This window comes from Aethalodelphis obliquidens, unplaced genomic scaffold (genome assembly GCF_003676395.1).
Source record: "Aethalodelphis obliquidens isolate GAN/ISIS:26980383/991018 unplaced genomic scaffold, ASM367639v1 scaffold38, whole genome shotgun sequence".
In the NCBI taxonomy this organism is placed as follows: Eukaryota; Metazoa; Chordata; class Mammalia; order Artiodactyla; family Delphinidae; genus Aethalodelphis; species Aethalodelphis obliquidens.
The window spans coordinates 9,256,678-9,328,766 of NW_020837982.1; the positions used below are offsets into that span (position 1 = coordinate 9,256,678).

At 46.3% G+C, this 72,089-nt stretch overlaps 1 long non-coding RNA gene across 1 annotated transcript; it reads right to left on the bottom strand.

Annotated features, from left to right (window-relative positions):
• Nucleotides 1-11,181: 11,181 nt before the first annotated feature.
• On the bottom strand, nucleotides 11,182-50,269 carry LOC113632969 (uncharacterized). Its single transcript, XR_003438016.1, has 3 exons — nucleotides 50,184-50,269; nucleotides 45,904-45,963; nucleotides 11,182-12,675 (listed from the first exon to the last, which is right to left on the bottom strand). It is a non-coding gene; the product is annotated as an uncharacterized LOC113632969 (long non-coding RNA).
• Nucleotides 50,270-72,089: the final 21,820 nt, after the last annotated feature.

Here is a 72,089-nt window from a genome sequence, read left to right on the forward strand (position 1 = left end):
CTCTTTGTTCTGTACACACGCGGACGACCCAGCTGCCTCCTCCTGCCCGCAAGGGGGAAGTCGCTCTGCAAAGCCAGGCGGGGGTCTTCAGGTGAAGAAAGAGGGCAGGGGCTTCCGAAAGGGGAGGGGCCTGGAGACTTGGCGACAGAAGGCTATGCTGAGGGAGAAGGCAGCAATGAGAAGTCCCTGAGACCCTGGTACTCTCTGACTTACGCTGCAAAAGTGTCTCCTCGCCTTCTCACAGCTACCCCAGGGACAGGGAGTGAGCAGCCCTTGTCCCCTCCCCCAGCCCCTGGAGCGAGGTGGGGGCAGGGGAGCTATGCGGGAGGGGAGAGCAAGCAGATGGCCCGCCTTGTGCACTCTTCAGAGGTGGGTACCGCCGGCCCAGGGATTGCCCCTAATCATCACTCCTCCCCGCGCCCCGCTAACACCCTGAGAACCTGGCGAGGATGCTAGATCCATGGCGCGAGTTTTTGCTGCTTTCACCAAGGGTCATCCCTGCCCTCTGCAAGTAAAAACACCTTCCCCCACCCACCTGCCCAGGCCCAAACCTCCCTGGGGTGAGCTGCCTGGGGTCTTCCCTGCACAGGCAGAAAATCTGCTTTGCCCGTTTCTTTGTTTGTTTGGTTTTTCTCAATATGGAATCCTGTGGAGGAAAGGACTCCCAGGCTGGCTCAGGCTGAGTAGAGGTGGGATCAGGCCTGATCCCCCGGCCTCTGCATCAGGTTTCCCACCTGAGAGCACTCAGGTGAAAGAAGAAATGTGTCCTAGATCCAGAAGCAAAAGAGGGTAGAAACAACTTCAAACGATAAGGAATACGCAGACCTCTGGATGCAGTAAAGAACTGGGCCTCAGTTTTCCTTGCCCATAAAATGGGGATAGTATTTCTTACCCTCCCCTCTCGAGTGACTGTTCTCAAGATCTAGAGAGCTCACCTATGAAAGTGTGGGACACAGTGCGGGCCTTACAGAAGATGAGCAGGGCCAAGGGGGTCTGGGAAGGACCCAGAAGCGGGTTTGTTTCCAGCTGGAAATCAGCCTTTCCCCAGGAGGCTGACGCCTGCTGCACTTGAGTCTGGGGGGGTGAGGGGCACTTGCTCACCATGTTTTGGGTTTGCTCAGAGGCGAACCAGGAGACCAAAGCAGACAGGAAGCTAGCAAAGGAGTCCTATCCCAACCCTGACAAAGCCCCGACCTGGACACAGGCCTAGACCCAACCTTGCCCCCTCATACACTGAGCTCCGACCCTGTTTCCAATGTTGATCTTGGATTGACATCTGACCTTCGGCACAACTGAGCCCTGATCCTGGCTGTGGACACAATTCTGTGTCTTCCCATCCTTCTCCTGAAACCTGCTCTGGCCCCAAGGGGCCCGGGTGAGACTGCAGACAATTCTGTGAAGCCCATTTCTTGTCGTGGGGTCAGAGGAGGCATAGATACAAACATTTTCAAAACCAGGAAGTCCTGTCCCACCTCCCACGGGCCGGAAGTGGCGAGGGTTGGCAGTGATGCCCCCACCTTAGTCACTTCCATCTCGTCTCACAGGAATACAGATTTCATTGCCGTTTACTTATGTTCCCAATTAAAGTGAAAAAATATCAGCTCATCGGAGAGAGGACGGCAGACCCAGGCCTGCAGCCCCGCAATCAGAATCCACGGGTTCTGGCGGGTTTGGTCCTGTTCTACCCCTTCCAGCGAGTACCTCCCAGTGTTCCCGGACATTCCCCAGCCACAGAGGACCCTTCAGGTCACTTCGCGGAGATGCCGTTCTGGGTCTGATTCTCCAGATTTGGTCATTGCCCCTGGGTTACAATTTGTGATTCCGCCGCCACTGCCTCCCACTTCCGCCCGCCCCTGACCCCAAGCCCGTCTGAACATCCCCGCTGACTTCATGCCTTTCTCCCTGCTAAGGAGAGTCGCATACCAGATGTTCCTTTGCGTCCTGCTGGCCGAGCTCAGGATCCCAGCCACCATCGCCAGGGCCAGGCTGGCTGACCACTGGGCCTTTGTGGTGTGGACTCTCCAGCCCAAACATCTGCTTGTGGGCTGGCAGGGCTGTGGCTCAAGTGCCCCCGGGTGCGGGGTCTGGAGAGGAAGCATGTTTCTCCTCGGTCCAACTGCCATTGGGTCAAGGGACGATGAAGCTCAGGGTACAAGGTGCTACCAGAGGGGCCCAAAGCAGGAACTCAGGGAAGAGAGGCCGGAACCCAAGTAGGTCCCCATGCCAGGCCTGGCAGCTGGACAGAAATAGGATTAGAGGGGGAGCAAGCCGAGGACAGGAAGCGGGGTATCCAGGACCTTGGCCATGGTCGTAGGGATGTGGGATTCTGCAGTAGGTCTGGCACTAATAACAGGCACCCAGTGATGCCTGCATCCCTGCCAGGTTTGGGAGTAACACGGCACTAGACTCGAGTCAGACAGCCATGTTCCTCTGCCCCAACTCCACTAGGCCCCCGCTTTGTTCAGAGTGAAGGTCAAGGTCTTTGCAGTGGTCTGCAAGGCTCTGTGGCACCTGACCCTCACTTACAGGCTGACCTCACCTACGACCACTAACCCCTCCCTAACTCTGGCTTCCTTTCTGTCTCCCAAGACATGCCAAGCGTCTACTCAGCAGGGCCTGTGTACAGGGCTTTCCTTCAGCCTGGCTCACTCTCTCTCCGGGTAGCCACATGGCTAATCCCTTCGCCTTCTTTAAGACTTTGTCCAAATGTTACCTTCTCAAGGAAGTCTCCCCTGACCACTATACTTCAACAGCAAAAGCCAAGACACCCCCCTTCCCAACCTCCAGGCACTCCCGATGCCCCTTACTCAGCACAGCTCTCTTTCTTCCCAAAGCATCTGTCCTTCTAGCGTACTCATGATGGATCGATTCATCATGTTTATCCGTTGTCTATCTCCTCCAATAGAATGTACACTCATGGGAGCAGGAAGCCTTCTCACTGACATATCCAAGTACCTGGCCCGTGGCAGGCACCTCATAAATATTTGTCGAATAAATGAACCAACCTGGGCTCTAGAGTTAAACAAACTTAGGTTCAAATCTGTCTGCGACTTGTGACTCTGTGACTCTGCTTTAGTCACTTCTTGCCTCTAAACCTCAGTTTCCACAGCTGTAAAATGGGGATTGTGTTATCTACCCCCACAGGGCTGTTGTGAGGACCCAGTGGGACAGTGCACGGAATGAATGGCGGTTTCTGTTGCTATGACGATTGTGTGTTAATACCTGTGTGGTCAGGATGCCACGTGGATGCAGCTACATCCGCAGCCAGCTCTCCGCAGAGGAGGCCGTGGGGCTCAGCTGGCCATCCTCCACCTGTGCCCAGAGAGGGAGTTGTGGACCGGGCATCTGCAAGGTCCCTGAAACGCTGCCTGGAAGGAAGGGGAATTCTCAGGCATCACAGGCTGTAATTCCAGGGCACAGGGCTGGATTCTAAGGCCGGCGTTCAGAAGCGCAGTTTCACATGAATGGACTCTCAACAGAGAGGAAATGATTTTAATCAGCTGAAAGAACACAAAGGGCGTCCATCTTCCGTTGTTTAAGGGAAGAATTAATCTCAGGAGTGTGGCGGTGAGGCAGTGAAGAGAGGAAAGCCGGGGCAGATTTAAATGTTGAAGAGAGAATTCTCCATAAAATAACTGAACAGGGCTGTGGGCCCAGACAGCGCTGGTCGTCATAATTCCACGTGTGCCCTTCTCAGCGATGGGAACACGCAGTAATGATAAAAATCACTACAACGCCCTTTACAGATTACAAAACACTTCCATATCCATTGTCTCATTTAGTTCTCGTAAAAACCATCTGAGGTCAGCATTATTCTCTCTGTGTATCACCGGGCGACCGGGAGTCACAGACATGCTGCCGAACTGGCCTTTAACCCAGCACGGAGTCTTCATTAGCCGGTTCACAATAAGCTTTACGTTTCTGTACTTCTTTTTAACCTTTTTATTGATGCATGACATACACACAGAAAAGTGCCTGATAGGGTTCAGGACACGCTATCCCCAAATGTGGCACGTTGGCAACATGGGATATTTTAAGCTGAAGGAGTTTGAGAAAAATGGCAGAAGTCAGAGAAGGTCACTCTGACCTTCTCCCCCACCTCTCCTCCTTCTTCTCTGAAACAGGTCATAAAGCCTTCATGTGAGAGGTGCCCTCCCAATACCTGGAGGAAAGGAGCATCCTTATTCTTTTTTTTTTTTTGCGGTACACGGGCCTCTCACTGTTGTGGCCTCTCCCGTTGCGGAGCACAGGCTCCGGACGCGCAGGCTCAGCGGCCATGGCTCCCGCGGCATGCGGGATCTTCCCGGACCGGGGCACGAACCCGCGTCCCCTGCATCGGCAGGCGGACTCTCAACCACTGCGCCACCAGGGAAGCCCCAGCATCCTTATTCTTACAGAGGGATGCCGAGAAACATCCCGACAGACGGACCTTGCTAAGTTGCCCCCAGTTTCCTACTCTAACCTCATACTCCTAACCCTACCATAGGCTCCCTGACTGCCCATTCTCCATCAAAACCAGCATAATAGTCAGTTCTCTTTGAGTCTTCATTTCCTCGTGAAGCCTCTCATGTCAGGTCAAACTTACGTTAAATAAATGTGTATGCTTTTCTTCTGTTAATCTGTTCTTGTCAGTTTAATTTTCAGACCAGCCAGGGACCCTAAGAGGCTCAAGGAAAACTTTTTCCTCCCCTACACGCCCAAATATATAATGAATTTTCACTAAGGAAACACAGCTGCATCAGGAATAGAACACTGCCAGCAACCCTGCCTGTTTCTATCCAATCACACCCTCCCTTTCCCCAAAGGTAACCTGGCATCTGTCATCATAGACTAGTTCCGCCTATGCCTTCACATTCTATAAATGCAATCGTTCAGGACTATTCTTCCCCTCAACATTACGTTTGTTACATGTGGTTAGAGTTCATTCATTTCCGCTGCTGTGTACTCCATTGTCTGAGCATCACAAAAATTGATCCTTTCCATTGTTGATGGACATTTGAGTGGTTTACGTTGGTTATGCATCTAGGAGTGGAATTTCTGTGTCGTGGTGTAGTGGACTCTGTTTAAATTCAGTTTTCCAAATAGTTTAGGAAGTAGCTTTCCAGAGTAGCTACATAAATGGACACTCCAACCATAGTATAAGAGTTTGGGTTGCTCTGTGTCTTCACCAACACGTTGTACTGTCTCTTAAATTTCAGGCTTGCTGATGGGTGTGTAATGGCATCTCACTGTGATTTTAATTTGCAATTCCCTGATTAATAAGGCTGAGCTCCTTTTCAAATGCTTATTGGCCATTGGGACAGCCTCTTTCATCCAGTGGCTATTTAAGTATTCTGTCCATTTTGTTCATTTGCATTTTTCTTATTGATTTGGATGAGTTATTTATATATTCTGAAAATGAATCCTTTGTTGGAAATATAAATTACAGATGGGAGGGTTGAGAAGATTTTCTTTTATCCCAGAGGATTGTCCCATGAAATTCTACCTTTCCCATAAACCAAACTCTCTGGTATACTTGAGACTCTTTCTGGATTCTCTATTGTCTCATCCACCTGCCTACTCCTTCTCCAGTATCAAATTGCTCTAATTGCCGAGTTTCAGATGTTTTAGTATCTAATCAAGCTGGTCCCACTTCAACAGTTTTTTTTTCTCAGAATTTTCCCAGTTATTTTTGCAGGTTTTTTTCCCAGATAAACTTCGGTTTTATTTCACTGGATTAAAAAAAATCCTGCAAAATTTTAGTTGGAATTTCACTGATCAATTTACTTTGAGATCATGCGCCCCTGTGATGTTGAATATTATTACTACCCAACAGCAAAGACTTGCTTCTGATTTGACGTGACCTTCCGTATGTCTCTCAACAGAGGTTAGAGTCTTTTTCACAGGGATACTGATCGACTCAGGGTAAATATATAGTCAAGTGTTTTGCACTTTTCTAGATTTTTTGTAATATTTATATATAATATAATTTTTTAGGCAAAGTAGCTAGAGTCCCCTGACCCTGGAGCTGATTTTGAGCAAATCAGCAAAAGGCATCTGTCTTTTCTGAGCTCTTCATTTCAGAGTCCCCAGCGCTGTCAGGACCTTTCAGCCTCATTTTTATCCACCCCTCTTTGACCTCATACTCCCAGAAACCCAGGATTTTTCCCAGGCCATCTTTGGCAGGTGCTGTCTTCATTTCATATGCCCTGGGTTTAATGAGAATGCTTCTAGTCTCTCACCATTAGATTGATTTGAGCTCAACTTTTTAAACGATGCTAAGAAAATGTCAGTCTGAATCAGAATGCTTTTGGCTGCAGGTCATAGAAAACTCACTCAAGCTAAAACAATAAAGAGAATTTATCAGCTTGGGTAAAAAATAGCCCAGTGGTAAAGTATGCTTCAGGTGCAGTTTGATCCGGGCTCCAGTTTCACTGTGACTCTCTGAGCTCTACCCTCCTCTACACTCTGGCTTTGTTGTCTGGTTGCCTTTCCTCTTGGGGAAAAAAAAAAAGACTGCCCAGTTTAAGATCTGACATTTGCACACCACAAAGCCCAGAAGGAGAGAGAGCTTCTGTTCCTTCAACTTTTAAAGAAATAAGAAGTCCCGAGGTTTACCCTGCACCATCCAGGACTCTTTTTTCATATTTGGAATAATCATTGTGGTCAAGAAATGACTTGTCCATCCTTAACTATTCCTTGTGATGGTGAAATTATTCTCACCAACTTGGGGTTAAGGAGCCTCCCTTAGCACAGGGTGGAGGTCAGTACAACTCAAACCCTTGGCTGCCCCAATGGGGGAAGGGTGGATGGACACTGGGGAAGTGTACCATCTACTCCCATATGTGAAGTTAGTTAGTTTGTTGTTTGTTTTAAATCAGGAGTGAATATTGAATTCAGTTAAAATTCCTTTTTGGTATCTAATTGAGTTCATCCTCTGGTGTTTTTCCCTTTGATACATAATATATCATATTAATAGATTTCATAATTTTGAAAGGCCTTTGAATTGTAGGAAGAATCCCACTTGAAGGCGGTATTTTATTCTTTTAATAGGCTGTAGAAATTTCTGTCATTATTTTATTTTTTTCATGGTTGTGCTGAGTGAGATTGGTCTAAAGTTCTCTATTTCTGTGCTAACTTTGTCAGATTTTGGAATCCATGTTATGATAGTTTTATAAAAAGAATTTGGGAGCTGTCCTTATTTCTCTAGGTTCTGGAAGAGTTTAAATAGTATCAGATTCATCTGTTACTTGAATATTTGAAAGAACTTACCTTTGAAACCATCTGGATCTGGGGCTTTTGTGGAGAGGTTGCTTTTTAATAATGTTCTCAATTTCTTCCATTGTTTTTTGTCTGTTTAGGTTTCCCTCTCTCATGAAGTCAATCTTGATAATTTATAGTTCCTGGAAAATATCTTATTTCACTCATCTTTTCAAATTTAGTTCCACTGAATTTTTTGCAAAAACTGTTGTTTTCCAATTTCTTTTAGATCAGTGGTATTTTCTCTTGTTTGTTTCTAATGTAGTGGTTTTGAGCTAGCTCCCAAGGATTTATCAGTTTTATTGTGTGTTCCCCCATACATACTACTTCTTTTTTTTCTTAATTTTTTTTTTAATTTAAAATTTTATTTATTTTGGCCGCATTGGGTCTTCGTTGCTGCGCACGGGCTTTCTCTAGTTGCGGCGAGCGGGGGCTACTCTCTTCATTGCAGTGCGTGGGCTTCTCATTGCGGTGGCTTCTCTTGTTGCAGAGCACGGGCTCTAGGCATGCGGGCTTCAGTAGTTATGGCACTCGGGCTCAGTAGTTGTGGCTCGCGGGCTCTAGAGCTCAGGCTCAGTAGTTGTGGCACATGGGCTTAGTTGCTCCAGGGCACGTGGGATCTTCCCAGACCAGGGCTCGAACCTGTGTCCCCTGCATTGGCAGGCGGATCCTTAACCACTGCACCACCAGGGAAGCCCTACATACTATTTCTTAAATTTATTTATCAGCCTCTGTCATTTTTGTTTTCTAATTCATTAATACTTTTTTCCCCTAACCTTGGATTAACTTAGTTGATCTTTCCTAACTTTTTGAATTGCATACTTAATCTGTTTGTTTTAATTCTTTAATTCATTAATACTTCCTTGTGTAACATGTTCCTAAATTGCAGGGTTTGGCTGAGTAAACAAGATATTCCACCAAAATATACCAAAAATGAGATAAGAGATGCAGCGTGATGCAGAACATTTGAACACAATTGTCAAGAACCAGTTACATGAGGGACCACCACAAGGGTGCAATAGGATTGAGTGACAAGTTTTGGAGCCCATTTTGGGAGAGCATTTATTTGGAGAGAGCTATACTTTAAGTCAGACCCCATTCCAAGGGGTGGCATGGACAATGCAATCTCCTGAGCCTGAGCTGGTGGATGGGTTAGGGAGGAGTTTGTGGGTTCTCTGCAGTTGGGGACACAGAGAACTGATGTCTGATCCACCCCTGAGAAGCATAGATGGCTGCACCTGGAAAGTCACAGCATTGCCATCAGATGAGGCTGAGGGAGGCCAGCAGGACTGGACAAAGAGACCTTGCCCAAGAAACTAGAGTTGTAGCCAAAGGATGCACAGAGGAACCTCTTAAGAAATGAGGAAAGTGCTCATAAGGCAAAGAATTCACTTTAACCACATTCCAGGTACAAAGCATGTGAACCCATCTTAGGACAGTACTGACCAAGTAAGGGTTTTCTGTACCCCATCTCTCCTCCTCCTCTCCCTGAGCTTCACAGCAAAATGGGCTGGGGGTTGGGGTGGGAAGGGAGGTGTCAGAAACACTTTGAATTACTTAAGACTATAGTTGTGCTCTCAAGTGATTATACACAATTTTAACTACCTGAGAGTTATCAGAAAAGTATTGGGTATGCTCAAGTATCCATTAGGTGTTAGGGAAAGAACAACCCAACCAAACAGATTAAAGGGATGCTCAGAAATAAAGATGTTTTTCTGATTAAATTAGAATTAAATGAGTTCTGCTTGTTCAACATACTGGTTACACTTGTTTGGTTGTGTAAGTGTTTTAAGAGTAAAATTTTCCTCCCAGCCGTATTTCTAAGCATCGTTACTTAGTGTTTTCATTCTCATATATTCTTATTTTCTAGATATTCTTCAATGTCAGTTTTAATTTAGTCTTTGACCAGGAGTTATTTTTCAGAGAGCTTTTTTTTTTCTTTTTTTAATTTCCAGGTAGTTGATTAGCTGGACTTTGTTTTTCCCCCATCCTCTGGATACCTTTAATATCTTCTCTCTATCCCCCGTGGTTTGAAATGTCACAATAGTTTGTGTTAATGTGGGTCTGTTGTTATGTATTATGCTGGTCCTTTAGACTTATTTCTGGGGAATTTTCTTATATTATTTCTTTCATAAGCTTCTCCCCTCCCTTTTCTCTGTTCATTCTGGAACGTATATTAGATCCCAGACCAAGTGGATTGATCTCCTAATCCTGCTATTCACTTGTATTTCCCTCATTTTTCCTTTATGTTCTCCTTTCTTAGACATTTCTTCTAATTTAGCGTACAGCCCTTCTACTAATTTGAAATAAAAAAGAAGTCAGCAATTGGAAACATTACGCTAAGTGAAAGAAGCCAGACAAAAAAAGGCCACATATTGTGTGATTCCATTTATATGAACTGTCTAAAACAGGCAAATCCGTAGAGACAGAAAGCAGACTGGTGATTGCCTGGGGCTGGGGAGGGGCTGGGGAACACCTGCTTCACGGGTACAGGGTCTACTTTTGGGATGAGGACAATGTTTGGAGCTAGACAGAGGGAATAGTTGCACAACACTGTGAATGTTCTAAATGCCACTGGTATATTTTAAATCGTTTGTTTCATATTATGTAAATGTCACCTCAGTTAAAAAAAAAATAAAGCAAATTTTTCAAAAAAGCAAGTGAAGAAAAAAAGAAAGCAGCAACTTTTAATTCCCAGGATCTCTATCTGGTTCTTCTCGTTTTGTTTTCCATAACATCCACTTTGTCATTTATTTAATGAATGTAAGTCTCTCAGATACCTCTGAGGATACTCATTAAATTCTTTTATTCTCTTTTGTAATATCTCAGTTTTCTCTAAAATTATTTTTAGATATTTATTTATTTTTATCTCTTCTTTGTGTTAGAGTCTGTGGTTGTTTTTCTTTTTTTTCTTTTTTTCTTTTTTCTTTTTTTTTTTTTTTTTTGTGGTACGCGGGCCTCTCACTGTTGCGGCCTCTCCCATTACGGAACACAGGCTCCGGACGCGCAAGCTCAGCGGCCATGGCTCACGGGCCCAGCCGCTGCGCGGCATGTGGGATCTTCCCGGACCGGGGAACGAACCTGCGTCCCCTGCATCGGCAGGCGGACTCTCAACCACTGCGCCACCAGGGAAGCCCTGCGGTTGTTCACAAATACTTTGGTACTCCTTCCTTCAAAAGGTGAAGCCTAATTCCCCTCCGCATGAATGTGGATTCAGTGACTTGTTTCTAATAATAGAAGAAAATGGAACCGATGGTGTACAATCTAAGATTAGGTTGTGAAAGCCTTCCTCCCAGTGCTTGCTCTCTCTCTCTTTGATCCATCAATCTGGAAGAAGCCAGCTGCTATGTCATGAGGACACTCAAGCAGCCCTTGAGTAGAGAGGTCCACGTGGTGAGGAACTAAAGCCTCCTGCCATCAGCCAGCAATGAACGGAGACCTCCTGCCCACATACTCAGTTTCTCAACTTACAGGTGCTGCTTTCGTATACTCAGGTAAGGAGGTGGCCAAAACAACGGCAAGTCCCTAAGTGATAGAAAGAGCAGGTGGCCTTTTCTCTGGGATCTTTCATTGTATTTAAAAGAAGACACTGATTTGTTTCCCAGGGAAGGAGGTGGATGCCTGACCGCTGGGGTTTCTGTGGAGGGAAAAGGAGCAGGGGGTGTGACACTGTGTAGGTGTTCAGTTAGTCCCTACTTTCAGCCTGTTCTCTCACTCAGTTTACTAGGGTTTCAGGATCCCAAGTCTCTCTGGGTTCTAGAGGGCGAAGGAGAGTCTTCTTAACCTCTATCCTTGTCTACTTTAACTCTCCCCTGCACTTTCTCCACCCTGCATTGCCAGTTACCTCTCTTCTGTCTCAAAGAAATTTTTTGAAGTCATCTATCCATGGCCGAGCTTTCACTCGCTCTCTTTGACATGGTTAATTATACTTTGTTTTCCCTCTTGCTATCATTTTAGTAGGTCTCTGGGGGAAGATAGTATCTAGTCATTTTAACCACAAGTCACTCTTGATTTTTGCATCATTTTATTTTTAATCCATCTCTTAAATACAACTTAACGTTCAACTTGTTAATTTAATTAGTAAGCTTGTCTCCTTTATTTTATTTAAATAATAGATATTTCTGGGTCTCATTTTATCCTCATTTTTGTTGCTTTAAATGCTTTCTCTATACTCATTATTTCCCACACGAATTGTCTTACGTGTCTTGAGTATACGTTTTCTTTCTTGTGAGTTGCAAAGTACACAAAATACGTTCTAACCCTCTAGTAGTTGTCTTCATAATTTTTTGAATGACATGTAATCCCTGCTTCTTGGATGTCTTGAGGTCTTGCTCTAAAACGTTGGTCACCAAATTTTTTTATATAAAGGGTAAAGAGTAAATATTTTAGGCCTTGCAGGCCATATGGTCTCTGTCACAGTTATTCACTTCTGTGGTAGCATGAAAGCAACCATAGACAATAAGTAATTGAATGAGCATGTCTGTGCTCTAACAGAACTTTATTTACAAAACCAGGTGACAAGTAGAATCTGGCCCATGGGCCTTCATGTGCCTACTTCTGCTCTAAAAGATGAGAAAATTATCACACACTTCGTCTTTCCCTTTATCTTTCAGTAGTCGAGACTATAGCCTTATTTTCAGTTATTTTGATGGTTCACTTCATAACATCAAAAAATAGAATGAACTGTGAAAGACAATGTCAAGAGAATGAGAAGACAAGCCACAGACTGGGAGAAAATATTTGCAAAAGACACATCTGATAAAAGACTGCTATCCAAAATATATAAAGAACTCTTAAAATTCAACAAGATAACAAGCAGCCCAATTAACATATGGGCCAAAGACCTTAGTACACATCTCCCCAGAGATGATACACAGGTGGCAAATAAACATATAAAAAGATGCTCCACAGACTATGTCATCAGGAAAGTGTAAATTAAACAATGAGATATCACTACCCATCTTTTCGAATGGCCAAAATCTGGAACGCTAACACCACCAAATTCTGGCCTCCAGAATTGTGAGAGAATACATTTCTGTTGCTTAAAGCCATCAAGTTTGTGGATATTTGTTAGAGCAGAATCTAGTACATAGGCCACTGGCGATCGTGCTAAGTGAAGGTATTAAGGTAAGTATTGTTCCCATTTTACAGATGAGAAAATCAAGTCTCTGTAAATCCCCCAGGATCACACAGCAGGCCAATGACAGGGCCAGGGCTCAACCCAGTCTTGCCAGGTTCTGAAGCCCAAACTCTTACCCATTATCTGACACCGTCTCCATCAGTAGACACCCAGGGTTCCGCCTCAGGGAGCTGGTCATCCTCCACTGCCCAGCACTGTCCAGCCAACTCAGAACATTCTCTCCAGAGCTCAGTCCAGATGCTGGATCTCCTGCAGTGGGCACCTGATAACCCTCCTGCAAAGCACTGAGGCCATCCCTCGGAAACCATAAATATTCAAACCTTCAGACCCAATGATGCATCTCATTGACATTGTTCTCGAAGAAGCCACACCTGAAAATGTCCATCACAGCATTCATTATAATTGCATAAAAATAAGCTAAATGTCTGACAGTATGAGTTTGGTTAAATAAATTATAACACATCAATAGATGGAAGAATCCACATCCTTTCAAAATGATGCTTATACAGACTAGGAGGAAATATGAAAAACAATTCTGCTGTGATATGAAGTGGAGAAAGGGATGAAACGCGTTCAAATTTAGAAATTTGACGGAGAAAAAGACAGAAAGGAATATACCAAGATATGAATAATAATTAGGTTAAAAATGAGAACTTTGGTGACTTTTTTCTTATCCCCTAGTAAACAAATTTTCTATAGTGATATTAAATTCCTGCTATGATCAATGTTTATATACATAAGAAGGGACATTTTCAGCTGTATAATATATTTATAAGAACCAAACCAGCATGATAAAGACGCTCATGACTACAGTCCATAAATGACTCGGGATCTGGGAGTCCTTAGTCTGGAGACGGACAGACAAAGGGGGTCTCGATCACCATCCTTCAGCACAGGAGAGCTGTCTTTTGTGAGAAAAACGAGCCTTGCTCCGTGTGAAGACAGAGAGCTGGATGAAGAGTACTGGGAAACCACCTCTTTATTGTGCACAAGACTCTGCAAGAGTGAAATTTCCCAACAATACACAAGGCTGCCTGTAATGTGGGAAGTGCCCCGTCACTGCAGATACTCAAGCCTAAGTCGGAGCTGTGGTTGTCTGATATGAAGAAGGAGGTTGGAAGAAGGTGGGGAAAAAAAAATCAGGATGTGGCAGAAATACAATAAGCAGGTGACTGATGGGGGTCAGAAACTTCAGTGGCCCCAGAGGCCTTTCCTGGAGTTCCTACAGCCTGGGCCAGCCCTCACCCCTAGTGGGTTTCACCAAAGGAAAGTGCAGATGGGAAAAATCCCACAAGCTGTTGTAAACGCCTTAGAACACAAGAGCCAGGGGACCCTTGAGGCCACTTAGGCTCCTATCCTCTTGTTACTGAAGAGGAAATGGAGATTCAGAGAGGGCAGGTGTGTGCTGGGGACACACAGCAGGTCTGTTTAGAGCTGTTTAGATCCCAGGCACTGGGCAGCACCATCCTAGGCCATCCCACCCACCACCACACCACCTCCCGGACCCCACTCCTACCCCGCACCCCCTGCATTTCTGTTTCCCTCCAGACAGGTGGACAAACCCAGCAAGGGCTGTGACCCCACCTGGAGAGACAAAAACAGAAACATCAGAGTGAGTCAGAATGAAAAGGTGACAGCTCTTCTGGTCTAACTCTCTCCCCTTGCTCTTTGAATCACACACACACACACACACACACACACACACACACACACACACACACGGCTGCTTTTCTGTGAAGAAATTAACGACTCCTAGGCTGCTCACCGTTTTTTTCCTTTGGTACCAAAAAGCACTCCTGATCAGTCTGGTTTCATATAAAACCAATACTTGATGGAAAGCGATATGTGTCTGGAAGTAATGAAATGTCTATCGGAGCCTGGGCACCATACCGGCCTGAGGTGAGAGTGGAATGCACCCCACTTCATATTTCATTCCAAGGAAATGCCCTCCTGTAATGAAAATAGTCGTGTCCGTGCCACCGGGCCTGAGACGAGGGAGCCAGAGCATTTCCCGAAGAAACCCAGGGAAGAGCCGATCAATAAAATCCATCAGACTCACTGCATCCTTGAAGCACGTTCTGTGTTCATTTATCCTGGACCTGGGAGTGATTATGTCAGGGTGTTTTTCCCAAAGATTCTGGCAAAATAAAACAACGCTCCATCCCAAGTCTCTTTCGTGAAAGGCTTTGGTTTCCTCCAACCTGTGCTTGCTGTTTATTTCAGCCTCCTGGGCAGTGCAGGGGCCTTTCAGGATGAGTTTATCATTGGCAACAGGTGTCCTAATGGTGCAGAGACCCATCATTAGTGAAGCCCCCATACCCCACTTCTGGCCATGGGGAGCATGGGGATCCCGGACCAACAGCTGATTTCCTGTCTCAAAGTCCCTAAAGCAAATACATTAGCAGCTTCGGGGATGATGGGACATTCCTAGCAAACGAAAAGGTGAAAACGTCTGCTGCAAAGTCCTCTCTGCTCTTTAGAAAAATCTTCTAAGATAATTGTAGATTCACATGCTGCTGTAAGAAAGAACACAGAGAGAGCCCAGTCCGCTTTGCTCAGTCTGCAAAACAGTACTGTACCATCACCACCCGGACGCAGACGCCGATACCATCCACTGATCTAGTTCAGTTTCCCCCAGTTTCCCTTGTACTCAATTTGTGTGTACGTATTAGGTTCTGTACAGTCTCATCTCCTGCTAGTGATAATTTTAGTAGTGGTTGCTGTATCACCTTGTATGCAACTCCACACTCCAGATACTGACCCTTCTCTCGCCTTTTTAAAACCAGACTCACCACATTCCACTCACCACCGCCCCTAATCCCCGGCAACCACTAATTTGTTCTCCATTTCTATAGCTTTGCTGTCTCGAAAATGTTATGTAAATGAAATCGTACAGTATGGAACCTCTGGGGATTGACTTGTTTCATTCAGCACAGTTCTCTGAATATTCAGCCAGGTTGAATCAATAGTATATTCCTTTTCATGCCTGAGTAGCAATTAGTCCACGGTATGGAGGCACCTGTTGGTTTAACCATTTACCCGTCAAAGGACATCTGGGATGATTTCCAGTTTTCAACTCTTGCAAATAAAAGAGCCATGAACTTTTGTGTACACGTTTTTGTGTGAACATCCATTTTCGTTTCTCTGGGCTAAACACCTAGGAGTGCAATTTGCTGGGTTGTACGGTAGCTCCGAGTTTAGCTGGTCAGGAAACTGCTGAAATGTTTCCGTAGTGGCTGGACCATTTCACGTTCCCACCGGCAATGCCTGAATGATCCAGTTTCTCAGCACCCTCACCGGGGTGTTGCCACTATTTTTTTATTTTAGCTATTCCGATAGGAGCGTAGTGATATCTGTGTGGTTTTAACTGGCATTTCCCTAACAGTTACTGGTGTTGAATGTCTTAGGTTTATTTGCCATCTGTGTATCTCCTTCAGTGAAATGTCTATTCATGTGTTTAGCCTATTTTCTAGTTGGAGTGTTGTTTGGGGGGTGTGTGTGTGTGTGTGTGTGTGTTTTCTGTCATTCTCTGCTCTTTACACTCTTGACTCCACAAGGCAAATCTCACAGCAAGCACAAACCACTGAGCTGGCCTTGCCTCACGGGCAGCTGCGCCGAAGTCTCCTACCCACCAAGGAGGGAAAAGCCACAAATCTGAGCGAGCACCCCCCTACCCCATTCTCCTCCTTCCTTCTCTCTCTCTCGCCTGCGCTTTACCGTGGGGGGAAAATTAGCCTCAGGAGAAGGAACTTTGATCGCAGCTCCGCCATGGCCTGTTGTGCAGTCCAGGGGCCCTTTCATCCCCTCTCTGACCCTTTACTTTCCCATCTGTAAGATCAGAGTGTCGGGCCTGGTGACGCTCTGACTTCCTGGTCTGCCTCCTTTCTCATCTCTGTCTCTGGGTTTGGTCCACCACTGACAATTCTGCAAAGAGGGGCGTCTCTGTTCTGAGCATGTGCTGTTTGGAGCTTCCCAGCACGATCCTCCCGTCTCTCGGTTGACAGCCCCGGGGTTTTCAGGCAGGCGTCTACTCTCCCTCACACATCCTGGGTGCTTCCGAGGAAGCTGCTTCCATCCGCCAGCTCTCATTCCCTCCCCGCACTGGGGCCACGTGCCAGCCCTAAACTAATCTGTGTGCTCCATCCCCTTGCAGATTTTTCACCTAAGTGGATCCAACAGCTGAAGCCTGAGGATTTTGTTTGCTGGTTGGGGGAAGAAAAGTACCCTCCTCCCCAGGGAATATGAGGCAGGGAGCAAACAGTCTTCCAAACTGGCAGGCATCTTGGAGTCCCGAGAGGAGACGCCTATGAAAAAGGAACCGTCACGGAGGAGGAGGGGACAGGAAAGAGAACCTGGGTCTTGGTCATATTATCGTCAAGACCCCCCTGAAGACACACCCTATCATGAACCAAGGCATTATCTTTAACCAGCTGGATTTTCTGTTACTTGCATTCAAAACACCCAAGGGGAGGGCTTCCCTGGTGGCACAGTGGTTGAGAGTCTGCCTGCCGATGCAGGGGACACGGGTTCGTGCCCCGGTCCGGGAAGATCCCACATGCCGCGGAGCGGCTGGGCCTGTGAGCCATGGCCGCTGGGCCTGCGTGTCTGGAGCCTGTGCTCCGCAGTGGGAGAGGCCACAACAGTAAGAGGCCCACGTACCGCAAAAAAAAATCCAGGTGACCACAGATGGCCTCCAGAAACCCCGACAATTTGGAGTAATTCAGGAACAGCTTCCCATTTTCTGGCACAGGGAACCTCCCTTTCAAAGCACTGTTGCGTGCACTCACAAGTGTGGGCTGTCCTTTCTCCCTCGTAGTTTTATTTATTTTTTATGTTTGAAGCTTGACTGAGATATAACTGATTTACCAAAAAATGCACATATTTTATGTATACATTTTGATGAGTTTGGACATATAAATACACCTGTGATACCATCACCATGATCAAGGCATTACACATACCCATCCCCTCCAAAAACGTCCTTGTGTTCTTTGTGTGGTTTTCTGTTGCTGTTTTCTTTTTGTGTTTTGGTTTTGGTTTGGGGATTTGGGGGGGGGTTGGTTGTAAGAACACTTCACGTGAAATCTATATTCTTAACATACTTTAATGTGCACAATACCGTATTGTTACCTTGCTGATGCAGAACCAACAACCTCAATACCCTGCCTGCCCCTCTGAGGACCATCTGCCCCGACGGGCAGACAAGGGAGACAGGGTCTCTGTTCTCCACCAGCAAGCTGCCGTGCTGGAGAGGATCTCAGAAGGGTGAAGCAGACCAGGGTCTTATGTAGTCAGATGCTTAAGGAGAAACTTGACCTCATGACAACTCTGCTTTGTGACCTGCACACCCCACACACACTCAGTATCCCTCCAAAAGTTCATTCTCTGGTTGCAGTGGTCTTTCCTCTCCATCCAGGTACACAAACACTTCTCACCTGCAGTTGTGCATGATGAATATGGGAGCAAGTCCACCTTGACTTTTTGTCCTTCAAGGGGCCCAGTACCTGTTTGTTGAGTTAATTGGCCTCAACTTACAAATCCATGCAATGGGTGCATGCCAAACAACACCCATGCCTGGGGTCCCGTGCCAGTTCAGTAACTCTGGGGGAATCCCAGATGTCTTTGTGTGTTTCCAGTCTCCTCATCTGCTCACTTGGAGGCAGCAACCACATGGCCATCTACCCCTGAGAGCTGGCAGTGGTGCAGGAGGGACGAGGGATCTGGCTCTTGGGACACCCGGGCTGTGGCAGCAGTTGGGTCCCAGTCTAGGGCTATGGCCAGGTCAGTCTGGGAGAGAGCGCTGTTTTGTTTGCTTTGCTTGCAAAGTCCCCTCGTCCAGGTCAGAACTGACCCAGTGGCTGTGCCCTCATTAGCGCCATGTTCCAACTTCTGAACTAGCTGGCAGGTCACTTCTGAGGTTGCTTTTGAAGTTAACATTCTAACAGCAATGACGTTGGGGGAGGACAGTACCGGACCTGAGAGGGAACAGGTGAGGCAGGATGAAGGGTGGAAAGGGAAGGGCAGGCAGGTGTCACCCTACTCTGCCGGCACATCTGGGAGTGGATGTTAGGTGGGCTGCACCCTGTTCCCCTGTTCAGCCCTCAGGTCAGTTACACCCACGCTCATCTCCTGTCCCTGGGTGTGGTCTGGGGATTGTGGTGTGGAATTGGGGGCTAGCAGGACTCCTCATGCAAATTAGAAAGATTCTCCTGAACTGGAAGGAGAGGAGAGCCCTGTGGCCCTGGCGCAGTGGGTTCTCGGGCTCCTCTGCCTGGCACTGACCCGGATGGCAGCGGCAAGATTCCAGGGAGGAACAGCTGTGTCTCTTCCCCAAGTGGGACCTGGAAGCAGCAAGGAGCTTCCAAGCCCCAAAGGACCGTGCGTTCCCATCGTGGGTCTGCCAGCCCCGCCTGCAAGGCAGCGACCTTGAAAGGAGCATCAGGAAGGAAGGCCCGTCTCAGCCCTTCACTGAGCATCCAGGGGGAGGCGGAAACGGGACACAAAGCCAGGCCCACCCCAAGTCACTCACAGACCAGGTGGAAAGATGGAACATGCCACACAAAAGCAAGAGGACATGACGATTCCAGAAGCCAAGCGCTCACTCTGGGGACAGTGGCCCTTCAAGTATTCCTGTGTGCTCACATGGCCTCTGCTTTGTGTGGAGGTGGAGGAAAGGGACAGCTAGTGCTCTAGTGTCTCTTCTTATAAGGACACCAATCGTATTGATCAGAGCCCCTCCCTTTTGACCTCAGTTAACCTGACTTACCTCCTCAGAGGTCCCATCTCCAAATACAGCTACGCTGGGGGTTAGGGTTTCAACACATAAATGTTGGGGGCAGGGGACACAAACATTCAGTGCTTAACATCTAGTTGGGGCTTGATGGTGAGATTAGCCAAGTCCTGAAGGCTGCCTGCCCCACCCCGGCTCCTTCCCTTGTGATCATTCTGGAAAACAAGATATGTCTTCTTACAGCAGAGAGACGGGTAATATTGAAATTGCTCCCCTAATCTTTATGCGATTGCCTTCTCCCTGATAGAAATATTGCCTCTTGCTGAGTATTTATTGTCTGCTTCTCTCCAAAGTATTGATTTTATGTAACAGTTTGATATACATCAAATCCCTTACGGATTGAATAAACTTCTCTGGTCAGCCTTCTGTTGTGAACACAATGAGATTTATGGTCGTCTTGGTGTAAAACCGTTTTTCCTTGAAATTTTCTACTTCCAGATATCAAAAGATAAGAAGGGAAGCATTTATCATAATTGGAAATCGTACCCCCTGTCGGCCTGCCAGGTATTAGTCAGAAATGACTAGTGGTTAAAGGACTACAATATGACAAATGCTTGACTGATGAACAGCTGAGGCTGGGAGAAAAGTGGGATTAAAAAAAAAATTCCTCCTCTTCCCCTCAAAAAGAACTTTTCTTCGCAATTAATCATGAGAGCCCCTGGGGCCGAGTGCAGACTCATTTGAGTTGGATGCATAACCTTGGGAGGACTCAGGTGAAAGGTTAACAAGTCGAGTCAATTCAGGACACATTTAGCAAGAGCCAAGTTCGTGCCAGGGGAGGGCCGAGGACCTGCAGACAGAGGCCATGATGCTAGAGTGTCCAGATGCAGGGGGGCAGGAAGGACTGCCTGTGTGAGGACTAACTTTTCCTCTGCGGACTCCTGCACCTTCTACATCCATCTCCGAGGCTCTTACCCCAGGTATATAATCACCCCCTCACATCTCTCTCTCTCCCTTAGACTGAATCAAATCAAGATCAGACCTTTAGCCTCTAGAAAATGCAAGATCAAAGGGTTATTTGTCAAGTGAATAAGCAAGTGAATGAATGAATGAATGAATTTGGCCTAGATTGTTTGGAAGCGGTAAAGACGAACAAGAAGACCATCCAGGGCTTCCCTGGTGGCGCAGTGGTTGAGAGTCCGCCTGCCGATGCAGGGGACACGGGTTCGTGCCCCGGTCCGGGAAGATCCCACATGCCGCGGAGCGGCTGCGCCCGTGAGCCATGGCCGCTGAGCCCGCGCGTCCGGAGCCTGTGCTCCGCAACGGGAGAGGCCGCAACAGTGAGAGGCCCGCGTACCGCGAAAAAAAAAAAAAAAAAAAAGACCATCCAGGAAATGACTGAACTATATGGGTATTTAGCATTCTCCTTGATCTCAAAAGAAACTTTCTGGAACGAAACACAGCCGTAACGAGGAGTTTGAGAGGATCGAGAGAGAGGAGCCTCTTCAGTGTTCTAGATGCTTTTTTGAAGAACTTATGGGACAGAGGAGAAGAAATAGGAAAGAGATTTACTGAGTCTCAAAGCCTCCCGTTAAAATTCAATGCAGTGAGAAAAGTGAGTTTCCACATTTAATTGTCTTTCTCACGGTAACTGTGTGTCAGTCTTTTCTAAGAGCCTGTTAATTCTGTAATGTAGTGCAGCAAGAACAGAGGGACTGGCAGAGCCAGCATGGGGCTTTTTCTCTCCTCATTGACTACCTGTCATCCTGCACGAACGTTAGAGTGCCTTCCACCTTAACACTGGAAATACCCCCAAATTAAAAAGGTTTTATAGTCAGTTTGATAATTAAGAAAAAAAACTATTTGTGCATCAGTTGGCAAAAATGGGGTCCACATCACTGGATGTTATGATTTTCGTAGCAGCTAAAAATAACTGAGCTAGTCAGAATGGCCCTGCGGATGCCAAGTCCTGGACAGACAGATGACCCAAGTGGCTCTTCCGTGTGGGTGGAGCTGCGGTCAAATAAAATACTGATTTGTTCACGTGACCCCCAAACCCGCTGAGCAATGCACCTGTGTACGTTTGACACACGGCGGGGTTTGCCTTGTCCCAGCCCTCCCCTCCATCAAAGGCATCCTGCAGTCTCCGACTCCGTCCGTGTTTAATTAGGACCCCCAGCAGGTCCGACTTCCTTAGAGAAGGGGTGCTCCACAGATTGGGGGCCCCTAGCGGGCAGGGCTTTCGCCACATAATGGGGACCTAGCAGCTAGTGAGTCACCGTGAACTTGCATTGCCGTTTCTGCTCTCAGGGCCTGCCCTTCTGCTCTTGCCACTGTCTCCCCACGATAACTGTGAAGCAGCAGGGATCGGATGTGGGGGGAAATAGCACATGTTAGCAGAGAGCCAGAGGTAGCCCTGCCTCCACCACTGACTCACTGGGGTCTTGGGTCTGTCTCTAGCCGAAACTCTGAGTCTTCACTTCATTCCTTTATTTATTCATTCATTCATAAAGCACATATTTACCATGACTGCTGTCTGTAAGTCCCTCTGCTGGGTCCTAAGAACACACTGATGGATCAGGCTAGCGTCTGCTCTCCAAGGGTGTTGCCCAGATGGGAAGGGTGGTCTGTCAGGCAGCAAGGAAAGCATGTGCATTGAGCCCAGTCAATAAAGAGCATTTCACATCCAGGGAACTGCTGGGGGTTGCTTGGACCTAAGTGCTCATGAAACGGAGCGGGACCCCATGGTCCTTGCCCCCCATGTCCTCAGCCCATCTTTTGTCTGCGGAAAAACTTTAGCCAAAGAATAAGTTTAATCAGAGAAGTGAGAAAATACAGAAACAGAGGAAAGGTCAAAGGAGACCAAATAATAATAGTTTAGTCATTAAGCATAGTCAAGGACCTTTAGTTCCTCCTCAAGGGCTGTAGATAATATTCTGAGCCGTATCCTGTGAGCTGTCTTGTAGATACTGAAACCCCCAGCAGGTGGAAGACGTTAACTACACGGTGACCAGACTGTTGCCATGACATAAGCTGCCGCAATTCTGAGAATTGGTCTCAAGAAAATGGGAACAAACCGACCCTGGAACTGAACAATCAAGATGATGCTGGTCAGACCACCGATGACCAATTTCAAGGTGACTGTCAGAGCTGACTGTATTGTTTCTGCATGTAGCCCCCTCCCTCCGTCTATAAAAGCTCTTGCCCCCTGATATTTGGGGGGTGGGGGGGAGTTGGCCTTTGGACAGGCGTCTGCCCTCCCACCGCGGTTGCCAGCATCCAAAATAAAGCAAACTTTCCTTTCCACCAACCTGGCCTCTTTATTGGCTTTTGAGCGGTGAGCAGCGGACCTGGGTTCGGTAACAGTCGGAGCATGGAGGAAAGATGAACTGGGAAGATACAGAAGGCTGCAGACCCAGACCCTTTTTGTATCTCATTCTAAGGAACTGGGGTTTTTTTCTGAAAATAATGAGGTATGAGGTGACCTCTGTCTGTCTCTTGTATAGTTTTGTGATTCTTTTTTGTCATTTTTTGTCATTGCTATTATTTTATTTTTTTTGCGGTACGCGGGCCTCTCACTGTTGTGGCCTCTCCCGTTGCGGAGCACAGGCTCCAGACGTGCAGGCTCAGCGGCCATGGCTCACGGGCCCAGCCGCTACACGGCATGTGGGATCTTCCCGGACCAGGGCACGAACCCGTGTCCCCTGCATCGGCAGGCGGACTCTCAACCACTGCGCCACCAGGGAAGCCCCATTGCTATTATTTTTTGGGGACCTTATACTGAATGCACGTACAGTGTAAGCACTTCAAACACCGAATTAGTTCCCATTAAAAACTTTCCTTTAAAAATGTTGACTTTCTGATGATAGCAATATATTTATTAAGAAAAATTTAAGAAGACTGAAAATGTACAAAAAGTCAAAAAAAAAAAAGATTCACAATCCAAGAGCATTTTCAAGTATACTCAATCAAAATTAGAAACCTCTCCCTCCGTCCCATATACCATCCGCCCCTCTACCCTTGACAACACCGCAGTGACCATCTATCCAGCTCTGATTTCAGTGGGATTGCTAAGCCAGAACCCAGGTATGCACTTTTTTTTTTTTTTTTTGCGGTACGCGGGCCTCTCACTGTTGTGGCCTCTCCCGTTGCGGAGCACAGGCTCCGGACGCGCAGGCTCAGCGGCCATGGCTCACGGCCCCAGCCGCTCCGCGGCATGTGGGATCTTCCCGGACCGGGGCACGAACCCGTGTCCCCTGCATCGGCAGGTGGACTCTCAACCACTGCACCACCAGGGAAACCCCTTTTTTAATTTTTAAAGATACTGCCAAGTTACCTGAGAAATACTACATCAGTTTACCAAGAGGTTTACAAGCCTGTTTCCCTACATCCTTGCCAAGCCTAGGCATTACCTACATTTTAAAAAATGTTCCCAGTGCTATAAATCAGAAATGTTTTACTTGAATGTTTTTAATTATTAGTGAGGTAAATGGCATTTTGCGTTTGTTGGCCATTGCCGTTTTTCTTCTTCAGTCTGTGGATTGATGGCCTGTTCATTTCTTTTGCTCCATTGTATGTTTGTTTTTTACTTATTGATTTGTAGGATTCCCTCCTATATTAGGCATATTAACTTTAGAAAATTAATTAATTTATTAAACAAGTTTTAGTAACTTGATACAATAAATAGACGTTATGATTTTTGCAGAAGAACTTATCGTTTGCGTGTATTTACTTATGTGAAAAAACATTTACACTGCACCAAGTTCAAAGTCATAGGAAAAAAAACCTATACAGCATGATCCCAGATATGGAAGCAATGTGCTTAAGAAAAAAATGCACGAGGGAAAAAATAGTCTGAAACAGTATATACTAAAATGTAAATAGTGGTCCTAAGGGGCAGAATTACAGGCGACTTCTGTTTTTTATGGCGTAGGAACTTTTTAATCCATTAGATGCATTTAAAACATATATGAACACACATACATGTGTGTTTGCATCTATTGCATGTGTCGCAAATATTCTCGCTCATTCTGGTGTTTGTCTTTAGATTCTATTTGCATCGTTTGCTATGTCAAAGGTTTAAATGTTTATGTAGTTAACTGTATAAATCTCTTCCTTCACAGCTTTGAGGTTTTGTGTATTGCTTAGAAAGGCGTTTCTACCCCAAGATTATAAAATCATTCTCCTAAATTTTCTTTTAGTTCTATTATGATTTGGGTCTTTTTTTGTAATTTAGATTTGTTTTAATCAATTAAGGGTTCACTTTTATGTAAGGTGTGAGATAAGAATCTAAAATGTGTTTTGTTCCAAATAGGTAACAAATTGCCCAACACCAATTTACTGAATAGATCACCCTTTTTGCTCTTGATTCAGAATACCTCCTTTATTGCCTAATACATTCCCTTACAAACTTGAGTCTGTTCCTAAATTCTCTGTCCTGTTCCATTGACTTGTTGGTCATTTATGTGCAAATGTGTTTTAATTATTTTTGTATCTTCATAGCACAATTCTAAGAAGCCAATGTTATGGTACTTCCCTTCAGGAAAAAAAATGGTGAGAAATAATGGAGGGGGAAACAAGAGAAAGATAAACAGAAAATACCCAAGAGTGGTTACCTGCGGGTGGAGGAGACAAAGAGATGGGTTGAGAAGGAACACACAGTGGCTTCAACAGCACTGGTCAGGTTCTAATACTTAAGCAGGGAGCTGTTTCACTGGTGTATGTCTTATTACATTTATTATTATGCTTCATAGTCAATATTATATACGTTTTTTTTTGTATATGTCGATTATTTCATTTTACCAAAGAATAATAATGAGGGAGGGTTTCTGGTTCAAGATGTTGGACTAAGACAGTGCTAAAACCCCTCCTTTCTGCTCCAAACTCCTAGTGCCAAGGAAAAACACACAAGCGTGCTCAAAAATAAGAAAGAGAGATCCCTGTAGATCTTAAAGCAAGACTCCTAAAAGAAACATTGGCGCGTGCCTAGCAGCAATAAATGGGACTAAAACTACACAGCCTTCCCCAGGCTGCAGCCCAGATGGATGCCTCCCCGAAGAGGCCAAGAATCAGAAACTCACTTCCCGTCCACCCACGATTACACTGAGACTTCCTGCACCCGGTTACCGAGAGGACAGGACCTAGGGACCGGGTGGAGGCTGTTGAGAAATCCAGCAGGTGAATTCAAAAACAGGAGGCACAAAGTAGCCGAGGAAAATCACCACCACGAACGCCACAAAGGAAATCACTTACCTCTGAAGGAAAAGGGATCAAACAGAACCCTCCGGGAAGGACTACGTACATAACAAGCACCATAATAGACTTACAGGGGTCAAGAAAGGAGCCACAACCGTGACACGAGAAATAAGATGATGAAATAAAAAGGAAGTGACTATGAAAAGGAACCAATTAGAGATCTTAGAAATGAAAGAGAGTTCATGAAATTTTAACTCAATGGAGAAATTGACCAGAATGGTGGACAGAGTGGAAGAGCGGAAATTGAGAACACAGAGATCAAACAGAACAGAGCCAAACAGAGATAAGAGATTTAAAAATATGAAAGAAGAAGTTGAAAGACAGGAAACGCGACTCCAAAACTCCAAAATAGGTCTGATGGGAGCTACCAGAGAAGCCGGTGCTTGAAGAGCTAACAGCTGAGAATTTCACCGAACTTAAATAAGCCATGAGTCCCTGGATCTAAAAATGCTACCAAGTGTTACGAAGGATAAATTAAAACTCCATACCTACACTCATGATGGTAAAACTCAGAACACATAGGATAAAGAGAAAATTCTTAAGGGTACTGAGGAGAGAGATTGCTAAAAAGGAGTGAGGGCCATCCTTCAGAGATCTCAAAGCTGGCTAGTTGAGTGCCTGAGGCCAACCTCAGCTCCATTCCCTCTACCTGGGTGGCCTTGAGCACATCATTCTGCCTCAGTTTCCTCCTCTGTAAAAGAGGGATGCTACTAGCACCTCCCTCATAAGGTTGCTAGGAGGACTAAATGACTGAATCCACGTGAAGCCCTTAGAACAATTCTTGACACATGGTAAGAGATTGAGAAGTGTTAGCATTCGTTAACTGTATTTATTATTCTCATCATTGTCAGATTTCTCCTAAGCAACACAGGAAGTCAGAAGACAATAGGACTGAGGGCCACCCATGTCTGCTGATGAGGGAGGTCTTCTCGATGGACTGGAAAGAGGAGAGAACGAGATCCGTATTGTGGATCGCCCACCACAGGACAGGGAATTTTCACACGTTGCCTCATTTAATCTTTGCAACACCTTGAGATGAGTCATGATACAGTCATCATTCAGAGGAGAAAACTGAGGCTCTGAGAAGCTCAGGGGTTTGCCCAAGGTCCCTGAGCTGGGAAATAGTGGAGCCAGTGGACTCAGACATCTGACCCCAAAGCCCGTGCTCTTGGTAAGTCCCGTGAGAAGACTGGGGGGTGCCGGGCCCCTGGCCTTGAGTCTGATCCTAGAGCTTCTGCCTCTAGAAGCACCTCCTCTGGCCTCAGAAAATGTAGCACTACCTTCAAACAGGAAGAAAATAAACTATCCTGATTTCTTACAACAGCTTCAGTAACCAACATGACATTGTGAAGGACATGCCAATATTTGTAATCTCCCCTGACAAGTTGTTAAGTATTTATAGAAACATCCTCTCCTGGTCCTGCTTAAGGAAAGTACTGTATCTAAGTTCCTCTGGAGACATGTGCTGGGGGAAATCAGAAAGATAATCTGTCATCATAAATAGCAATAAATAGTCACCCTGAAAGGGTTGCTTGTTTAGCAGAGTTGCTTGAATATTAACAGATTTTCTTTTCATCATACCTTTGTGATGATAAGCCCTGGGGGGTCATGAATTAGGAAGGTGCTGGGTTGCAGACTTTCAGGGATGGGGGAGGAAGCTCCAGGCTGGGGCAGTGCCCCCTGAGCTCAGGACACAGACACAGGATCAGCATGGGGAAACCACAGACAATGGGAAGAAGAGGTAATTTCCGGAGGACAAAGCTCTCTGAGGACTCCCGGAACCAAAGACACATTGAGATCTTCAGTGTTTCTCTCTCTTTTTTTTTTTTTTTTTTGCAGTACGCGGGCCTCTCACTGCTGTGGCCTCTCCCGCCGTGGAGCACAGGCTCCGGACGCGCAGGCCCAGCGGCCATGGCTCACGGGCGCAGCCGCTCCGCGGCATGTGGGATCTTCCCGGACCGGGGCACGAACCCGTGTCCCCTGCATCGGCAGGCGGACTCCCAACCACTGCGCCACCAGGGAAGCCCCAGTGTTTCTCTTTTAAATGAAATGCAATCTCACTGAAATCGGGAAGCACAAGATCTGGGCTTCAGTTTTTTCTTCTGCTGGATGACATTTGCCAAAACTGTTCCCCTCTCTGGGACTCAGTCTTCCCCATATGTCAAATGGAATAAAAGGGTGAAGCAGATTCTCTCTGAGGGTTATATTTGCTCCAATATTCTCTAAGAAGTGCCCTGGAAAGGTATGACGGCAAATGGGCATTGGTTCTGGCCCAGAGGTTCAGAGCCAGGCCAGTTGTTCTCAACAGGTTATTTGATCCAGATGCCCCTGCCCAGAACCCAGTGGCTGAAACACACCCTCTCCCTCCTTGGCAAGTTCTTGTGCGTGGACAGCTCTCTAAAGACCTTTCAGATCCCCCACTGCTTATTTTGTGTGAATCAGTCCAGGACTGAAGAATAGAGTTCTTCAAGGGCCCTCCGAGAGGAGGACAGAATGGAAATCCATGTGCTGAAAAGAGCAGTTGAGCCTGGAGGCAAGAAGATGCTGATGAATGGGTTACACATTCTCTGTGGAGTCCAACTGGTGACCCAAGATTCATCTTCAAATGGGTGCCCCCTAAGGGAAACCAATCTCAGCTTTGTGGATGGAACAAATGGATACCGTTGGAGATGTCCAGAAATTGAATGAGCTGTTTCAGGTGGTAATGAGCTCCCCATCACTTGGGCTGTGCAAGCAGAAATTCACTGACCGCCTCTTGGGGAGGATGGAGAAGAAATTCCTAGCCGGGATGGGGAAGTTGGACTAACTTACTCTAAAGATCCTTCCGATTATAGAACACTGACTTTGTTTCCGGCGTTCCAGTAATTTTCAGGTCATTCTCGCTCTTAGGATATGTAAAAGTAATTTTTGGTCCTACGAGATCCCGACAAGTTGGACGTAGTCTCACCCACAACAGAGGCCAGCAGCAGTACCAGGAGGCCTTTCCCTCTGGACCTCTTCTCTCAACCCTCCAGGTGGCAACATCTGGGCTAATCAACATCAGTTGAATCAAACATCCAAGCAGAGAACCCATATGAACAGAAGATGCCCAGGGAAAGGTGATTAGGAAAAAGGAGGCCCTGCAGAAGACCCGTGCAGGACTGGCTCAAGGATGATTTGAAAAGCTACGAAGCATAAGCATGAAATGGACAAAAGAGGGGCATAGTTCCAGCTGCATGAGGGGCCTCACCAACTTCGGCCGCGGAAAGCTTTTATTCAGTTCTGCTTCACCTAAGCTGGGACTCCTGTCACAGAATCACAGAAAATCTGGGTTGAGGAAGCCGAGGGGTCATCGTATTCCACTTCCCATTTACTCCCTGGGGAAACTGAGGTCTGAAGGGGTTGACTTTACTGGGGGAGGAGATGGTATAACAAACTCTTGCAAAATTCCCGAAGAAATCGTTGGGCCCAGAGGTTGAAAGTACACTAAAGAAAATCTAAATTGCTCAAGCTGTTGATGTAAGGAATCCGATGCGTATGTGAGCTTCCTAATAGCACCACCTGGCATCACTGAAAGGTTTTTCATTTTACTAGCAGAAGCTTCTAGACAGCACCCCTGGTTATTTTGCACAGTTGTGCATTTGGTCTCAATTCTTCCATTTTAAAGAATTTCTTAGTTCCCAAGTGATAAGTTCCTTAGGACCTGGAGTTCGTAACAAGAGTCATCTGTTGACCAAACATATTTGGTTCTTATAGTGACTGGCTTGTGACCTGACTCTAGCATCACAGACTTAGTACACAATCCATGGCTGGTTGAATCCGTGGATGCGGACCCCGTGGATATAGCGGGCCGACTATGGGACTTGAGCGTCTGCGGATTTGGTATCTGCAATGGGTCCTGGAACCAATTCCCGTGGATACCGAAGGATGACTGTGATGTTAGACAGTGATAAGTGCTAGTGGAAATATAAATTAGGAGGGGGAATAAGAGGTGTTGGAGTGGAGCATTTGACGGGGGAGGGGAGGTTGATTTTGACCAGAGAAGAGACCTGATCTGATTCTTGTTTTAACAGAATCCCTCTAGCAGCTCTTTTCAGAACAGGTTACAAGAGGCAAGGGCACCACTGTTCACCTGACTCTGAGTGAGCACCCTGCACACGAGTCACACAATATTTCATTTATTGTGGGAGATGCACCCCTCAAAGTCAAAGTTAAAGCAAAAACAACCACCGACTTCTGTGTTCTAGGTTGGGATATTTTGTGGAGGAGGGTGGAGGCCCATTTACGTCAGGCATCTGCTGACTTAACTGACCAATTCAGAGACACATTAGAAAAGTGTAATCACAGCCACAGTTGGGCAGTATTGTTCCCACTTTACATTTGCTTTATCTCAATGCTTATAAGCCAGTGGGTGATTGACTGAGAGAAAGCCACGCCCCCAGATTGACAGGAAAAGGAAGGACCTCTGTGGCCCAGGAGTCCCAGACTGATCTAGACTCTGGAGATCAAATGCATAGACTTATTCCTCTCTCCTTGGGCAGGTCTCTTCCCAGCTGCCCCAACAAAGGATCCAAGCCCTCTCCCCCGCAGACAGAGTTCTAAGACCCTCATTTTCCCAGGGATGGCCCCATGCCCTGACTCTACTGCACCAGCCTCGTCCTGGGTAAGAGCCTGCAGGAGTAATAGTAGTAGTAACAGGCATAGTACAAGTCCGCAATGAAATGTAATTACTGTACACTGGGCACTAATCCAGCGACTTCCTGTGCATGCTTTCTCTCGATGCTCATAATGACTGTGGGAAGTAGGGACGATGATTATCCCCCCACGTGCAGCTAAAGAAGAGGCTCCGGGGGGTAATCAGTCAGCTTGCACGGAGCACCCTGGGCGGGGCAGAACCCAGGTATGCTTTGCCCCATTGCCTCTATTTCTCTCTCTCTCTCTGGCTGGTCTGCAAACCATCACCCCCCCCCCTCCAACCACTAATTCCCCAATATCCTCTTTTCTGTACCTCAACGTTGTATTTAACATAAATAGAACCAACTGATCTCAGTGGACTCGCTGACATTGAAGAGCCTTGGGATACTTCTCTGAACCTGTCACCACATCTTGACCCATCTCCTCATCTTTGACTCCGAAATTACAGTCTGCCTCTTACAACCAAGACTTCCTCAGATGGAAAGTTCATTACAACTTCCCTACAGCAGTCGTGTCCCATGGCCACTAAAGGGGCTGCAGCAATTCAGAAATAAACCAAAATGCACACATGAAACCTATAACATACAAAACCCACAGGGAGAGCCCTCCAAAGGGGTCGTCTGCCTTTTGGGCCTTGAGCCACATGCCCTGCCGTTGTCCCCCATCATGGCCAGGCTTGGACTCTCCCCACCAGCAGCATTAAACAGACACCACACAATTGCACACTTGGAATGAAATCTACCAGCCTGTCCCAGGAAAAGACATAGAGGGGTGCAGAGTCTCCCCCCACCTCACCTAGGATTACCAAAGAGCATCGCCCACCACGTTCCTAATACAGATCAACAGAGAAGCTCCAGAAGCACAGAAACACTGACTTGAGTCCTGTAAGTTCCTTTTTATCCTTCCTGCCAAGTGTGTTGGGGAAACGCAACCCAAGCACCGTGCTGCCTCTTTGTTCAGGTCTCCTGGCCCTGGTCCCACTGCACTTCCTTCTCATCTTTGGTTGAAACTTGACCATCACCCTCCAAACTCCAAAATCCCCTTAATAAGAAACCCAGGGCCCAGAGGAGCTCAGAGAGAGTTGTTCCTTGATGGTCATGAGGTCCAAGACACCAGTCACTGGCCCAGAGATGGTTTCTAAGCTCAGAGCAGCGCTACATGGGCTCCAATGATGCCCTTGGAGACAAACCAAGACAAAAGGGCTCTTTCAGGCCCTTGGTTTCCTCAAAGCCCCTGTGTACATTCCTTTCATGTCATTTAGTATTGCCACCAACACCTCAGCAGATAAAAATAAACAAATCAGGGGATAATCTTTCCCAAACAGTGAAATAAAACCGAATAAAACATGAAAGATTGTCGGGGGAAATGAGCCTGCCACTCCTGGCAGGTGAATCTCACCCGAATAGACTGGACAGTTTCTATGTGTCCTTCCTGAGATCATGTCGTTCTGAGCCTAGATCGTCAGGCTCAATAAAAGCCTCAACTGAAAATCCAGTCCTTCCCAGAACAAAAACTCTCAGGTTCATGGCAGTCCTGGGGCAGGCCAGCAGGGTTGGCCATGCGTGTCTCAGCGAAGGACTATGTTCTTAAGTTTGTGAGTCCCATGGTCCCTGCAGCCCCAGCATTTAGCAGAGTGCCTGGCACATAGTAGATACTTAAGAAATGTTTGTAAAAGTACATCCCAGGACTCTCATATGCTATTAACTGACATGTCTTTAGGCTTGTGAGTAGGAAAAAGGTGAAAAAAAAAACTTCTTGCAGATTTAGTCAGTAACATATTATTTGTTCCATCACGTCTATTCAAAAGCAGAGGTTAGGAGTTGTGTAGAAAGGAGATTGCATGGTAGGGCTGAGACCCCTATCCTTAGAAAGGCCTGCTTGCAAGGTTAGCCCTTGGCTGGCATCCGGAAACTTGAATGGTAAACATTTCCTTATACTGAAATAAAGCTTTTCCCTAAAAAAGAAGAGTGACTCCTTGTGCCTAAATCGTTTGCACAAATTATATGATTTATGATGGACACCTACTTTCCTTCTTGGAGGCTGGAACTTTGGTATGTGCTAGGCAGAGGTTCTCCCAATAAAAACCCCGATCTCTAACAAGCTTCACACATGTTGTCACAACTTGTTACTGGAGGAATTAAGTGAATCCCATGTGATTCCAATGGGAGATGACTTTTGGAAGCTTGCACCCGTTTTCCTCCAGACTCTGTCCCATGTGCCTTTTCCTCTGTTGACTTCTCTTTGGATACTTTTGCTGGACTAAACCACAGCTGTGAGTACAACTATATGCTGAATCCTGTGGGTCCTTCTAGCAAATCGGACCTGGAGATGATCTTGGAGACTCCCGACAGAAGTGTCGTATTTAACACTCATTATAAACAGGCTTAAAACAACCAAACCCCAATTCAGCAAACATATTCTTCTCTTATCTTAATCAATATACATCATCACTTTTACCACCACCCATACAGAAATTTATATAATCCACATGAGTATCCAAAAGTTAATTTTTAAATTGGTAAATCTCAGAAGAGAAAATTACAGTGACAAATGATTATATTCATTTCCATATTTACCTATCTTAATATTCTAATCAGTGGCCACACTATTTGTCCTGGCTGTCAAGTGTATTATTCTCAACCTTTGGATCACAGACATTGGGAAGTCGTGAATTCACAGAGGTACTAAATATTCTCTGTACATAGAAAAACTCTTACCTATGTGATAAATAATATATATCTCTTATAACTCTTACATCTTATATAGAAATACAACTATTTTTGAAATATATATGGGTGCTTGAGGTTAATAAAACATGAATTTATTTAAAAGTACAATTGCATTTGGAGTAGTGAAGGTGGGAATATACAATTCTACAAAATGAAATAAAACGATTTTAAAAATCTATACTAGGGCTTCCCTGGTGGCGCAGTGGTTGAGAGTCCACCTGCCGATGCAGGGGACACAGGTTCGTGCCCCAGTCCGGGAAGATCCCACATGCCATGGAGTGGCTGGACCCGTGAGCCATGGCTGCTGAGCCGGCGCTCCGGAGCCTGTGCTCCGCAACGGGAGAGGCCACAACAGTGAGAGGCCCGCGTACCGCAAAAAAAAAAAAAAATCTATAATAGCCCAGGAAAACAAAACAAGTGATGCTAGTATTTCAGAAATGGTGAAGAAATTTAGAAGAATATAAATAAACAAGATTTGATCTGAAAAAAAGTAAATCAGAGGAAAACTGCCAAAAAGAAAGACAATTTTGAAGGGAGAAGCTGTCTCATGGAACTCTAAACTCAGAGGTATAATATGGAAGAAGAGACAGTGGACCCTGGTTATTCAGAGAAAGGTTATTTGGGCAGCACACTCAGGACAGCCAGACTGGTCAGCCCCTTCCCTCTCCCAAGAAAGGAAGCCCTGTCCCGCATATTCAGTGAGGCCCCTGACAATACTGACCATCAGGAAGGATGGGAACCTATATACCCAGAAAACACACCACCAGTCAATCCCTCCTCAACGAGTACTTGCCACCCCTCCTTCAAAGCAGCACAGGCAGGCACAATAGGCTTGTGTTTTGGGGTATGGGGTTACATCAAAAGTTCATTAAGTATTTATGGAAAACCAACTCTATGAAAGAAAGAAATCAAACTCAACAAACTCAGAACATGCTTTCAAAGAGGAATAAAGGTATCTCTTTAAAATTGATTGAATAGCTTGAAAATTAAAATTTTGAGCATCAAAATAAGAAACTCAAAAATAATAAACTAAAATATTTTCTCCCTGGACATAGTAAATAAACACCATAAAATATGAAAGCACAACCAAAGCAGGAAAAAAAAAGTAGACCTAATCAGTACAATCAAAGCTGTCTTTAAAAATACCAGTAAAATATACAAATTTCCAGTGGCGATGAAGAAATGAAAGAAGAGGCATAATAAACAACATTCAAAATGAGAAATTACACCTAATTACAGATATGGAAAAGACTTTTAAAACTATAAGAGAACACTAATGACTTTATTCAACAAATTTTAAAATATAGATAAAATAGATACTTTCCTAGGAAAATTACCTAAACGTACTCAAGTGGAGATAGAAATTCTGAATGAACTAATTGTGGAAGAAATTGAAGTAACAGTTAACAATTACCTTGCAAATAGGTACCACTCCATCAGGACGTGGGGGCCAGTTATACTAAAACCGTGAATGAACAGAAAATACCTAACTATACAAAATATTCCAAAGTATACAGAAATCACCCTTTTTTATTCCATAAAATTTAGCATAACCATGATACCAAAACCAAGTAAGGGTAACACAAAAAAATATTCTGCAAGCCAATCTCACTTAAGTTCTTAAATGGGAAATTTTTAAAGAATTCATTAGCATATCAAATGCATCACTGTATTAAAAGAATAATATATTATCACCAAGAAGAACCATTCAATATTATGAAATCTATAATTGTAAATCACCGCATTAATAAAGTAAATGACTAGAAACAAAAAATTATTTCAACTGAGGGTGGAAAAACATTTGATCAAATTCAACTTTCTTTTTTTTGAGATATAATTGACATATATGACATGTTTCAGGCATACGACATAATGATTGGTTATATGTATATATTACAAATAAATCTCGTTATTCATCACCACACACAGTTACAAAAATTTTTTTATTGTGGTGAGAAATTTTAAGATCTGCTCTCTTAGCAATTTCAAATATACAATACAGTATTGTTAACCATAGCCACCATGCTGTACATTATGTCCCCAGGACTTAACTTATAACTGGAAGTTTGTACCTTTGGCCATCTTTACCCATTTAATTCATTCAACATTCTTAAAGCCCTCGTATTCTCAGAATAGACGAAAACTTTCTTAATCTTACAAAGCCCATCTGTTAGTAACCTACAATAAACACCACAATTAATGATGAGAGCATCTGAAATGTTTCCTCCAAAAAAGAGATTAAAAATACAAAGATGACTGCTATCACCATAATTATACAGCCTTGTACTGGAAGTTCTAGGGAGTGTAACAAGACAAGAAAATTACATGGGAAGTGTAATCATTGGGAAGGAAGAGGAGGATTGGTCAGTGTTTGCAGATCATATAATCATCTCTCTGGAAAATCAAATGAGAAGGCACTAGAACTAATGTGAGAGTTCGTTAAGTTTGTTAACTATAAGATCAAAATTTTAAAATCAGTAGCTTTAAAATACACAGAAATAAACAGTTTAAAAAATGTGATAGACTAGAGCAGGAGTTGGCATGTGAACCAAACCCACCCACTACCTGTTTTTGTAAATAAAGCTTTATTATAACATAGCTATGCCAATTGGTTTACACATTGCCTGTGGCTGCTTTGACATCACAGAGGCAGAGTTGATTATTTACAACAGAGATACAAAGCCTAAAATATTTACCGTCTAGCCCTTTACAGACAAAGATTGCCAAGCCATGGAATAGAGCATTCCATTCTCATTAATAGTGAAATCCATAAAATATTTAGAAATTAATTCATGAATGAATGGACAACTTATCTATTAAGAAAAGTATAAAGCTTTTCTAAGGCATAAGAGAACTTTTTTTTTTTTTTTTTTGCGGTACGCGGGCTTCCCACTGTTGTGGCCTCTCCCATTGTGGAGCACAGGCTCCAGACACGCAGGCTCAGTGGCCATGGCTCACGGGCCCAGCCACTCTGCAGCATGTGGGATCTTCCCGGACCGGGGCACGAACCCGTGTCCCCTGCATCGGCAGGCGGACTCTCAACCACTGCGCCACCAGGGAAGCCCCATAAGAGAACTTTTAACATATATATTATATTCCTGAATGGCAAGACTCAATATTGTAAACATGTCTATTCTCCTCCAGTGACTCTATAAATAGTCTCATTCAAAATCCCAACAGGAATGTGTTAGAACTTGACAAACTGCTTCCGAAATGCAAATGAAAGAGAAAATGTAGGATTTCCACTTCTGATAATAGCAAACCTTGTTGATTCAAACCAACATCCCCACACACACACACCTCAAAGATAAACAAAAAAAAAATCTGGACATAGTATTTAAAAGCAGGTTTCTAGATGCATCAAAGAGTAAAGAAAATAGTGAGGAATTATCACACCAAGATCTGAAAGAAGAGAGAAATACAAAGAGATGAACCTGGAAATGGAGGCCACCTCAATTTCAAATCTAGAAGAGGTGATTTATAAGCTAAGGAACACTTATGAAAGCTTGGTCAGGGACCCTATTGAACCACTCACACTGAAGTTTGAGATGCCAAAGAATTACATTCTTAGGTGAACCTGAAGTAAATCAGCTATCACACAGGCTGCCTCTCAGTTTCAAATCACTAGGTGTTCCAGAATATTTTAAGCCCTGAAATTGGATTAAGATGATCCAAAATTGCTAGCACCTGGCAGAATCAAATGAAAAGGATCTGACAACATATAACGTGTCAGAGCAGATTTGAAAAAGAGCCAACCAGAAAATCTAGACTGAAAAAGATAATGTTTAAAATTCAGAACTCAAGACACAGCTGAAGTGAGAATTAATGAACTGAAATATATGTCCGAAGAAAATATTTAGAATGAAGCCCAGAAAGACAGAAAGATGGAAATTACAGAACAGAGGATAAGAGACATAGGTTCCGTGATAATGACTAACATAGGTTTAACTGGAGTCCCAGAAGGAGAGTAGAGAATAGGTCAGAAGCAATATTTGAACAAATAAAATGGCTTTAAAATCTCAAAAATTAATGAAAGAAACCAATCCATGATTTAAGACCCAATGACATTTTAGCAAAATAAATTAAAATAAATACACATTCATACACATCATAGTGAAACTACAGAAAACCAAAGACAGAGAAAATCTTAAACACAGCTAGGGGTGGGAGTGAAATCAGATTACGTCTAAGAAGGAACAGTTAAGACCTACAGCTGACTTCTCAACAGCAATAACAAAAGACAGAAGGATGGTATTTTCAGTTACTGAGAGAAAAGAACTGCCAATCTAGAATTCTAAACGCAGTGAAAACACCTTTCAAGAACAAAGAAATAGAGACAATTTTAGAAAAACAAAAATGAAGAGACTTCACCACTAACCAATTTGCACTAAAGAAAATACTAAAAGAAAAATGATTCCAGATGCAACACCAGAAGTAAAGAATGAAGAGGAAAAAAAGGTGAATATGTAGATAAATCAAAATGAATATCAAGGGCTTCCCTGGTGGCACACTGGTTAGGAGTCCACCTGCCAATGCAGGGGAAATGGGTTCAAGCCCTAGTCCAGGAGGATCCCACATGCCACGGAGCAACAAACCCGTGCACCACAACTACTGAGTCAGCACTCTAGAGCCCGTGAGCCACAGCTACTGAGCCCACATGCCACAACCAGTGAAGCCTGCACACCTGGAGCCTGTGCCCTGCAACAAGAGAATACACAGCAATAAGAAGCCTGTGCACCAGAGCAAAGAGTAGCCCCCACTCGCCACAACTAGAAAAAGCCTGTGTGCAGCAACGAAGACCCAACACAGCCAAAAGTAAATCAATTAATTCATTAATTTTTAAAAATGAATATCAATTATATAAAACACTAATAATATTGCCTTGTGAGATTTGAAATATGTATAGAATTAAAATACACAACAATAGCACATGAATGAAGAATAAATGGAATAAAGCTGTTCTGAGGTCCTTACATTGTGCAGGAGGGAAATAAAAGTTCTGATCAACATTAGACTATGATAAGCAAAGAAGCATGTTATAATCTAAAGATCACTAATGAATAGGAGAGTATATTATTTCCAATCAATGGAAGAATGGAGTTGGATTAATTTATGTATGAATATATCTAAGACAATTCTGAAAAATAAAAATGATGGCAAATTTGTCTGAACAGAGATGAGAAAAACTATTAAAGTTATATTTATTTAAATGATGTGGTGCAAGCATAGGAATAGTGCTATGGACTAAATATTTGTGTTCCTCCCTCTCCTCTCTCACCAAAATTCATGTGTTGAAACCCTAATTCTCAGTGTGATGTCGTTTGGAGATGGGCCCTTTGGGAGGTAATTAGGTCATGTGGGTGGGGCCCTCATGATGGGATTAGTGCCATTTTAAGAAGAGACAGACACAAAAGAGCTTGCTTCCTCTCTCTCTCTGCTCTCCCCCATGTGAGGACACAGCAAAAAGACAGCCAATCTGTGAACCAGGAAGAGGATGCTCATCAGAACCCGACCATACTGACATCCTGATCTCAAACTTCCCAGCCTCCAGATCTATGAGAAATAAATTTCTGTTCCTAATGCACCCAGTCTGCGGTCTTCTGTTCTAGCATCATGAACTGACTGAAACTGACCACAGAAATGGAAAAGAATCTAAACACTCTTGTGTGTGTATATATATATACATATATCTTGTGTCTATATGGCATTTCATCTATAATGTAAATAATAATATAAGAAGTAGGAGCTATTCAAAGTATTCTACTGTAAATAATTTAATACATACATTTATAATTAGTTTCAATTTTTTTTTTTCAATTTTTTTTTGTAGTATGCGGGCCTCTCACTGTTGTGGCCTCTCCCGTTGTGGAGCACAGGCTCCGGACGCGCAGGCTCAGCGGCCATGGCTCACGGGACCAGCCGCTCCACGGCATGTGGGATCTTCCCGGACCGGGGCACGAACCCGTGTCCCCTGCATCGGCAGGCGGACTCTCAACCACTGCGCCACCAGAGAAGCCCAAAATTAGCATATTTAATCTCATAAAATTTAGAACACTTTCTTGAAAAATGATACCTTATGTACAAAGTTAAATTACAAATAGCAAATGAGGAGACATTATATGTAACACATTTGACACACAAAGAATTTATAGCTGGAATACATCAAGATCTTATACAAAGTAATTTTTTAAAAGGACACATAACACAGTAAAAATTGGACAAAGTATATGGAGTAGGCAATTCACTGAAGAAAAATACAAATGTCAATAACCATATGAGAAAATACACAGCTTCCACTAGGAACCAGGGAAATGGCATTTAAAGCAATAATGAGAGATGATTTTGCACTCATTATACTGCCAAAAATTAAAAAGATTGATAGTAACAAACGTTAGCAAGAATATGGAGAAACAGGTGCTTTCAGATACTTGCTGGAAGCAGTGTGAACCCTGAGGTCATTTGGAAGCCATCCGGCATCATCAACCGATGTTTAAATATTCATTCCCTTTACCCCAGCAATTTCACTTCTAGAAACACAGCCTGAAGAAATACTGGCCTATGTGCAAAAAATATACATACAACAATAGTTGCTGTAGCCTGGTTGGTAATAACAAAACTGCAGGGGGTTGGGGAATTTGTAAATGTACATCAATAGGAGAATGGCTAAATAAATTCTGAAACAACAGAATTCTCTGCAAATGTTAAAAGCATGCAGTAGACTTTCGTGTACTGATGCAGAAAGATGTTCAAGACATATCATCAAGTAAAATCAAGTTGAAAATAATTTGTACAGTATGATACCACTTGTTTACACACACACACACACACACACACACACACACACACACACTCCCCTACATAAAGAGCAACAGGATATCAAAACACACGTCAAGGTATTGACGGTGGTTATCTGTAGGGAAGGGGGATGAGTAATGACCCAAGAAAGGATGACTTCCATGTGTGGAAGAAATGTTTTGCCCAAAACTCAGATTGAAGCGAACTGTGTGTTCAGCATCTTTGAGGGTGAGCTGCATTAGGAACAGAAATTTATTTCTCATAGATCTGGAGGCTGGGAAGTTTGAGATCAGGATGTCAGTATGGTAGGGTTCTGAGGTTTGAGGGAAGGCAGGGCCATGGGTCTCTGAGAACTGACACCCCTGGGTGAAGGGGCTCCTTGTCAGAGATGAAACCCTGTTGCTTGGGAACATCCAATTAATAGCCCCAGATCGATTTGTCATCCTTTACTTTTCAGCTATATGACTTGATATTTGTGATGAATGAATCATGTCTGAGGATGGTTCCAAATTATCCTTGCCACAGATCTAACCCACCACTGACAGGAATAGGATTTCTTAGGACCACGTGAAGTCAAACAGCGAGTGATGCCCAGCTAGTCGGCATGAGAGGAGGAAGAGGTCTGTGTCTGGCTCAGAAAGGTAAGTCTCTCCCCAGGGTATCTGGACCCAGCTCATTGCCTTTACTATCCACACTAGATTTGTCATTAACACGCGATTAACCTTGACTCGCGTCTGGAAATTTTAACTTACCGCGGTTTGCTCTGTACTGCTTAAACCTTATAAAAGGAAGAACGTATTAACATAATACCTATGAAATATACAATTAGATAAATAAATGTCCCCGAAGTATAGCCTCTTATTAGATATCTTCTTAATCAACAGCTATTACATAACTCTCTCATCTGGACGTTCAGAAAACATTTTGATGTCAAAAATAGGCTTTTGCAATTCAACAATGTACACTGGGCTAGTTCACGTATGTGTTTTTCACTCCTCTTCTAGTGGATGAAAGGGAGTACAGTGGAAAGGGGATGGTGTGGAAATAAACAAATTTTCAGTTGTGGAGCATAAGTCCAAGAAAGGGAAGGACCATCCCCAAAGCCTGACTCACCCTGAGATGCACATCCTTCCAATGCCCTGAGCACACAGACATGAGCCGTGGGGTGCCAGCCACCACCCTGATTCCAGGGGCCTGCAAATCACAGGTCTTCCTTGCAGGGTGGCCCCCAACACCCTTCCCTCCGCCCGGGCTGTACTCTCCTGGCAAAACCCCAGCCTGCTTGAACCCAATTATTTCATTTCTGACTGCCAGCAGTGGGGCAGCTAAATGCTGCCAGAGCAAATCACATTAAATGAACTGATTAGTTACAATTTAGATTCACGCCGCTGACAAAATTCAAACAGGAGAAGAGACGGGGAGGTGAGCCCTGCAGAAAATGGTCCTCTACATTTTCTCCCCTGCAACCTCCTCCCGCCCCCATTTCAGCCCAGGAGGGCACCTCACTCTTCACGGAGGACAAAAAGGTAACCATCAACAGAAACTCCCTCCCTCGCCGGGTCCCCACGCTCAGACCCTCATTCCTGCCTCAATGAAGAATGTCTCTGCTCCTCTCAGGGGCCAGTGTGCCTGGATTCCATCCTCCCTCACCTTCTCCGGGAGTTTGCGCCTCGCTCGAATTTTACCATTAACTCAGGTCATTTCACTCTTCTGTTTAAAAGCTTCCGTGGCTCCCTTTGCACTTTAAAAGAACAACCAAAGTCCTGGCCGTGGGTGGCCGGGTAGTGGGCTCTTGCCCCCCACCTCCAGATCACCTTCAGCAGCGGAGGACAGGTCCAGCCCCTCTGCGAGGCTCCCTGCTTCTCAGCCTGAGGGGTCCTCCACCCCAGCTGCACCAGACACCACGTGGGAGCTGGAGAACTTAACTCCCCTGAAGAAAGACCTCAACCAGTGAGAGAAGGAAGCAAGCAGGTGACTCCCCAGCTCCCATCTCCACCTGGGACGTCACCGTGCTGGGAGCATCCCCGCCTGATGGAGTTCCAGGTGCCCCCAGCAGTACCCCTTCATTAACACAGGTTGTCAGCTTTCTTCTCTACCCTGCCTCAATTTCCCCACCTCCTAACTGCCTCTCGAGGTGGTCTCCCATGTAAACCACCAGCACCTACGTCCTTGTCATAGGGCTGTGTTTTCTTGCAGGTTTTCTGTCTCTCCCGGCAGACCCTAGAGGAGGCTGGAGCCTCGTCTGCCTTGCTCATCCCTGCGTTGTCAGCTCCCGCGCATCCTCGAGGCTCAAAAAATAGTGAAGAGATGAAAGAACGAGCCGAGACTGCTGATCCACACGCCCCAGCGCCCTGCATCTGGACACACATGCACACACACAGAGTGGCAAGCATCACCCACGTTCTGCAGAACCAGAAATCCATCCTTCTTCACCTAAGACGTTACTAACACCAAGCCCCAGGACACCAATTCTTAGTTTTCATCTCAGTGTTAGCAGATTCCCTGAGGCCTCCTTCTCCAGGGCTATGTTCCCCACTAGGTAGACTCAAGCCTTTAAGAGGAAAAGAAAATCGTTACTTGTGTTGAATGCTAACGCATGCCCCCGGCCCCCGGTTCTCATCTCCTGAGTTTTTGGTCTTTTAAAGTCTCTTCCACTGAGCTTCCCTGGTGGCACAGCGGTTGAGAGTCTGCCTGCCGATGCAGGGGACACGGGTTCGTGCCCCGGTCCGCGAAGATCCCACATGCCGCGGAGTGGCTGGGCCCGTGAACTATGGCCGCTGAGCCTGCGCGTCTGGAGCCTGTGCTCCGCAACGGGAGAGGCCACAACAGTGAGAGATCCGCGTACCGGGAAAAAAAAAAAAAGTCTCTTCCACCATGAGATTTCAATCCCTTCCCCCAAAAGTCCGTGATGCTCTTTTTCTAAACTACGCAGTTCAACACCATCCGGTGTTCTTCAATTGCCTCTATGTCCTGGACTCTGGGTGTGCTCTACTTGTATTCTTCATGTCAATTTGGTTTTACTGAACAAAACTCAATCTCAGGCCAATTCCAGTACTACCCTTTCCTTCCCTAAAGAAGATTCCAGCCCTAGGTTATGCTCACAGCACCCAAACTGTGCCTGATACACAGTATATGCTCAATAAATCTTGAATTAAAAAAACACTCCTTTGTAGTAAAACCCCTTTTGGTTGATTCCTTGTTGTTAGCAGTTAAATTCCAATATGCCTAGGCATGGTTCGTTTCTTATTTATTCTGATTTGGACTTGCTGAAATTCATGAATCTGTATGTCTTTACACCAAATTTGGGGAAGTTTGGGCCATGATTTCTTCAAATAGTTTTTATCCCATTTTTTTCCCTCTTCCACTTCCAGGATGCCAGTTATTTGTACGTTAGAGATTTTGATATCGCCCTCATCCATCCCTGAAGGTCTGTTCTTTTTTCCCCAATCTTCTTTCTCTCCCTTCTTCAGACTGAATCATTTCTATTTATCTGTCTTCAAGGTCACTCACTCTTCTGTCCCCTCTACTCCACTGTGAAGCCCACCCAGTGAATTTTTTATTTTAGATATTTACTTCTTGGTTCTAGAATTTGCCTTTGGTTCTTTTTTGTAGCTTCTATGTATCTGCCAAGATTTCTCCTTTTTTATTCATTATAAGCATGTTTGCCATGACTGTAAAAGCTGCTTTAATTTTTATTAAAGCAACTATTTTATTAAATTGCCAAATTTATTTGGTAATTCCAAATAAAGGCATTGGTTCCATTTTCCTGGCTCTTCATATGTCAAATAATTTTGCATTGTATCTGAATTCTGCAGGTTATGTGCTGAAGACTCTGTGTACTTCATATGACTCTGAAATGTGTGAAAAGTGTTAGTGTCTGTTTAACAGGCATCTAACTAGGTTAGACTCAAACCACAAACTGTCTAATGCGCAGTGGACAGATCAAATTTCATCTCAGTTCTTTTAGCCTTAGCTGCAAGCTACTCTCATCAGCCAGAGACTTGGAGCAGAATGTATTTACAGAATTGGGGCTCCCCTCTCTGATTTTCTCCTTTCTAGAATTCTTCCCTCACTTTCCAGCAGCTGTCCTCTGGCTCTGTCCTGTTCCTCCAGTTGCATAAATGGTTTTCAGTCAGAGTTTTCACTGCTTTATGCTGTATCATGGCTACAGTTTCCCTCAGATTAAAAGTCATGAAAATGGGAAACTCACCACATGCCTGTCCCTTCCAAGTTTCAAAAACCATACAGAATCTGCCTGCTTTTGTTCATTCCTCAGAGCCTACAGGATTTTTATATTTTATCTGTACTTTATAATTATTATCCAAAGGAGGGTCAGTCTGTTAGGCACCTACTCCATAACACTGGAAGAGAAACCCAAACATGATGTACACATTGACTTTAGAATGATATTTGACACAGTGTGTTTATACACACACATTTGTAGTGTAGATTCAGATGCCATAAACGCAAGATTTGGAGACTGGGAGGAGGGGACCCAAAAATAAAGGTAGATGGGTAGAGGAAAGGTATATGGAGAAACTTCCAGCTGAGGAAAGCTTCAGCAACCGAAAGAAATTCTGGAATTTCCTTGCAGCCAAGGAAACAAGGAAAATTATATGGATTTCACATGCTTCTGAGGCTGGTAATGGGAAACCTACAAATTCACTGAGGAATTTGCTTTCCTGGTCTTGAACTCAATGGAGTGCCATGGCCTCTCTTGTTGTAGTGATACTCAACAAGAGAGGTATCAAATTTACTCTTTAATATTTAAACAGTTACTCCTGGTATTTAAAGATTAAATAATGCAGGTAAAGCATCTCCCATAGAGAGCCATGATGATGATATAATGATAATGATGATGATGGGGATGATGGTGCTGGGGATGATAATGACAGTCATGTTGGTGGTAGGATAACTTCTACATTTATCTTGTGTTTGTAAAGAAGGACCACGTTCACGTACTGACAGATTTTAACCCAATACATCAGTTACTCAGAATGTCAAATGTCACTCTCTTAAGCTGGCTCTAGGGTGGAACTATCTCCCAGGAACCAGCAAACCCTGCATCCTGGAGGCAGAACGCTGTTTTCTGGTCCAGTTAAGGCCTCCTGGCTCCTTAGACACTTCAACAGAGCAAGCGCTCGGGAAAGGACTGGGCAGCCGGCACTGGGAAAGGCCTCTGGGATCTTCCATTCAATCTGCACATAAGTGCCGGGTGCTTTGTTCTGAGGAATTAATCAGTGAAGCAATGATGTGGTGAAGGCACTTGGGGATGGAGGGAAGCATGGTGCATGTTAATCAGCCTTGCATGTGAAGCCAGGACAGAGCCTGGAAAACCCCACACAGCCCCTAAGTTCCTGAGCCCTCCACCTGCCCCGACCTAGGGGCCACCAGGGGGGCTGGGAGCTCTCATCTGAGCCTCCAGTGGTGAGGGAGGAGGACACCTGCCCAGCTCCATCGCGTCCCCCCATTCATCCCCCTTGATGTGAGAGCCAGCGGCTGAGCTGCGATTCTGTCTGGGGCTGTGCCTTAAGAAGGGTCACAGACAAGCGTTAGTCTGTGAAGTCAGGGCTTAATCAGTGACCGCAGTCAGGATTGAGGCTGAGGTCACGGGCTGAGGTCAGCACGTGGTAAGGATTAGGGATAAGTATACGGCCAAGGTCAGGGCTCAGCCTGTGGCTCATTCTGTGACCAGAGAAAAGACTCAGTTATGTTCCTGGTTGGGGTGAGATCAGAGTCAGGGTATTGGGGACCCTGATTAGAACCCCGGGGTCTCTGAAGTCCCCTTAGCCAAGGAGTATGTCAGCTCTGGGAGGGAGCTCTCAGAACCCACACATTAATAACGTGTGCATTATAATAAGTACTGTCCCAAATAACTCCAGCCCTTGTTCCCCTTCATTGCTTAATCAGTTTCTAAATGTGTCCTATCTTTATAGCAGAGAACCTGTGCTTTTTCTTCATCTGAACTTCTGGAAGGTGTAGGGAAACTTCAGGCCTTGCACCCAATTTCTGGATGTGGAAGGAGATGCCTGGGCACATCTCTCATGCATCTGCGGTGGATGCCAGCCCTCCCCTGCCTCAGGAACCTTGCTCTCTTCAGCATTCCTCTCCAAGGCCCCCTCCTGGGCCACCCTCGCCCTCCCCATGTGCAGGCCTGGAAGGGGTCCCCTTGTCCAACCTGGTGTGTTATACCCGTCACACAACTCTCCCAGAAACGGCTTCCTATAGAAATGTTGCTGTTTTTTCTCCAAAGAATTGAAGGCATTTAGGCATAATTGGGATACACAGGGGTTTCTTTCAAAATCTAGGCCACCCAAATGGGGAGCTGAGGGCACCCTTACCAGGTTCACGCTTAGCTTAGCCAACTGGAGTCTGGCTTTCCGCCCTCTGGTAGGTGATTTCTGTGGGAGAGGAAAGGAAACGCCATTAGTTCACTTGTTTAACATACATTTTAAAGTCAAGTTAATATACGCACATATGTTAAAACCACAAGCGACTCGGAAGGGCTCATGATGAGAAGCACCTGAGATCAATCGCTTATGTTGAGCTGAAATCTATCTGTCTTGGGAAGAGTTAATGAGACCATCACTAGGCCCTCCTTGTTGAAGCCTCCCCCTCCCCCCACTCTGCCTAGAAGCATTAATTCCATTATCAAATGGTCAGCCCTGGGGACTGAACATTCAAAGGCTTAAAGCAGGTTAATTAAAATCTTTGATCGAAGCCCCATAAAACTTCTTTCTCTTAATTATCCTGGATGGTCTCACAAGCCTTAAAGCCAAAGGCGAGACAATGAAGAGGCTGGGAGGAGAGTATCCCGAGAGGAACAGCTACCCGGATGGAAGCGGCCACGTTGCTGCTCCCATCAGCGCTCCATGCCCGGACCCTAGAGGCAGAGAAACCTACCCTCGCTCGTCTAACAGTTACTCACCCAGCACTTCCTATGTCAGCTGCTCCCCCAGATGCTGGGAGCACAGGAGAAAGACCCAGAACCTGCCACTGAGCAGGGGCCAGAGCCTCATGAGGAGGCAGAGTGGACACTTGCAGTGTGATGTGACAGGCACCACTGAGCAGAGCGGGCGGGATAGGGGCTGTGGAAGCACAAAGCAGGAGTGCCCAGCCCAGCCTGGGGAGATCAGGGAGTGCTTTCCAAGATGGTGACCTTGAGTCGGGATAAGAAGGATGTGACAGTCAGGGGAAAGTCAAGGGCAAATTCTGGGCTGAGTGGAGAGACCTGGAAGTGAGAACAGGCTCAGGAGACAAGGTTACAACACGGGCTCCAGTTGGACCATTGGTTATTGCCCAGAAGAGGGGTTCTGTGTCCAAGGGCCAGGGGCTCTGTGAGCCCTTCTCTGAGCGTGGGCCATTGAGGGAGCATACTACAGCAGGAAATCAGGGGAGGAAAGGGGTCACTAGACCCAAAAAGCAGGGACCAAGGGCCAGGAACATCTCAAGGCAGGTCCATCTCAGCATCCTGCAGCCCAGGCAGAAGCTGTGTGGCGGCGCCCTCCGGCAGCCACAGATCAAGGGGAAAACAAAGTTTTCCTGAATCACCGCCATCCCGCCTCAAACGCTTTGTTGCTTCTGAACATAGAAGATCACAGTGTCAAAAGATAAATTGAGATGTATTTAAATTTTTAAGAGTTTATTGGAGCAAAAATCAATTCAAACCTGACAGTCTCAAACTGGAAGTGGTTAGGAGTGTACACCCAACAGGAGCTAGAGGCAAGACTTTTTGGAAAAGACACAGAAGCAAAGCAAGAAAACGACTTGGCTATAGTTTAAGTGGTTGTCTGGTTTGGGAAAGCCTGGTCGGCTGTTTGTGATTGGTTGCCCTCAGGTTTTTATTTCCCAACCTTGAGGCACATACAGGCTTCAGTCTGGTTTACTTATATATGCTGCCAAGGTATATAGGCCAAGGTGGTTGCCAGACTGGGACCACCCCGATCTGGTGGACTCATGTTTAATTAACGTACCAGCAGCCACCAAGGGAAGGTTCTGGCGAATGATACTCACTCTTCTACCAACCTGTCTGTGCTCCTGCTGTTTCCGCCACCTCAGATAGACTAGCCCCCTTCTTGGCAGGTCCTGCTCACCTTTCTAGGTCTGATTCAAATGCCCCCTCTTCCAGGAAGCCCTTCTGGCTGTTCCTCCATCTGAAATCTAGGGAGTGCTCTTTCTCCAGCACTCAGCTTCCCAGCTGTGCTGTAGTCTAGCCTTTACCCATATCACTTGAGTCCTGTGAAGCAGGTTTATATCCCTACTTAGCTTCTGGTTACCCTGTGGCCTTCTTCAAGTCACTCAATTCCCACTGAGCCTCTGATTCCTCATCTGTAAAGTAGGGGTAGCAATCTGTCCAGAAACCCCTTGGGCATCTTGTTAGAATGCAGATTCAGATTCAGTGGGTCTGGGATTAGCCTGATATTCCATATTTCTAACGGGGTCTCAGGTGATGCCATTGCTACTGGTTCAGGACCACCCTTCCAGTAGCAAGAAGTGATATATTCAGTTCCAGTGAGGAGTACAGAGTGTTCTAAAGGGCCTGCCCACATTAGGGGCTCAATAAGTTGGAGGCTTTTTTAGCACAATTATTATCTCTATCACCTGTGCTTGGCATGGAGTAAATGCTGGAAATAATGGTAGCTAGTATCATTACATGTTATCTCCCCGGCTACCTGGCCAGTGTCTTGAGGGCAGGGTATGCGCCTAATTGAAATGCCTTACACAGAAAAAGCAGAAATTCGCAGCTGGGAAGGAAAGAACACAGTAGTTTGTACCAAGCTTTGTGGGGTAGGGGGTGGTTCGCTCTTGTGAGACCCTTCTCTCCTGGGTTCCGAGCATATATGCAGAAAATCATGGCCAGGGAGGGGGTCATCCCACCCCAACGACTGCCTGCAACCTCATCCTGTGAGAGCGACACCAGCTGCCCCCAGAAGCTTCCCTCCTCGGAGGCTAATTTCCCACGGAAATGAGCTCTCAGCCTCAGAGCATCTGCAAGCAGAGGGAAACAGTTGGCTTCGTAACCTTGGGGGGAAAAAGGCAAATAAAGGAGTCTCGAAAGCTTTATCAGAGACCCCAGGAAGCTGTAAAACATATGTTGTAACATATCGGTCCTTGACAGGCTCTAGCAACAAGGAAACCCTTTCGTTCAGGCACTGGCTGAGGCTGAGTTAACCAGAACCTGTTCCACCTCCTGCCTGGGGGGCAGAGGTGTCCTCTCCGGCCCCTGTGGGGATGCATCTACAGAGCCTCAGTCTCAGGCCTGTCAACCCAGCTGAGGAGGACTCCACACCCAGCTGAGGGCCTCTTCTGCCTCCAGTCCCCCCAGATAAAGGTGTGAGCCCCAGGAGTTGGCAACCCTTCATGTCCTCAGTGGCAGAGCCCAGCTCTGTCACCCAGGTGCCTGGAGCCCTTCTCCCTTCAAGGACGGGGAGGTCAAATCCATTGCCCCAGGGATGGGGAGGGCAGTCACAGCCTGGAAGAGCTATTCTCTGTCCTGATTCTACCCTGGAGTCACCTGGGGGGCTTTAAAAGTATACAGATGCCTGGGACACCCCTCCAGGTGTTCTGAATTCTGGGGTGCTGCCTAGGCATCAGGATTTTTAAAAGCTCTGGGGTGATCCTAATGAGTATATGAGCACCCAGGGGTGAGAACCACTGGCTTAGAGAAAAAAAAGTTATTGCTCAGAGTTAACTTTCAAAAAGGAGATTTTAAAGACTTCCATGGAACAATAGAGCATTTTTGATTTGAGAGAGAAACAGCTCTCTTTTTAAATGCCACCAAAAAAAAAAAAAAAAAAGATCAAAGCCTGGAGGGCCAAGAAAACAGAGTTGGAAGGATGCTGGACAGGAGGTGAGAGCAGTTTTTCCACTCCAAAGGCAATTAAATTCTCTTAGGAGAAACGAGCGATTAGAAAGGAGATCAAGCAAGGGAGACAGATGAATTTCCCTCGCTACCAGATAAGGTGGGGAGCAGAGGGTCTTCTCTATGTTTTCCACCTGGAACCTTGGTAGCTACCTGGAGGAGTGGGGGGATGATATCAGTAGGATAGAAGTGGTGGCAGAAAGAGCCCTCCTTCTGAGTTGTCCTCCCATGTGGCCCAGAGACCTGTCCCCTGTCTGCATCTAAAGACTATTATTGTACCCAAACCTCATGGGCTTCTGCAGCTCCTGCTTCAGCTTGGGGAGGGGTCTGGAGAGCAGGGGACACCAGCAGTAGGTACAGAGGCTGCCTGAGAGTAGTAAAGGGACCAAGCAGCCTTCCCACAAAGGGATAAGAGAGAAGACCAGAAGGCAAGATGCCTTCACCTAGAGGTGACTGAGCAGTGAGTTACTTTGAATCAAAAGTTGGTTCGTTTCTGCTGAGTGGAAATGGGGGCGCCCAGGAACAAGTGAAGCTTACTTATAAAAAATTAAGAAAGTTACATTTCTGCACATCTGAGTGTAACTGTAAACCTCAAACCCACTGTGAGGTCCATCCAGAAAAGAAGAAATATACACCGCCAGTGAATAGGAAGAGATGCTGGGCCTCAGCAGTAATCCAAACACAAATCCAAACACAAATCAAAACACCAGTAATACACCATTTGGGCCCCTGGCTGGGAGGTGTTTTAAAATCTAATACCTGTGTCGGCAAAGGCAAAGAAACCAGCCTCTGCTATATTGATGACGAAATGCGTGTCCTCTTTCGTAGGGAAACCTGGGTAATGAGAATTAACAGAATTACAATGAGTACACTTTTGGTGCAGCCATTCTAGAAATTTCACCTAAGGAAATAAGGATTACAGAAAACTTTGGGAATGGACTTGTTAGAGTTTTTATTATTATGATCCTAAAAAATTGGTAAACAAAACTGAAATGTCCAATAATACAGAAATGGACCAAAATATACTGCATTATGAGATATTTGGTGAAGTATTATAAACCATTAAAATAATTTTAGAAATATATTTAGTGACTTGGAAAGGTGTTCATAATATATTGGTGAGGAAACTAGTTAAAAAACATGTTTACTGATTCCTAATCATTGTATATATGCATAATATATTTATATATAATTGATATATGTGAAAAAATGGAAGGATCTACCTCTACAATATTAACACTGGTCCTCCTGGAGTAAAGGCATTATTATTATGATTATATTTTCTTCTTTATTTTCTAGTTTTTCTACAGTAAACATGCATTATTTGTGACTTTAAAAAGAAACTTCCCATGAAAGGTGGTGGATGAAACACATACATTTGTTCTGTTCTATCTCAAACCCCACTAAAAGAGCAATAAAATTATTTTCTTTGGGCTTCCCTGGTGGCGCAGTGGTTGAGAGTCCGCCTGCCGATGCAGGGGACACGGGTTCGTGCCCTGGTCCGGGAGGATCCCACATGCCGCGGAGTGGCTGGGCCCGTGAGCCATGGCCGCTGAGTCTGCGCGTCCGGAGCCTGTGCTCCACAACGGGAGAGGCCACAACAGTGAGAGGCCCGTGTATCACACACACAAAAAAATTATTTTCTTTTAAGGCATAAGCCCATAAGGTTTTTTGGCTTTGTTTTTTTAAGTGAAAGGATACAGTTGCAACAAAATGTTGGAAGCTGGAGGAGTTATAACTAAGAAATCTGAATTCTCAATTAGGAGTAAAGAAAGTAACCTGGTTTACATCTCAGACCACCCACCACTACTACCCTGTGCCCCTGGAAATGGGGGTTAAAATATGACTAAAACAATGCCATTGGCTGAAAGTCTATTGAAGTAGTAATAGCTAGATCCCAAGACCCTTTCTTCACTCCCACCGAAGGACTGAAGACTTAGCCTCTGGAAGGTCTATTCTCTGGGGAAACAAAAAGCATAGGGACTGGAGAACACCAAGAACAATTGAGAGCAGAGGGGGTTAGTAAAACTTCACATGTTTGATGTTGCCCCACTGCCAGCCTCTTCCCTCCCTCAGCTCCCAGAAAGTCAAGCAGGACAGGGGAAGACCTTCTCTAGGTCATCTGACAATCCCCAAAGGAAAAACCTGAAGATGCTAACATTGGAGGGGGGGGGTCCCCAAAGACCACTATAGTAAAGCTATAATCTACCAGCTCCCCCACAAGCATAGCTTCTACACACCACAACCAAGTCCCCCAGATATTTGAAGAAAACTTTGATGTGAAAGAAACTTAAACAAACATGGGAGCAAAAGCAACTTGGAGGAAGCAGAGACCATGCAAGGAGTGGGAGGGAAGCTATCAATCATAGCAGGGAGGAGAAGATTGTCATCAAAAGAGGAATGAAACAAAAAAAACAACAAATAGCTCTTGAAAGCTAAAATTATGCAGAAATGAAAATAGAAAGGCAGAAAATAAAGTTGAGTGAAATGTTCCAGAAAGTAAAACAAAAGACAAAGATGTGAGGAAAATAGGAGAAAAAAAAATAAGATCTTGGAGGACTAGTCCAAAAGGTCCAACATGCACACAATAGGAGTTTCAGGGAATTCCCTGGTCGTCCAGTGGTTAGGACTCTGAACTGTTACTGCTGAGGACTCCGGTTCAATCCCTGGTCAGGGAACTAAGATCCCACAAACCACGTGGCCAAAAAAAAAAAAAAAAGCAGGAGTTTCAGAAGTGGGGTGGGAGACAGAACATCATGAAAGGAAAAATTGAATAAAAATTTTCAAAACTGCAGGCCTTAAGCTGAAAGGGGCCATCAGGTGCCCAACAATGTGGATAAAATAAGCCCATACGAAGGCACGTGCTCCCAAAGCATCAGAGCACTGGGAACAAGAGGAAGTTTCCACAAGCTTCCAGACTTCATACAAAGGATCAAGAAGTAGAATGGCTTAAAACTTAACAGCAACACTGGAAAACTAGACAACAAATAAGTGATGTCTTTAATATTCGGAAGGAAATGATTTCCAACTGGTAAGTCTTTACCCAGCCAAGCTATCAATTATGTGTAAAGATTAAATAAAAGTACTTTCAGACATGTAAGATGTCAAAACAAATCTACTACCCAGGTAGTATTTCTCATGAAGACATTGGAGATGTGTTTCAGCAAACAAGGGGAGTAAACAGAGAAAGAGAAACATGGAACAGAGGAAACAGGAGCTCCAACAGGGGAGATTCCCTGCAGAGGGAATCTCCAGGATGCTGGGACAGGAGGTCCCAGATAACAACCAAGCAGCAGTCTGASAGGACGCACAGCTCAGACCAGAACTGGTCAAAGAAATGGAAAGTCCAGAATTCCCGGTATGTCTGAACACCTTAAGAAGAGATTTAGACAATGGGCAGAGAGTTTGGTGTTGGGTTGGTGATAAGTCCATAGAAAATCAATGAAATAAAAAAAAAAAACCAAGACAATAATGAACTGCATGGAAGATTGGGCAAGAAAGGAAAAGTAAGCCTAAGAGATTAGATGATGCTGCTGTCAAGGGACTTACAGAGGCATCATAATGTGAACATTGCTGGGTGATCTCACCAAAACCATTACCATCTCCCGGGAGGAGAGGGAATGGGGTGGCCAGGGGGACGTGACAGAGGAATATCATTGCCATCTACAGAAGGAAACCAGTAGATAGTGCCTAAAACTGAAAAATCAAGAAGTTGCTACAAGCTCCGTATTTAAAAGATAAAAGATAAATACCAAAATAACGGACTGAGAAGTTGAAAATTTTTGCCCCTGGGGAAAGAAAAAAGGGAGAGGGACTCTTTCTAGTAACAAGCTTCATAGACATATTAGGCTCTTTAAATTAGGTATAACTTTGGACTTCCCTGGTGGCTCAGTGGTTAAGAATCCGCCTGCCAATGCAGGAGACATGGGTTCGAGCCCTGGTCCGGGAAGATCCCACATGCCGTGGAGCAACTAAGCCCGTGTGCCACAACTACGGAACCTGCGCTCTAGAGCCCACGAGCCACAACTACTGAGCCCGCGTGCCACAACTACTGAAGCCCGTGTGCCTAGAGCCTATGCTCCGCAACAACAGAAGCCACCGCAATGAGAAGCCTGCGCACCGCAACGAAGAGCAGCCCCCGCGTACCGCAACAAGAGAAAGCCCGCACGCAGCGACATAGACCCAAAGCAGCCAAAAATTAATTAATTAATTTTTTAAAAATTAGGTATAACTTTGATAAAAATAAAAAAAATTGTACATTTTTATATTGGGCATTTGAACAGAAGGATTTTTGAAGTCTCTTTCAGCTATAACCGTCCGTAACTCGAAGTTACTTTTTTAGGAATCACAATAAGCAGCTTTCTTGAACTTGAGGGCTTTCGGGGTCACTTGTCGATTGTGAAATGACCCCCTTAAATCGGAAAACAGATCAGATTCTCATTTCTCTGTGTGCTTGGTTTTTGGGTTCATCTTGGCATGGCTGCCCTGAGCCATGTGATTCGGTGGTAAAGCATAGGATGGATGAGATTTGGAGGCAGGTCAGCTTTCCGCAGACTCCCCCCAACTCCTACCCCACATGGACCCCTGAACCTGGCCGGTCAAGGGCAGCTCCTGCCCGCACTGGGGACTCTCCTAGCCCCGCCCTCCCCAGCACTCCCTCTGCATCCTCACAGAGCTGCCGAGTACATTCCCTGCAACAGCACAGATCCAGCTCGATCAGGCACCAGCCTTGTCTTCACCACCTGTTCACCACTGGCAAGGCATCTATACCCACTTCACATCCACAGTGTGTGCTGGGGGCCGTGGTCTTGGGCTGACTCACTGCCGGGAAAACGTGGCCGCTTCCAGCCAGCGAACGGATGACACCAGGAGCCACCAGCTTGGCCATCCAGTGAACACAGCAGCCAAGCTTTTCTCCACCCTTGAGTTAGCATTTATTACTCTTAAAATAAGGCAGTGCTGTGCAGCATTAATTCAGGACAAGGAGCTGCAAATTCCAGGCCCTTTTGAAGGCTTGTTTTCACAATGAATTAATGGGTCTTAATTTAACAGGGTATCGACAAACTGGGCTGCTGGAAGAATTCCAAGAAGCTGCTTTCTGCCCTGGTCCTGACCCTCTGCAGCCACTACACCGACTGACCGACTGACGGCAGCATCACAGTGCAAAATAGTAACAGTAGTAGTGAATATTCACCGAGTGCTTCCTGCGTGTCCAAGTGTGGTGCTAAGTGCTTTATATGCATATACATTTAATTTATAATTAAATGTATAAATTTAATAAGTTAATTTTATGCACTTAATTTTCACAGAAAGTCTTTGAAGTAGACACAATTACTATCTTCACTTTACAGAAGAGAAAATAAGTTTACCAAGGCAAATTTGCTTAAGATCACATGGGTAGGAAGTAATAGTGCCAAAGTGTGAACCCATGTATTGGTAGAAGTCCCCAGAAAAGTCCTCTTTGGGGGATACGAGTGCCCTAAATACAGCATTTTGTAACCAGGTACTTTCCTTTTGCTTGAAGACCGTCCTCCAAGTTAGATGAAACTTACTGGCCTTAAACATAAAGCAGGCTGATAAAAAAAAGAATGAAATTTTGCCATTTGCAGCAACATGGATGGAGTTGGAGGGCATTATGCTAAGTGAAATAAGTCAGAGAAAGACAAATACGGTATGATATCACTCATATGTGGAATCTAAAAAAGACAACTATTGATTATTTTTAAAGAAAGCAGACTCACAGATATAGAGAACAAACTAGTGGTTACCAGTGGGGACAGGGGGTGGGGAGGGAATCTAGGGGGAGGGGATTAAGAAGTGCAAACTATTACGTATAAAATAAGCTACAAGGATACGTTGTACAACACAGGGAATACAGCCAATATTTTATAACTACAAATGGAGTCTAACCCTTAAAAATTGTGAAGCATAATATTCTACACCTGTAACATATAATACTGCACCTCAACTATACTTCAATTAAAAGGTAAAAATAAAAAAATGTAAAATAAAAATCATAAAACAGGTTGATGCAACTTGATTATGCTGCAGCTATCTGAAGTTAGGAGCAAATGCTCTGCTTGCCATGTAGAAGAAGTATAATTGCGAAGGATTGCTAGGCCACTAGTTCCCCAGCAGCCACTAGGCGCCTGGCTGTTTTCAGGAAGTGTTAGAATGAGACCCGAGATCAGCTTTCTGGGATAGCTTTGCTGGCGCCATGACCTTGCCAAGACCCTCAGCTGGGTTGCTGTCCCACCTGGCTACAGAGGTAGCTCCACTTGCTCAGCAACCTGCAGGCTGCAGGTGTCTCCCCTCCCATGCCCTTCCCAGGTATCGGTGGGCCTGCCAGGATGGGTGAGTCGCTGAGAACCCAGGAACCAGTCAGCCACTTCCACACCATGTACGGCAGGAATTCCGTCATAGCTGGATCTTCTTTCTCTGGGCTTCCATTGGGTCTACTCAGGGAATGGGGCACAGATCTCCGCTCCCAGATCCCATGGACCTCTCAGGTGGTGCTGCCTCCTCAGGGCTATTCCAGGAGGGCCGGGGGTGCCCCACCTGGGACCCGCGTACAACTATACTCTCAGCCTTTTCCGCCACCATTTTGGTTTTTTTTTTTCCTTCTCCCAGCATTTGGAATTTTTTCAGTTCCAGAGACCAGATGGCAGCTACTTCTCTCAACCTCCTAGACTTAAACATTTTTGTCTAAATGTCCAAAAGAGCTTTCTATAACATAACCTCCAGGAAGAAATTCACAACTGTTTCCTTTCCACCATACCATGCCCCTTCTCTGAAGTAAGGAACAAAGAATGATGGGGCTGCTTAAAATTGGAGGGAAGGTTATACTAAAGGAGGTAAAGAAAGGTCTGTAACGTTTTACAACTACTTTCCTACCATGCGAAGCTCTTCCTCTGTTAATTAATTGATTTACTTATGCAGGTTGCAAGCTACAGCAGCTCACACTGGCTCTCCGAGCTAATATGTTCCGTTTTCAGGGAATCCACAAGCTGACTGGTAATCTATTCATAACTTGAAATCAGCCACGGTAAAAGTATTTACATCACAAAAAGCGGCCAACACTGCAGGTGGGGGCACACCTCTCCCCTCCACAGAGCCGGTTGTTAAACATTTACTAGCACACCACTGCTTACATCCACCTCCTTCCACCAAGAATTTAAGGTGGATTTTACAAAGTTTAGAGTATCAAGGATGTTAATCACAGTGGCCAGTCCCACTTCCTTCTACTTTTTTTTTTTTTTTGCGGTACGCGGGCCTCCCACTGTTGTGGCCTCTCCCGCTGTGGAGCACAGGCTCCGGACGCGCAGGCTCAGCGGCCATGGCTCACGGGCCCAGCCGCTCCGCGGCACGTGGGATCCTCCCGGACCGGGGCACGAACCCGCGTCCCCTGCATCGGCAGGCGGACTCTCAACCACTGCGCCACCAGGGAAGCCCTCCTTCTACTTCTAATGGAACTTCTTCTACCCACAGTTTCTGCTGAATAAGTAGTCGTGTTCTATAGCTCATGTGCCCGTGACCCTGAGCCATTCTTCCCCACATACAGCCACGGCTAACTGCCCTGGGCTGGGCACTTGACATGATGCCAATCTATTCACTGGCCAGAAAACCGTGTCTTAGAGCTGTTGACTCAAAATGATGAGCCTAGAGAGGGTTCAGTGGATGTGCCACTGGAGACATGCAAATTGCCTTGATTTCTAGCCAGAACGGCTGCAGCCGTAGCTTATCCTGCTCCTGTGGTCTCAGGTTGCCCTTGCCTCCACCACTGGGACGGATGAGGGACTTGCCTAAATCCCTCAGGGCGATGGCCCCCCTTATGCCTGCTCCACAGGCCTCTTGCCTCCCGACTTAGGACTTCCTTGTTGCTGCTGAGACAAGAGACACCACCAGACCCAACTGGATTTCCCACACCAACAACCCAGAAATGTCAGGAATTAACACCCTTGGGGTGGGCGAATTTTAACCAAAGGGCTATGGGAGCCAACAGATCAACCTGTCCATTGCTCCCCTTCGCATCTAGCCGAGATCAATGTTTCTCACCCTCAGCACTGTGGACACTTTGGGCTGGATGATTCTTTGTTTGGGGGGCAGGGGTCCTGGGCATTGTAGGATGTTTAGCGTCATCTCTGGCCTCCACCCACTAGAGGTAATAGCACTCCCCTTAGTCATGACCATCAAGAATATCTGCAGATGCTGTCAAATGTTCCCTGGGGGACAAAAATCACCCCTGGAGAGAACCACTGTCTAGACACTCTTTGGAGACGCTGTAGTTTCATATGGCCTCTCTGATCCACAGTACCAAGGAATCAGCTTGTTGGAAGCTGTGGCAGCTTAGCCACTCTCCTCCAGGTGCCCTCCCTCAACTCCTACTCACGCCCTTTCCCTCACTCCTGCTTCCTGAGGTTGTATTTTGCAATGACGCATACGTTTTCGTCTCAGGTTCAGTTTTCTAGAGAACCTGCCTGCTCCTAAGCAAAGCTTTTCTTTCAATCTAGGTCTTTTCTCATCTGTATAGAAAGAGATTGGATGTCATGCTTTGAAATATTTAAAAGACATGACGTTCACAGGATGCGTGTCAGAATTAGGAGGCCAAGTAGTACCAGCAGGCAAGAATGTAAGAAAATCCCTGAAGGACAAGGTAAAGACCTGCATCTGAGTCCAGAAATCTGGCTGTGTTAGCACAGGAGGCAAGAATGTGGCTCTGTGTCAACAGGCACAGAAAAGAACTCGGGAAGAAACAAGTTAAGTTCTATTGCATTGAATTAGAAGTGTGAGATGGCTACCAAGAAATAAGTGTCATCTGGGTCACATCAATAGAAACGTGGAGTCCAGAATATGGGAGGTGGCCACGTCACTCTCCTTTATACCGCTCCAGACTCACCTGAAGTACTGAGCCTCCGACACTCTCAGAGGGACACGAGCAAACTGGACTTGACCAAACGAAAGTGGCTGAAGATAATATCAAGGACCAGAATCCACTGTGTTGGAGGAACATTTGGAGGAGCTGGGAGTGTTCCTCCTGGAGAAGAGAAGACAGAGGGGAACGGGAGACCAGCTTCGAGGACCTGAAGGGCTGTCTTGGGTCAGAACGAACAGCCTTCAGCTGTGGGTTCTCATTATCCAGACCTAGTTCAGGAATCCAAATCGATGGAATCCACTGAGAGATGGATCACAACTAAACCTGAGTCTGTGTTTCCCATATTCCTGGCTTAAGCTGCCTTAAAAGGAAGGGGGCTGCACGGATTCTGCAGGGCCTGGACAGAAGCAATGCTCATAATCATAACAGCTCCCACTCATCGAGTGCTTTCTGCACACTGACATGAAATAAGCACTCTACATGTATTTCATCTTTACAGCAACCCCAGCGGCTAGGTCCCACTTACAGTGAAGGAAACTGAGGTTTGGAGAGAGTAAGCAACTAGATGGCAGAAGAGCTGGGAATCAAGACCCTATCCTCTGACCCCAAATTATGTGCTTAAATGCTACTGAACTAGGCAGAGGTACCACAGAAAAAGACAGAAGCATCAGCTGAGAGAATCGTAATGGTGATAGCCAACACCTGCATGGCACGTAGGATGGGATGGGCCCAATTTTTTTTTTAATTGATGTATAGTTGATTTACAATACTGTATTAGTTTCAGGTATACAGGAAGGTGATTTGGTTTTATATATACACATATAGGTATATATATTCTTTTTCGGATCCTGAGTGTTTTACATATATCACAACGCTTATTTCACCAACTCTTGGAGACAGTGACTATTATTCCCATCTACAGGAGGGGAAACAGAGCATGGAGAACTTAAGCAATTTGTCCAAGGTCACTGGTTAGTAAGCGGTGGAGCTGGAATGCTCCTAACTGCTACACTGCCCCCCACCCCAACCTGAACTAGGACGCAAGGGTCTCTATCTAAGTGGCCTTCTAGATTCCAGCATCTGTGACTCCCTTCTTAGAAGTCTCAGGTACAAACACACCTTTCCCAATGGCTCACTACACACTCTTATCAAAGTCACAAATGGGCAGGGGGTGCCCTTGGCCCCTGCAGTAGCTGGGTTTTGTCCCTTCCCAGCTCCAATCCCATCTGACAGCCATGCTCTTCAGGGGTGGTGGATGCTGCCCTCAGAGACCGACGCCGGCCACCCTAGCCAGCCCCTCCCAGAGCCCCAGCCTCTGAAAACTGCCCCTGCCTCTCTGCCACTTCACTCCAGTCTCTGACAAGGGTGGCTATTTTGGGTGAGAAATGGGGCAGGCAGAAAAAATTTCATTTAAGCAATTAAAGAATAACTGCATTTTTCAAGATTAACTTCATGTTCGCAGATTGAATGCAAAAGGCTGTTAGCCGAGCATTTCCATTTCTGTACCTGACATGAGGAATGGGAATATTTGTTCTGCCCGGGAGGATTACACCTTCCATTAATCTCCGTTTTATTGAAAGTTTAAATAACAGACCGACACAATGTGATCAATTAGCAGCGTAATTCCAAGGAGATGTCATAGTAAAATTAAACCTCGAGCACATCCGCTGCAAAGATGCCTGCAAGTTCTCTCCAGCCTCCCTCCACCATTGCAGTGTGTATATTTTAATTGAAAGTTTATTCTGCTATGTGCCTTGTCTACTAAATTTTAATTTAACACTGTAATGAGAAGGGTGTTTCTGAGGAGCTCTTCACAGACAAGTTGAGGAGGTTACACAAATTAAGAGAACGAGTGTGTTTGCGGCACTTTCCAGGCAGCTGTGGCAGGAGAGGAGTCCCCCCCGATTCTTTGGAGAGGATCCCAGGAACCAGAGAATCAGCCCAGGGGACATTTAGCATCTGTGACAGCTAGACCAAAAGATAACCCCACCATAAAGGAAGAGATTTCAGGCAAAACAAGGACTGTGTCTCTTCTCCCTTCTCCTGCCTTCCAGAACCCTTCTAGCACCCCCTATAGGCAAAACCCAATAGGAAAGCAATTGGCCAAGTGAGAATGTGGTCTCAGCCCCAGCTTTGCAAAGGAGAGTAGAGAAGGGCAGGTCTGGAGGGGAGAGGCAGTCACCTTGTAACCAATATAATACTTTGGGGAACATGACTTTGCCCCTCTGACCCTTAGCTTCCCCTGCAAAATAGGAATAATAACACCCAGTCCTCAGGGTTGTGGTGAGAATCCAGCGAGTTGGACTGGGTGGGGGTTTAAAGCATAAGATTCAAAGGTGGGAAGGATTGTTCTTTTCCACTGCTTCTCAGAAAGATCACAAGGGAGCTTCTCTTTCTGGAAGGCTGACCTCAGACGAAAAGCAAAATGTCAGGTAGCTGAGGTTGCAGAAAGGCCTTGACTCGATTGGGAAGTAGTCTGAGGCCCAGACTGAGGAAGCAGGAAGATGGGGGACAGAGCCTGCGTTGTCCCCAACAGCAGGACAAGAGCAGAGTGGGCACCAGCCAGTTATGTTTCAGTAAAGTCAGAAGTCAGTTAATCACAAGGGTCACTTCACGGGAGCCTTGAACTTCAACTCCACCAGACTATATCTAACTTGTCATCATAGCCTAGGAGCCTTGCAGTACCTAGCCCCGGGCATGCCCTCAATAAATGTTTGCGGCTTGGAAGTAAGGGGAAGGGGAGAACTGAAGGCATTAGGTGCACTAGTGACGACTGCTGGTAAAAGATGGTATGGCAGCCCAGCTCTATGAGACCCCCATACAGGACCAGAAGTGAGCACATTTTTGGAAGCCGCTAATGTGGAATCCAGGAGTTTCCAGAAAACGTTTTTTCAAAAATGATAATATTCAGGATTTAAGGAGTTAAATGTCAAAGAGGAGGAAAGAGATGGTGTCTCTCTGACTGCATTCTTCCCACTCCCCTCCTTGCTCTTCACTCCATTCCAGCCACACTGCCTTCCTCCCTTCCTTAAACACACCAAGGAGGCTCCCACTCAGGCCCTTTGTCTTCGCTGTTCCCTTTGCCCAAAATGTTTTCTCGAGTATTCCCATGGCTTGCTTCATGATTCCTACTCAAATGTCACTCCCTCCAGTGAGACTTCTCTGACCACTGCATCTAAAATAGCAACAATTCCTATCATTCTTGCTTCACTTTTCTCCATTGCACCTATTATCTGACATTATTTTAAATATCTATTCAGTTTTTTGGTCTGTGCTTCCAGAATGTAAATTCCCTGAGGGTATATGTCTTTATTTTCTCTACTATATCCCCAGCCCCTAGGATAATATGACATAATAGTCACTCAAAAATTATGTATTGAATTATTAGAGAAAAAAAGGATGAGATGTGACTCAAAGACAGTACTTTGAAGGTAATTCCCACACCTCCTAATGCATTGGGTGTAAGTTGTGCTGTGAAAACATTTCTTGCTCTTTGTCTTGCTTCTGCAATCCTGTCCATCTGCCCCAGCTTGAGTCTACAAGGCCACCTGCAGACTCAAACCTGAGGGTGCAGAAGCTTCCTGTCCTCTCTTCCTCTCTTTACAAATTCCTTTCTACTCTCTTTTGACAAAGATTCCTCTCATTCCCTCGCATACACGGTTTACCTAAGTCCCTAGTCCAAGGCAGCTTTGCAGAGCCTAGAGGCACTTGGGTAATGTCAACCAAGGAGCAGAAGAAAAAATACGTGAGATCCACTCCAAAAATTCGGGATCTAGGAGCCCTGGATAGACACAGGGCTCCACAGGGTCCCCTCTGCCATGGAGCCAGGGCCGCGGAAGCCTTCTCCACTAAGCTGGGTTCTAAGTCCAGCACTGCTGCCAGCCCCCTTCCATCCAGGGGGGTTACTCCCTTCATGCTGACACACAGCCCAAATGAGACTCTTTCTCAAAAGCATCCAAGGAAACGCAGCCTAGAATCAGAAGACGCTGTTATTGTTCCCTTGTGGTAACTGGGTTGGCAGCAAACCCAACACAGCAGCCTTAGACACAGACATTCAGCAAACATGCACAGAACTGAACTGAGATCTGTAGAAACCCCAGGGCTGAGACCTCCATTCTGTTATGCACCCCGTTCCCAACTTGAACCCTAACTCCTCTCTCCTCCTCTGCAGTGGGGCAACCTCCTGGATCATGGGAGTCCCGTGGGTGATCACGTCGAGGGGCTGCCTATGGAAGATGAGCCTCGCTGACCATTCCATGAATTCACAACTTTGCCAGGCAGCTAACAAGCTCTGTGGCCAGGAAGTGCAGCGGAGTGAAGGCCCAATTACGGCAGAGGAGAGCCTCATACAAAGGGCTTAAATGTGCTTACAAGGCATTTCGGAAGGCCAGGGAGCCCCTAATGGCCTGCCTGCTGTCAGAGAGGCAGGAAAAGGCTGGGAGTGAACAGGCCTCTCTGTGCTGCTGCCTGATGACGCTTGTCATGAATCTCTCTTGTTCAGAGTCAGTCTGGTTGTCAAAAAGAGGCAGGGGGAGGTGGGGCAGTGGGCATCAGTAACAGGTAAGGAGACAAGCACAGCCATCAGGGAATTTTTATAAAGCACAACTCTGGACGGGTTCCCTTCCCCTCCTCAAATACCTCTAGTGGTCCCCCATCGCCTGCAGAACAAAATACCAACTCCTCCCATCTGATGATCAGAAAAGTTCACTTCCCAATTGCTGGATTTCTCAAAGGACGTGGGCACCAGACCTGCCCGGGCATTTGCTTAAAAGGCAGATGTGTACACCTCGCCTCCCAGGTTTGGATTTGAATCTTGGGGTGGAGTAGGGGCTGGATTCTGATGTTTAACCAGCTTCCCCGGGTGATTCTCAACACAGTCATTCATTCATTCGCCAAGTATTCAGTGAATTCTTACTCTGCGCCAGGCACTGTGCCGGGTGCTGGGGAGAAGAGGTAAGCAAAAGGCATTCACTCTCTGTTCCCCCGGAGAGCCACTAGGGGATGGGCGTGAATCGAATAATCACACACACAAACGTGCACTCAGTTACAGACTTTGGGTACAGCCGAGTGCACGCTCAGTGCCTGCAGTGGCGGCAAACCTGGGCTCCTCTCGGCTCTGCCTCTGCCTGTGTGACCCTGGGTAAGTTACGGTACTTCTCCAAGTCTCAGTTTCTTCCCCTGTCAAATGGAGCTAATCATGCATCCCTCTCTGTGAAGTCTGGTGCTTCCTAGGGGCACAACCAATGCTGGCCTTGTGGGGCAGGGAGGTGGCAGCAGGGGTCGGACAGGCATTCGTGAGGATGCAGCGTGGCCTTAACTGGTGCTCAGTCAAGTTCCGTGGAATTGACCTAAATGTTTACAACTTCTCCTAGTTATACTTTCTGACTTACCGATGCTTGAGGAGAATTTCACCTGGCTTTCAGGGTCCCTTCCTTTCCTTCGGAGGGAACGACTTTAAACCCAGCAAAGAGCAAGTTTACTCCCGAGATTCTTGGTGGGTTGAGATTCTGACTCGTGACCTTGGCCAAGTCACTTACCCCCTGAGCAGGGCCTCCTCACCCAAAGAACAAGTAAGCTGGACTTCGTGATGTCTAAGACCCTCAGCATGGGCAGCTTCTTGTTTTCAGATGGGACTTTTAAAAAATCTGCAGTTATTAATATTTCATTGAAGAATCCCATGTTAGCACTAAGAGCGTAGGAAGGACATCATTGCAGAAAAAGAAGATAACCTTCCACAAAAAGAAAAGTTGGCAACACTATACATATAATACACGGCATTTAGGTCTCACTTTGACTATAGCTGGTGAAAGCTTCCCTCCCAGACCAGCCACAGACCAGAGACCCACGTTTGGGGCTAAGAACCTAGTCTAATGACGGTGGTGATGGTGATGATGATGATAATAGAGACGAGACCTATCACAGACGTTTACGTAGCCGTCATACGTACCAGGCTGCCTTCTAAGTACTTTGTATATGTTAATTCATTCAACTCTCACTACTACCCTATCAAGTAGATTTATTATTGACCCCATTTTGCAGAAAAAGTAACTTTCTCCAGGTCTCACTGCTAAAAAGCTGTGAAGTTCCTGAGGGAGCTGAAACAATTTTTTGAAGAGTCAGCTCATCATTTGGGTGACTTAATAGTTCTTTTCTGCCAGAATGTTCCCTCCAGTGGTCCGTGTTGCCTGACAAGCAGTCAGGGACCCATGGATCCTGCTAGACATGTCTGCTTTGCCACCGGGCGAGTGAAGCTGGGATGAGATGGGCTGATGCCTCAGCATCCCCAGAGAGAGAAAAGCAATGTTCAGTTCATCACCTCAAAGTCACGGCCAAACACCAAGCCACCCGGCATCTCCACAGAAACCCTGCAACACGGGTGCATTTCAGCCTCAACCCAGAAGCCCAGTTTGGGTCCCTTGGATGCTGAGGGGGAAAGATGTTTCCTTGCCTTCCCTCTTGTCTCCACGTCTTCAGCTGGCCCCCAGTGAGCGTCTGCTGCCTGTCAGGGGCCCCAGAGATACTCCTGAGCCAGGCCTGCAGTGGCCCACAGCTTAGAAGAAACAGAATAAATCCACAAGTGACTACAATGCCATGTGGACCGTGTCACAGCACACAGGTGAGCAGACACTGTGGCAGACGGGAGGAAGACACATCCACGTCAGCGTGGAGGCTTCTGCAAGGATTGAATCCCACTGGGACTTGAAGGGTGAGTGGTCAATTCGGGCAAGGTGAGGCCATTAGCAGACTGCTGAGGGCTTGCTGAGCCCTGGAACTTTCTAGCCTCAGAAGCAGGGTGGGAAGCCACACGAGCGCTCTCCCCTCCCCTGGGGGACAGCCAACCTCTCTTCCTCTCACAGAGGAAAGATGAAACTTACCCGGCTGGGCCACGCAAGGCCACCACTCAGAGGGGGCTTAACAGTGGGGAACGGTACGGAGGCACAGATGGCTGGCTAGCAGGACCCGCTTCTTTAGCCAAAAGTGTTCTCGCATTGTACTTAGATTCACGGAAGCATAAACCAGGCAATTTGGATTTGACCTCAGAGGTGACTCTTCGACGCTGGGAAGTATCAGTCTGGCCCAGCAGAAATAACGATCTTTTAAATTTGCCTAACATTATATAGTTATACTTCATTTCATTTGGCTGGTACCTGCAGATGTAATCAGTGTTCACACTCATTCCTGTCATTACCCAAACGAATTCTCTGTGTCACATGGTGTAAAACACACATCCAGCCACCAGCCAGGACTTTTTACCCTAATCTTATGGCGCCCAGGTGGCCAAAAACCTCTGGGTTTGAGGTTTGGGAGAGGGGCCAAGATTCTGGTCCTTCAGCAGAATAAACTGTTTTCAGTCACTGAAGGGAATCAGAGCTAACGGGCAGCCCTAATGAACAGCTCACACAACGCCCAACTCAGTGGAGCACAGCGGACCTCACAGGAAATGTCTCATCTCCAAACACAAATGCAGTGTCCAGCAGAAAGCAGGCAGCATGGGGGACACGCTTGACTGAGAAGGAGAAAAATGCCCGTGACCGGAGAAAAGCGTGCTACTGGAGCAGGGGCCACAGATGTGCCTGTTTGGTTAGGCCTCCCCTCTTGCCCTCCAGTGATCCACCACGGGAAGAAGTTTCCCCAGGTGGCCCTGAACCCAGACCCCAGAATGAATATGGAAGAGCGGTGAACCGGACCCACAGCCTGGAGCTAACGCACCAACCCAGCACAGTCTCAGTTAGCAGAATCACAGTCGACCTGCAGACTCACGACCACGAGAATAAATGCTGGTTTTTAAGCCACTGAGTTTTGGAGCCATTTGTTATGCAGCGTTATCCGGCAAGTGTCGATGTACCAGGGATCTGAAAGCTCTCAAAAGCACCCAGGAGAGAAAGGGTCAGTTGTAAACAGCAGCCAACACTAGAGGAAATAATTGTCAGATTCCCCACCGGTTATGGGGACCGTTCCTGCCCTCTGACCTTTCCTCTTGCCCCAGCCCACCCCCGCGGGCGCCTCAATAGCTAGCGGCATGGGGAGGGGAGAGTGGGAGAGTGCGGTGGTCAGGGTTATACGGCAGCTTGGCTAGACTGCAATCCCCAGTTATCCAATCAGATACTAACGAAGGGGTTGCTCTGAAGGTATTTCATAGATGGGAATGAAGTCCATAACCAGTTGACTTTCAGGGATTCTGTCCTAGAAAATCTGAACGGGCCTGATTCCATCAGTTGAAAGCCCTATGAGCAGTGCCGAAACTTCCCTGAAGGAGAAGAAATTCCACCTCCAGAGAGCAGGGAGCTCAGGCCAGGGAGCTCACCCTGCTCCTCCTGACGGCCTGCCCTCCAGATGTCAGCTTTGCCTAGCCAGCCCCACAATTCTGTGAGCCAGTTCTGCTCAGTAAACCTCTTAATACAAATCTAATACTGGTTCTGTTTCTCTGGTTGCACTCGGACTGATACAGATTTTGGTACCCGGAAGTGAGGTGCCACTGTAGCAAACACCCAAAAGTGTCCAAGTGGCTTTGAAACTGGACAGTGGGCAGAGGGTGGAAGAAAATTGAGGAACATGATAGAAGAAGCCAAGATTGTCTGGAACAGACTGTTAGTAGACATGTGGGTGTTAAAGCTCTGCCAGTCAGGGTCTAGCAGGAAGTGAGGGGCACGGTAAGAAAACCTGTATCTTCTTAGAGAACACTTAAATCATCGCTAACAGACTACTGGAAGAAATACGGATGTTAAGGCTGCTTCTAGTGAGGAAATGAGGCGCACGTTATTGGAAGCTGCAGGAAAGGGGATCTTTGCTGCCTAGTGGCAGACAGCTTAGCTGAATTGTGTCCTACAGTGTGTGGAAGAACTGGTAATACAGCAGAACTGGTAAGCGATGAGCTTGGAATGGGAGATGAAATTTCCAAGCAAAGTGTTGAAGGTTCAGGCTAGTTTCTTCTGGCTGCTTCTAGTAAAATGCAAGAGGAAAGAAAGAAATTGAGGAAAAGAACTCTTTGCGGGCTTCCCTGGTGCCACAGGGGTCGAGAGTCTGCCTGCCGATGCAGGGGACACGGGTCCGTGCCCCGGTCCGGGAAGATCCCATGTGCCGCGGAGCAGCTGGGCCCGTGAGCCATGGCCGCTGAGCCTGCGCGTCCGGAGCCTGTGCTCCGCAACGGGAGAGGCCGCAGCAGTGAGAGGCCCAAGTACCACAAAAAAAAAAAAAAAAAAAAAAACCTCTTTGGAGAAATGATTTGGGAAAATCTCAGCCTATTCACGTTGCACATGATAAAATTAGGGGATTCGCTGTCGGGATAGCACGCCCTGGAGAGAAGTAGATGTGACCATGGAGACAGAGATTGGAGTGACGTGGGACGACAAGCCAAGGATGGGCAGCCTCTAGAAAGTAGAAAAGGCAAGGACATGGATTCTCCCCTAGAGCCTCTACCAGGAATGCAGTCCTGCCGACCCATTTTAGACTTCTGAACCGTAATATCATAAATCCAGACCTGTAAGATAATAGATCCAGACCTGTAAGATGATACATAACACAAATTCATGGCCACTTGTTACAGCAGCAGTAGGAAGCTAATACTGAGAGGTGAAGAGACAAATCTCTCGCTGCTCCCTCTTCTGACTGCAAGCTTGAAACGCAGTTTGGAGCTCTGGGTGTTACTCCAGACACAGGACATTTTAATTACTGAACTGAAACCGTCTTGGGGGCTAAGGTGACCAGAGGATATTTTATGATCCAAGTGTACGCCGAGAAGTGTGGGGTTCCTGGAGATCTCATCAGAGCAGGGGGCAGTCAGGCCCACAGTGACGGTTTAAAGGGGAAAAACTGAAGTTGCTCCGTGAAGATGTCCAAGACGCCTGCTCATTCCAGAAAATATTGGTGCTTGAACATTCAGTGACGGAGAGAGATGTGTGGATTTGATCCCAGTGTCGAGAGGATGTGGGGGTAGTGGAAGGGCTCCTGGGACCCACAGCCAGAGCTCAGAGATGCCGTCACTGCAGCCACGGCAGGGTCCCGTGGGAGAAGAAGATGCTGCTTCCTCACATCAGCTCCTCTGGACCCTCCTCATGGGCCTGGTCACCTGGCTCTTCATTCCGTGGCCTCACTTCATCCTTCCTCTGGGTGGCGCTTTCAGCCTCTTATCGCCCTTCCTGAGCTTTCAGAGCTGCCTCCCCCATGGAGGGGTTGGGCCACACGAATTCCCTCAAGCCCGGGAGCGTCGGGGAAATAATCAGCCAGGATCCCACCCACTCAGTCCAGGTTTGTTTTGCTAAACGTGAAAAAGGGACACCCTGGGACACCGCAGAGGACAGACAGACCCCACACAGTGAGGTGGGAGGCTGAGCGGTTTCAATAGCCGGGTAGGAATGACTCTGTATCCGTACTCGGCCACTTTCCAGCTGTGTATCCAGAACAAGAGACCGAACTTCTCTGGACCTCGGTGTCCTTACGATAAAGATCATAACGCCCTGCTCATGGGGCTTTGGTGAAGGTTAAAGGGAGAACACGGGATGAGGGGAAAATGCTCGGTAAACAGTAGCTGCAAGAAGAAGAAGTAACGTTCTGGTTAGTGAGGGCACCCCCACCTGCATCGGCAATGCCATCGCCACATCTGCCACCACTGCTCTGACCTGCTCCAGCCCCACTGGCCGCTAACGCAAGGACCCCCCTCCTGAAAGCCCCATGGCCACAAACAGTTAATGTGATTATTGCATTTATCCCCAATTTGCAATAGCTTCTTCTCTTTAATCACTCTGAAAGTGTTTCAAATTCCCTTCCTACGTGACTGAAATCAAAGTGGCACCTGTGAAGTCAGAAAGCCTGGCTGCCAGTGCGAGGTGGAGATGTAAAACCGTCAGGCTTTGATGGGGGGAAATTATGTCTTTCTTAATTCCTTTTACCCTATAATTACCAGGCACGACCACGTGGGTTAACAGCAAAAATAACTTGCACAGAAAGACTGTCTGATTCGAGTCCTCACGGGAGACCCTCAGGGGACGCTGCAGTGCAGCCCCCATCCAGACACCTTCCTCCCCAGCTCTCCGAGGCCGCTGACCCCCCGCCAATGAGGGTCAATCGAGAGACGTCCTTTCTGCCTCCTGCTCCGCCCCTCTGGGCAGCATCTCACTGTGATCATCCTCTCCCCTTTCCTGGCCCGACTGCCCTGTTGCCCTTCTCCCCGCCTCGCCTCCACCCTCAGTCTCCTTTGCAGTCTCCCTCCTCCCCCCTTTAACCCCTGGGCACTGACCTCCCTGAGGTCCTCACAGCACCTCTCTTCCCCTCCTCCCTCCTCTGTTCTCTTTCCTTTTCCTTCCCTCGTCTCTCCTCCCTTCCCTTCACTCCCACTGTTCCAGAGATCACATCTACCCTGAAGACTCCCAAACCAGCCTCCCCAGCGTCCAGACGCTGGCTCACTGTCATCACTGGGATGCCCTGCTGGGTCCAAACCTGCTCCCCCAGACTCCCTCCTTCTCAGAGTAAGGCTCCACCACCGAGGCTGAAACCTCTGACTCTCCTCCATCTTCTCTTTCTCCTGAGTCTGATCCAGTGCCAGCCGACACCACCCGTGCAAGAGCTACGGCAGTGTGCTTTAGAGGAGACTGCAGGAGCTTTGGAGTCATGTGAACCCGAGTTCAGATTCTGGCTGTGAACTTGGGACAGGTTACTTCAGTGTCCTTATCCATAAAATGGCAATGATAATTCCCACCACCAAGAGTCTTTTTTTTGGGGGGTGGGGGTGGGGTTGGTGTGCTGCCGGTGGCACTACACAGCTTGTGGGATCTTAGTTCCCTGACCAGGGATCAAACCTGGGCCCTCGGCAGAGAAAGCGAGGAGTCCTAACCACTGGACCACCAGGAAATTCCCAAGAATCATTTTTTAAGAACTAAATGACATAATATGCGCATACGGTTAATACATTCTCCCCGTCCCTTTCCGGCTGCCTCTGCCCTAGTGCAGGCATCATTTTTTACCAAATCAACGGCAATGATCTCAGAACTGATCTCTCTGCCTCCGGACACTCCTCTTCCCGTCCATCAGCCACCCCACTGCCAGAAATGTCTTAAAGCTCATTTCTGACCATGTCACCCTGCTCAGAACCCTTGGTGGCTGCCTGTGGCTCGCAGGTTAAATTCCAGAGCAGAAGCGGCGTGAATCGGACGGAGCGAGCAGAACCCTGAGCATGGAGTCATAATTCCAAACCCTCACCTGCCAACTAATCAACAGTTTAGACTTTGGGCCTCGGTTTCCACAGTTCGATGAGACGAACATTTCCTAACTCACAAGACTAAGCACCTACCAGGGTTTCAGCCCGTAGTAGGTATTTAGCAGATTCTGGTTCTCTTCCCCTCCCTCTGCTCGCCTCCCCTACACCCTTGCTGGGGGAGCAGGGGGGAAGGTGGACACAGCGCTTCGTGAACAAGCTTCATTACCAAGATACTTTCTTTTTTAATCTTTCAATGAAACCTCTGGACGACCAAACAGCAAAACATGGCCATCACTGGAGGAAACCCGCAGGTTATAAGCCACATTGATAAAGGCAAATAAATCCTAAATATTGACTGTCTGCCTCCCCGTGAGAAGCCAAGTCAGACCATAGAGGGACAAGGCCCCAGATTAAAGAATATCCCAGGGTGGGGCACCGCGGAGGAGGGCCCAACCTACAGGCAAAGCATTCCTACAGGGGAGAAGGTGACGGTTGCTTTTTATTGCTTGATTCACTAAGAAACATACTTACGAGTCTATCTTTCCCTAAAAAAAGTGTTTATATACTGTTCACAGTTTCATGCCATAGATCCTCGGCCGGGGAAGGAAATATCTGTGGTTTTTGCTTTTTCCTTCTTCTGAGGAAAAGTCATTTTCATCTAAGCATTTTTTTCAATTGCACCTCAGGGTTCACCGTTAGGGCTGTGAACTCGGCTTCGGTCTAGACTCGCCTTCTTTATTCGCTCTGTGCGTTCACAGCCCCCACCCTCCGTCCAGGGTCGCCCACCTGGTGTCCCCAAAACTTTTCCCTCCTTCCTCTCTACCAACAGCCCACTGGCCAGGCCTACATCCATCCATCCTGCCACTTCCTGCCTTTTTTTAATTGGACTTCTACTGGTCTTTTTTTTTTTTTAAAAAATTGTGGTAAAATACACGTAATATAAAACCCTCTGGCATTTCTCCTTAGAGGGAGCAGCCAGTTTAAAAAAGAGAGTGGGAAAAAAAAAAAAAAAAGAGAGTGGGTCAGCTGTATTTCTCCTGATAGAGCTCTATCGCTCTGTCCAAAAAAGAGGGCTGACCTACCACACCGCCTTATTCTCTTCACAGAGCTCTCTCTCTGTCTCTATGTTAGAGGGGGAGGGGGAGGGGGAGGGGGAGGGGGGAGGACCCATCCTACCCAGCAGCATTTGTCCTTATGAGAGCTGCCTCCCTGTCTGCAAAAGAGAGCCGGACATCAGGCATTTCTCCTCAGAGGGCTTTCTCTCTGAGAAAGGCCCGCCATTCAGGCTTTGTCTTCATTGATTGAGCGCTGTCTCTGCCTGAAAAGTGGGCTTTCCCTCCTGAATCGTTCCCCATACACGGCTGATCCTCTGTCTGAGGTGGAGGGCCTGACATCCAGCATTCCTCCGCGTAGAGCTCTGTCCCTCTATTTGAAAAAGTCAGCGGGCCATCCCGAATGTCTCCTCATAGGGTGCTGTCTCTGACTGAAAAGAGGGTTTGAGTCTGCGGCATTTCTCCTCCTAGAGGGCTCGTCCTCTCTCTGAGGTGAAGGGCTGCACAGTCAACATTTCTTTGCATACAGTGCTGTCCCTGTCTGAGGAGGA